This window comes from Hordeum vulgare, chromosome 6H, assembly GCF_904849725.1.
Source record: "Hordeum vulgare subsp. vulgare chromosome 6H, MorexV3_pseudomolecules_assembly, whole genome shotgun sequence".
NCBI classification, from domain to species: domain Eukaryota; kingdom Viridiplantae; phylum Streptophyta; class Magnoliopsida; order Poales; family Poaceae; genus Hordeum; species Hordeum vulgare.
The window spans coordinates 309,477,758-309,549,846 of record NC_058523.1 but is presented as its reverse complement, the minus strand read 5'-3'; positions in this window follow the sequence as shown (position 1 = coordinate 309,549,846).

Genomic DNA, 72,089 nt, shown 5'->3' with positions numbered 1-72,089 from the left:
AACAGTAGACGGTTGATTCTTCAACTGAAGATGAAGAAATGAAGGAAGAGCCGAAATTTACCTAAGGCATCGGACCCACACCATTCATGGATGGAAGCTGGAGGAACCTTCTTCTCCACTTCTTTCGACACGCTGCCACCATTGCTGCCTCGCGCTGTGCAATCGAGCTACATATGAATGAATAGACCTCAACGTCTGAAAAACACATGGGACACAAGACTGGGCATATAGAAAATAGTTAATTTAGCCAGGACAAATTAGAGCAGTACAAAAAACCATATCCAAGTGGAAAAATTTATTATCAGCTTACTTCGTTTGACCCTTTACTTTTCTCTGAACCGGTGCCTTGTTAGCAGCAGATAAGGATAGTTGCAAACACATGACACTCTAAAATGGTATTACTGCACCAGGAGAAGTAACCCACCGCCACATACAGTGGGCGGCTGCAGCTGCAAAATCGAAAATCAGATAAAATTATCTAACATTCTCAGTTCAGTTTACTAACACAAGTATGGCAAAGATGAATCACAGCCAAAAAAAGGTGGTAATGGGTTCTAACAAATGCCACTCAATACATCAAGAATAGCTCCAGGATTTGTAACCAAAGGTCAATGAAGGATAGCTTATAGGCCCCATATCAAATAGATTGATTATTGCAGCCAGCATGGTCAAAATCGAGCAAATAACATCAGGTTGAGCACAAGCATCATCTCTCAGTTTAGTGAATAAAGCTACAGAACTGGTACATAGAATGAGTAAGGAGTGAGCTCGCCAGGTCATGTGGCATGATTGTAGTGAGATGAGATGATATTGACCTGCAGGAAAAAAAGGGATGCCAACAAAATTCAGTTCACTAGAGCTAAATTTCAGAAAAAAGATGAAATACTCGAGTAAAAAACTAAGCACATCTTTCCCTCAGCTTGCTTGGACTTTTGTCAAACACATAGCAGGCATAGATAAAACAGAATCCACAGAAATAAAGCAGACAAATTATTGGGATCAAATCAAGAGAGAGAGAGAGACGACTGTGGGTACCTGGCGAGCGAGGCTGCAACAGGGCATACGTTCCATGTGAGCTTAGGTGTGCTTCCTGCAAGGCTGCAACAGGGCTAAATTTCTCTACTTTCAATCTTCAAATATGTGAATCTAACACAAATCATGACCATGATCCAACTAAGCCAAGTATCATGGTTATCTAAGTCCTATATAAAACAAGCTTTCATTGGATAGCTATAGATCCAAAAATTAAATGTTCCAACGAGATATTTTTTCAAGATCACAATCACCAAACTAAATCCAAACTGTTCAAAGGTTAATATATTTATCCATCAATATAATATCACTTCATAAGTATTACCCTTTTACTACTACTGCATCTAAATGAGCACAAACACATAATAAAAACGAGACAACTGCTCCAACAAGACACATACCCCTAAAATGATAACTCCAACAAGACACATACCCCTAAAATGATAACTCCAACAAGACACATACCCCTAAAATTATCATCTATTCTAATTAATTCAAATCATCCTTCCATAATGATTCTTTACTCATAACATTCTTGAGGAGGGATAGCAAAATCATCAAAGTCTACGAACTACGATCCATGTGTATCATCTACATGCTCATATCCATAGAAGCCACCAAGCTCGGGTCAAAATATCACAAACCCAACTGCTCAACACCATCTAACTTGAGGCAAACATCATTTCTACTACTCAAAGGTCTTTGTTTTCTTCATACTAATTCAATCCAAGATGATTTAGTAACCCATACATTTCCACAACTATTTTGATCATATTACACCTATATAAATCCAATATATCGACTGACCATACTACACCCTAAAGTTCTCTAGTTTCAATCTCCAAATGAACGAATCTAACATAAATCATAACTATGATCCAACTACACCATAAAGTTCTCTAGTTCAATCACCACTGAGCCACACAAGGGAGCTCAAATTGCACCACACAAGGGAGCTCGAATTGCATGAGGCCAACACACATAGCAGATTCCCCTATCGCCAACCACCAAACACACTTGCACGGGGCAATGGATGTGGCACCTCACTCCACAACAACCATGACATGTCATTGCGAGTAACAGACCCACATGCAGATACCAGAGAATCTGCACACGACCGCCGCGGCTGACACACAAATACGTAGGGTGGCGGATGATGCCTCTCTCCAACCAGTGCCATCTACCCGCCTTCTCAATAGCCATCCCCTCGACGCTTGGCTCCAATGACAACGAATGACGACAACATGTCAGTCCCGACAACATTTTCATCCCTTCTGCCACACCTCACATGCACTCTCCGCTTCCAACCGGTCCGGTTGGGCATCCTTTACCAGGCTTTGGGTTGCTATGTGCCATGCCTCAATCTCATAACATCTCGTATTACCCTGTTGGGCGATGCCATAGTCGTACAGGCAGTCGGCACCGCAATGGCTAACCCACGATACACACCCGAGAGCACGACATTACCTGCCGCTAAGCCAGGGACGCACGGCTGGAGAATGTTGGATGCCGGATCAAGTTAGTGGCACAGTACCCGCAAACAGGGAAAGTAGGCCAAGCCGAATTGGAAGGGAAACGAACAATGCATAGGAGGTGTGCGAAGAGGTGAAATCCTTGTCACGCAGATCAGGCTTATGCACCAACTTGATGAAGTGCTCCTTTGTGCCAAGCCGTTGCGGCAATGTCGATGTTAAGGTGATCAAGCAAAGCTTCTCATGTGCTTTCTCATATCCATAATATCCATAACGCACAAACAAGCCACCAAGCTCAGGTCAAAATATCACAAACCCAACTGTGCAACCCCAAGTTTATCTCCGGTCAGGAATTCAAGTAGTTATATCATCTAACATGACAAAATTATCATTTCAATTACTCAAAGATCTTTGTTTTCTTCCTACTATTTCAACCCAATATGATTTAGTAACACATCAGATTCCACAACTACGTTGATCATATTACACCTATATAAATACAATATATTTTTGACTGATCAATAACTACACTCTAAAGTTCTCTAGTTTCAATCTCCAAATGTGTGAATCTAACACATCATAACCATGATCCAACTACAACCTAAAGTTCTCTAGGTTCAATCGCCAAGATGTGCGAATCTAACAGAAATCATAACCATGATCCAACTACACCCTAAAGTTCTCTACTTTCAATCTTTAATATGTGAATCTAACACAAATCACAACCATAAACCAACCAAGCCAAGTATCATGGTTATCAAAGTCCAATATAAAACAAGCTACAAGTGGATGACTATAGGTACAAAAATTATATGTTATTTATCCACCAAGATTTCTATTTCTCAAGATCACAATCACCAAACTATTCCAAGGTTAATATATTTATCAACCAATATAATATCACTTCATAAGCATTACCCTTTTACTACTAGTGCATCTAAATGAGCACAAACACATAAGAGCGAGACAGCTACTCCAACAAGACACATACCGCTAAAATTCCCATCTGTTCTAATTAATCCAAATCGTCCTCCTATAATAATCCTTTACTCATAACATTCTCGGGGAGGGCTAGCAAAATCATCAAAGCCTACCAACTACGATCCATGTGTACCATCTACATGCTCATATCCAGAAGCACATACAAGCCACGAAGCTAAGGTCAAAACATCACAAATCCAACTGCCCAACCCCAAGTTTATCTCCGGTCTGTAATCAAAGTAGTTATACCATCTAATTTGTCGCAAACATCATTTCTATTACTCAAAAAACTCGGTTTTCTTCCTACTAATTCAATCCAAGATGATTTAGTAGCCATTAATTTTCCATAACTATGTTGATCATATTACGCCCATATAAATCCAATATATCTTCGACCGATCATAGTACACCCTAAATTCTCGAGTTTCAATCTACAAATGAGCAAATCTAACACAAATCATAACCATTATCCAACTAAGCCAAGTATCATGGTTATCTACGACCAATATAAAACAAGCTTTCATTGAATAACTATAGATCCAAAAATTATATGTTCTACCGAGATTTTTTTTACAAGATCACAATCATCAAACTAAATCCAAACTGTGCAAAGGTTAATATATTTATCCACCAATATAATATCACTTCTGCATCTAAATGAACACAAACACATAATAAATGCCAGACAGCTGATCTAACAAGACGCATACCACTAAATTTGCCATCTATTCTAATTAATTCAAATCATCCTTCCATAATGATCGTTTACTCATAACATTCTTGGGAGGGCTAGCAAAATCATCAAAGTCTACCAAGTACGATTCATGCTCATATCCATGAGGCACACCTACAAGCCACCAAGCTCAGGTCAAAATATCACAAATCCAACTGCCCATCCCCAAGTTAAACTCTGGTCTGGAACCCAAGTAGTTATACCATCTAACTTGACGCAAACATCATTTCTATTACTCAAAGGTCTGTGTTTTCTTCATACTAATTCAATCCAAGATGATTTAGTACCCCTTACATTTCCCCAGTTAACCTGATCACATTACGCCCATATAAATCCAATATATCGTCGACTGATCATACTACACCCTAAAATTCTCAAGTTTCAATCTTCAAATGAGCGAATGTAACACAAATCATAACCATGGTCCAACGACACCATAAAGTTATCTAGTTCAATCACCACTGAGCCACACAAGGGAGCTCGGATTGCGTGAGGCCAAACCACATAACAGATTGCCCTACCGTCGACCACCAAACACACTCACACGGGGTAACAGTTGTGGCACCTCACTCCACAACAACCATGGCATGTCATTCTGAGTAAGATACCCACATGTAGATACAAAATCTGCACACAACCGTCACGGATGACGCACATAAATACGTAGGGTGGCGAATGATGCCTATCTCCTCCCAATACTATCTTCCCGCCTTCCCAATAGCCACCCCGTCGACACTTGGCTCCAATTACAACGAATGATGACAACAGGCCACTCCCGACAACATTTTCATCCCTTCGGCCACACATCACATGAACTCTCCGCTCCCTACCAGTCTGCCTGGACATCCTTTGCCTCGCTTTGGGTTGTTATATGCGGTGCCTCAATCTTACAACATCTCGCGTTACCCCGCTTGGCGCCGCCATAGCCGTACAGGCAATCGGCACCGCAATGGCTAACCCACGAGGCACACCCGAGATAACGACGTTACCTACCGCCAAGCCAGGGACGGACGGCGAGAGAACGTGGGATGCCGGAACATGTCAGTGGCACAGAACCCGCAAACAGGGAAAGTGTGCCAAGCCGAATTGGGAGGGAAATGAACAATGCACAGGAGGTGCGTGAAAACCCTGTCAGGCGGATCAGGCTTATGCACCAACTTCTCAAGTGTTCCTTTGTGCCAAGGCGTTGAGGCAACGTCGATGTTTAGGTGATCAAGCAACACTTCTCGTGTGCTTTCTCATATCCATAAGACACAAACTAGGCACCAAGCACAGGTCAAAATATCACAAATCTAACTGCCCAACCCAAAGCTTATCTCCGGTCTGGAATCCAAATAGTTATACCATCTAACTTGACGCAAACATCATTTCTATTATTCAAAGATCTTTGTTTTCTACCTACTAATTCAATACAAAATGATTTAGTAGCCCATCAATTTTCACAACTATGTTGATCATATTACACCCATATAAATCCAATATATTTTCGATTGATCATACTACACCCTAAAGTTCTCTAGGTTCAATCTCCAAATGTGTGAATCTAACACAAATCATAACATGATCTAACTACACTCTAAAGTTCTCTAGTTTCAATCTCCAAAATGTGCGAATCTAATACAAATCATAACCATGATCCAACTACACCCTAAAGTTCTCCACTTTCAATCTCCAAATATGTGAATCTAACACAACCATAATCCAACCAAGCCAAGTATCATGGTTATCTTAGTCCAATATAAAACAAGCTACAAGTGGATGACTATTGGTCCAAAAATTATAGGTTATTTATCCTCCAAGATTTTTATTTCTCAACATCACAATCACCAAAGTATCCAAGGTTAATATATTTATCAACCAGTATAATATCAGTTCATATGCATTACTCTTTTACTACTACTGCATCTAATGAGCACAAACACATAAGAGCGAGACAACTACTCCACCAAGACACATACCGCTAAAATTCCCATCTATGCTAATTAATCCAAATCGTCCTCCCATAATGATCCTTTACTCATACATTCTTGGGGAGCGCTAGCGAGATCATCAAAGCCTACCAAATACGATCCATGTGTACCATCTACATGCTCATATCCTGAAGTACATACAAGCCACGAAGCTCAGGTCAAAATATTACAAATCCAACTGCCCAACCCCAAGTTTCTCTCCGGTCTGAAATCCAAGTAGACATACCATCTAATTTGTCGCAAACATCATTTCTATTACTCAAAAAACTCGGTTTTCTTTCTACTAATTCAATCCAAGATGATTTAGTAGCCCATCAATTTCCATAACTATGTTGATCATATTACATCCATATAAATCCAATATATCTTCGACCCATCATAGTACACCCTAAAGTTCTCGAGTTTCAATCTCCAAATGAGCGAATCTAACACAAATCATAACAATGATCGAACTACACACTAAAGTTCTCGAGTTTCAATCTCCAAATGAGCGAATCTAACACAAATCATAATAACGATCCAACTAAGCCAAGTATCATGGTTATCTAAGTCCAATATAAAACAAGCTTCCGTTGAATAACTATAGATCCAAAAATTATATGTTCTACCGAGATCTTTATTTTTCAAGATCACAATCATCAAACAAATCCAAACTTTTCAAAGGTTAATTTATTTATCCACCAATATAATATCACTTCTGCATCTAAATGAGCACAAACACATAATAAATGCGAGATAGCTGCTCCAACAAGACACATACCACTTAATTTGCCATCTATTCTAATAAATTCAAATCATCCTCCCATAATGATCCTTTACTTATAACATTCTTGGGGAGGGCTAACAAAATCATCGAAGTCTACCAACTACGATTCATTCTCATATCCAGGAGGCACGCATACAAGCCACCAAGTTATGTCAAAATATCACAAATTCAACTGCCCATCCCCAAGTTAAACTCCGGTGTGGAATCCAAGTAGTTATACCATCTAACTTGACGCAGACATCATTTCTATTACTCAAAGGTCTGTGTTTTCTTCATACTAATTCAATCCAAGATGATTTAGTACCCCTTACATTTCCCCAGTTAAGCTGATCACATTACACCCATATAAATCCAATATATCGTCGACTGATCATACTACACCCTAAAGTTCTCTAGTTTCAATCTTCAAATGAGCGAATGTAACACAAATCATAACCATGATCCAACAACACCATAAAGTTATCTAGTTCAATCACCACTGAGCCACACAAGGGAGCTCGGATTGCGTGAGGCCAAACCACATAACAGATTGCCCTACCGTCGACCACCAAACACACTCACACGGGGCAACAGATGTGGCACCTCACTCCACAACAACCATGTCATGTCATTCTGAGTAAGAGACCCACAAGTAGATACCAAATCTGCACACAACCGTCGAGGCTGACGCACATAAATATGTAGGGTGGCAGATGATGCCTCTCTCCTCCCAGTGCTATCTTCCCGCCTTCCCAATAGCCATCCCATCAACACCTGGCTCCAATTACAACGAATGATGACAACAGGCCACTCCCGACAACATTTTCATCCCTTCCGCCACACATCACATGCACTCTCCGCTCCCTGCCAGTCCGCCTGGAAATCCTTTGCCTTGCTTTGGGTTGCTATGTGAGATGCCTCAATCTCACAACATCTCGCGTTACCCTGCTGGGCGCCGCCACAGCCGTATAGGCAATCGGCACCGCAATGGCTAACCCACGAGGCACACCCAAGAGCACGACGTTACCTACCGCCAAGCCACGGACGCATGGCGGGAGAATGTGGGATGCCGGATCAAGTCAGTGGCACCGAAGCCGCAAACAGGGAAAGTGGGCCAAGCCGAATTGGGAGGGAAATGAACAATGCACAGGAGGTGCGCTGAAAAACCTGTCAGGCGGATCAGTCTTATGCACCAGCTTCTCAAATGCTCCTTTGTGCTAAGTTGCTCTAATGTCCATGTTAAGGTGATCTAGCAACACTTCTTGTGTGCTTTCTCATATCCATAAGGCACAAACAAGGCACCAAGCACAGGTCAAAATATCATAAATCCAACTTCCCAGCCCAAAGTTTATCTCCGGTCTGGAATCCAAGTAGTTATACCATCTAACTTGACGCAAACGTCATTTCTATTATTCAACGACCTTTGTTTTCTTCCTACTTATTCAATCCAAAATGATTTAGTAGCCCATCAATTTTCACAACTATGTTGATCATATTACACCCATATAAATCCAATATATTTTCGACTGATCATACTACACCCTAAAGTTCTCTAGTTTTAATCTCGAAATGTGTGAATCTAACACAAATCATAACCATGATCATAATACACCCTAAAGTTCTCTAGTTTCAATCTCCAAATGGGTGAATCTAACACAAATCATAACCATGATCCAACCACACTCTAAAGTTCTCTAGTTGCAATCTCCAAGATGTGTGAATCTAACTCAATTCATAACCATGATCCAACTACACCATAAAGTTCTCTGGTTCAAACTACAAATATGCATATCTAACACAAATCATAACAATGATCCAACTAAGCCAAGTATCATGGTTATGTAAGTCCAATATAAAAGAACCTTCCATTGAATAACTATAGATCCAAAAATTATATGTTCTACCTAGATCTTTTTTTTCAAGATCACAATCATTAAATTAAATCCAAACGGTGCAAAGGTTAATATATTTATCCACCAATATAATATCACTTCTGCATCTAAATGAGCACAAACACATAATAAATGCGAGATAGCTGCTCCAACAAGACACATACCACAAAAATTGCCATCTATTCTAATTAATTCAAATCATCCTCCCATAATGATTCTTTACTCATAACATTCTTGGGGAGGGCTAACAAAATCATCAAAGTCTACCAACTACGATTCATGCTCATATCCATGAGGCACACATACAAGCCACCAAGCTCGGGTCAAAATATCACAAATCCATTGCCCATCCCCAAGTTAAACTCCGGTGTGGAATTCAAGTAGTTATACCATCTAACTTTACACAAATATCATTTCTATTACTCAAAGGTCTGTGTATTCTTCATACTAATTCAATCCAAGATGATTTAGAACCCCATACATTTGCCATCTATTCTAATTAATTCAAATCATCCTCCCATAATGATTCTTTACTCATAACATTCTTGGGGAGGGCTAACAAAATCATCAAAGTCTACCAACTACGATTCATGCTCATATCCATGAGGCACACATACAAGCCACCAAGCTCGGGTCAAAATATCACAAATCCATTGCCCATCCCCAAGTTAAACTCCGGTGTGAAATTCAAGTAGTTATACCATCTAACTTGACACAAATATCATCTCTATTACTCGAAGGTCTGTGTATTCTTCATACTAATTCAATCCAAGATGATTTAGAACCCCATACATTTCCCCAGCTATGCTGATCACAATACACCAATATAAATCCAATATATCGTCGACTGATTCAATCCAAGATGATTTAGAACCCCATACATTTCCCCAGCTATGCTGATCACAATACACCAATATAAATCCAATATATCGTCGACTGATGATACTACACCCTAAAGTTCTCTAGTTTCAATCTTCAAATGAGCGAATGTAGCACAAACCATAACCATGATCGAACTACACCATAAAGTTCTCTAGTTCAATCACCACTGAGCCACACAAGGGAGCTCGGATGTGCGTGAGGCCAGACCACATAACAGATTGCCCTACTGTCGACCACCAAACACACTCACACGGGGCAACAGATGTGGCACCTCACTCCACAACAACCATGTCATGTCATTCTGAGTAAGAGACCCACATGTAGATACCAAATCTGCACATAACCGTCGCGGGTGACGCACATAAATACGTAGGGTGGCGGATGATGCCTCTCTCCTCCCAATGATATATTCCCGCCTTCCCTATAGCCATCCTGTCGACACTTGGCTCCAATTACAACGAATGATGACAACATGCCACTCCCGACAACATTTTCATCCCTTTCGCCACACATCACATGCACTTTCCACTCCCTACCAGTCCGCCTGAACATCCTTTGCTTGGCTTTGGGTTGCTATGTGTGATGCCTCAATCTCACAACATCTCGCGTTACCCTGCTGGGCGCCGCCATAGACGTACAGGCAATCGTCACCGCAATGGCTAACCCACGAGGCACACCCGGGAGCAAGACGTTACCTACCGCCAAGCCAGGAACGCACAACGGGAGATGTGGGATGTCGGATCAAGTCAGTGGCATAGAACCCGCAAACAGGGAAAGTGCGCCAAGCCGAATTGGGAGCGAAATGAACAATGCACAGGAGGTGAGGTGAAAACCCTGTCAGGCGGATCAGGCTTCTATGCACCAACTTCTCAAGTGCTCCTTTGTGCCAAGCTGTTGCGGCAACGTCGATGTTAAGGTGATCAAGCAACACTTCTCGTGTGCTCTCATATCCATAAGGCACAAACAAGGCACCAAGCACAGGTCCAAATATCACAAATCCAACTGCCCAGCCCAAAGTTTATCTCCGGTCTGGAATCCAAGTAGTTATACCATCTAACTTGACGCAAACATCATTTCTATTATTCAAAGATCTTTGTTTTCTTCCTACTAATTCAATCCAAAATGATTTAGTAGCCCATCAATTTTTACAACTATGTTTGATCATACTACACCCATATAAATACAATATATTTCCGACTGATCATACTACACCCTAAAGTTCTCTAGTTTCAATCTCCAAATGTGTGAATCTAACACAAATCATAACAATGATCCAACTACACTCTAAAGTTCTCTAGTTTCAATCTCCAAGATGTGCGAATCTAACACAAAACATAACCATGATCCAACTACACCTTAAAGTTCTCTACTTTCAATCTCCAAACATGTGAATCTAACACAAATCACAACCATAATCCAACCAAGCCAAGTATCATGGTTATCTTAGTCCAATGTAAAACAAGCTACAAGTGGATGACTGTAGGTCAAAAAATTATATGTTATTTATCCACCAAGATTTTTATTTCTCAAAATCACAATCACCAAACTATTCGAAGGTTATTATATTTATCAACCAGTATAATGTCACTTCATAAGTATTACCCTTTTACTACTACTGCATCTAAATGAGCACACACACATAAGAGCGAGACAGCTACTCCAACAAGACACATACCGCTAAAATTCCCATCTATTCTAATTAATCCAAACTGTCCTCCCATAATGATCAGTTACTCATAACATTCTTGGGGAGGGGTAGGCAAAATCATCAAAGCCTACCAACTGCGATCCATGTGTACCATCTACATGCTCATATCCTGAAGCACATACAAGCCATGAAGCTCAGGTCAAAATATCACAAATCCAACTGCCTAACCCCAAGGTTCTCTCCGATCCAAAATCCAAGTAGTTATACCATCTAATTTGACGCAAACATCATTTCTATTACTCAAAAAACTCGGTTTTCTTCCTACTAATTCAATCCAAGATGATTTAGTAGCCCATCAATTTCCATAACTATGTTGATCATATTACATCCATATAAATCCAATATATCTTCGACCGATCATAGTACACCCTAAAGTTCTCGAGTTTCAATCTCCAAATGAGCGGATCTGACACAAATCATAACAATGATCCAACTACACACTAAAGTTCTCGAGTTTCAATCTCCAAATGAGCGAATCTAACACAAATCATAACAATGATCCAACTAAGCCAAGTATTATGGTTATCTAAGTCCAATATAAAACAAGGCTGCATGGGCAGTCGATTCGCGATCTAGCACCCCTGCTGTACCTATGCATCCCCAAGAACAGGAGAAGGGTGCGGACGGTGGCGGAAGGCCTAGCCGGCAATGCCTGGGTCCGTGACATCCGCGGCGTCGTGGGGCTGCAAGAGATTGGCCAATACCTGGCGACATGGCAGCGCGTCACGCACACCACCTTGTCCGCTGAGCCAGACAAGCTTGTTTGGAAATGGACTGCCAATGGAGAATACTCGGCGCGATCCTGCTATCAGGCAACCTTCCACGGATCCATCACTTGCCATTCCTGGCAGTTAATCTGGAAGGGATGGGCTCCGCCGAAGGTTAAGTTCTTCCATTGGCTTGCGAACCTGGACCGATGCTGGACCGCGGACAGACTTGCTCGCCGCGGCCTCCCACATCACGCCCGCTGCCTGCTTTGCGACCAAGAGCCAGAGACCATCCACCACCTGCTACTGGCCTGCCCCTTCGCGCGGCAAGCCTGGCACGAGGCTCTCTCCTGGCTGCGCTTACCAGCCCACACACCGGAGCAGGATATCTCCATTCAAGATTGGTGGATTAGGGTGAGAGATGCAACTCCACCATCACTCCGCAAGGCGCTGAGGTCCACCACGCTGCTAGTTCCATGGATGATCTGGAAACATAGGAATGCGTGTGTATTTGATCATGCCACTCCGTCGCTCTCCGAGCTCTCGGATGGGATCAAAGATGAGATGAGGTGTTGGGCTAGAGCCGGGGACAAGGGGCTTAGGGTAGTCTTGCCCCCATCCTGGGATGTTCACTGAAACTGCATGTAACCTGCTGTAATCGTCTCCTCTGAGACTGACTTCCCCTCTTTTCAATACAAAGAAACGCACATCTCTGCGTTTTCTCGAAAAAGCTTCCGTTGAATAACTATAGATCCAAAAATTATATGTTCTGCCGAGATCTTTTTTTTTCAAGATCACAATCATCAAACTAAATCTAAACTATTCAAAGATTAACATATTTATCCACCAATATAATACCACTTCTGCATCTAAATGAGCACAAACACATAATAAATGCGAGATAGTTGCTCCAACAAGACACATACCACTAAATTTGCCATCTATTCTAATTAATTCAAATCATCCTCCCATAATGATCCTTTACTCATAACATTCTTGGGGAGGGCTAACAAAATCATCAAAGTCTACCAACTACGATTCATGCTCATACCTAGGAGGCACACATAAAAGACACCAAGCTCAGGTCAAAATATCACAAATTCAACTGCCCATCCCCAAGTTAAACTCCGGAGTGGAATCCAAGTAGTTATACCATCTAACTTGACGCAATCATCATTTCTATTACTCAAAGGTCTATGTTTTCTTCATACTAATTCAATCCAAGATGATTTAGTACCACATATATTTCCCCAACTATGTTGATCACATTACACCCATATAAATCCAATATATCGTCGACTGATCATATACTACACCCTAAAGTTCTCGAGTTTCAATCTTCAAATGAGCGAATGTAACACAAATCATAACCATGATCCAACTACACCATAAAGTTATCCAGGTCAATCACCACTGCGCCACACAAGGGAGCTCGGATTGCGTGAGGCCAAACCACATAACTCATTGCCCTACCGTCAACCACCAAACACACTCACACGGGGCAAGAGATGTGGCACCTCACTCAACAACAACCATGTCATGTCATTCTGACTAAGAGACCCACATGTAGATACCACATCTGCACACAACCGTCGCGGCTGACGCACATAAATACGTAGGGTGGCGAATGATGCCTCTCTCCTCCCAGTGCCATCTTCCCGCCTTCCCAATAGCCATCTCGTCGACACTTGGCTCCAATTACAACGAATGATGACAACAGGGCACTACCGACAACATTTGCATCCCTTCCGCCACACATCACATGCACTCTCCGATCCCTACCAGTCCGCCTGGACATCCTTGGCAAGGCTTTGGGTTGCTATTGGCGATGCTTCAATCAAACAACATCTCGCGTTACCCTGCTGGGCGCCACCATAGCTGTACAGGCAATCGGCACCGCAATGGCTAACCCACGAGGCACAGCATGAGCTAAATATAAAAAGCAAAAAAGGTAAACTATTCTGGGTGCATGATGGAAGGGCAACATGAGCTAAATATTCTGGGTGTACAGAAATCAAGGAGACATGTCCAGAGCAGGGTCCGTCAGGACCTTCGGATCAGCACCACCGAGCATCAAATAGAGGCAGAAAGAAACCCATGGTATGTCAAAAAACTTCAATCGCCAATTTTCTATTACACCATGCTTCATCACACACGTATGACCACACATCAAGTGTCTGTCGTACAATTAAGAGGGTAGTTTAGCAGGAAGATGAGGTGGAAAGCATGGTGCAAATTTGAATTTTTGGAACAATCATTTGGTTGTATAGTTTACTTGAAGTATAAAGCCCTGCCTAAACAGTAGTTCGTAGATTATAATATGTCAATTTTGAGGTAAGGTGACCATGGTGTGAGCAGACTATTCCTCAAATTTGCTCCATGACATCTTGCTTGCCATGTGGACAATCGACGAAGTAGAGTGATAATAAGTGTGTGCTTACTCGATCGAGCATCCAGAGCTTCGCCTAGTTTTTTTCCCTGTCAGTCATCAGTTCCCTTCTCCTTGGAGGCTGAAGGACCCCTTTGAAGGCAGTGTGGAAGACAACCATGGCATTCTGGCAAGGCCAACAACATTAACTTTTGGTCCATTAACAGTAGCTTAAACTGATGTACCAGCAAACTTTTGGTCAAACAAATGAGAACCAATCATAATTCCTGGTCTTTATTGCACCTGATGTGTCTCCACGCTGCATTCGATGTATGCTGCAGCACCGGTCTGCTTCCTAAGTTCCTCACCCTGAACAAAGAGGAGGATTGTTAGCCCAGACTACAGAGTAGCTGGCTGTCAATGATCAGACGAAGTCAAGGAAAACAAAGTATACTGAAGCTAGTACGAACTAGTAGCATACACTTGATATATTCTGGAGATACACACTGATACAAGTGAGAAACTCACGGTGTACTAGACTACCACTACTACTAGAAGCTAGCTTGCTTCCTTTGCTGGATTTGGAATGAATGGCCTGATTACAACCGGGGTGTGCGCAGCTCCTTTTATACTAGGCCGAACCCACTATGAGCAAACTATCTACTACTAGTACATAAGCACTTACGTCACTACATACTAGCTTAACTAGTAAGCTATGTTGCTACATGCTACTACTACCTCCGTTCCGGTGTATGAGTCATTCGCGTAGTTCTAGGTCGACAATTTAACTATCTAAATATGTATCATATGTGATAAAAAATACATATTTAGAAACTACATCCGTGTAGAAATCTAGTGATATACTTTTCATGACATATAACACATATTTAATTCCTCAAATTAGTGATCTAGAACTACGTAAATGACTTATACACGGAACGGAGGGAGTACCTTAACCACTAAGTCACGTAAGTGTTGCTCCTGCCGACATGCAGTAAATGCATGCATCAAAGAGAAGTTTAACCCAACATGCATGCAGCCGCTGTTAAGAAGTTGCAGGTTTTGCCGGGTGAAGAAAATTTGGTCTTGGCAACCTGACCAACTGCCTGCACACCGTCTTGGTTTTTCTGGACAGGATTGACTCAACAATCTCTCCCTCAATCCTGTCGGAGGCGCTTGATGTTCATGATCCCGACCTTGTCGCGTAGCTTCTGGATCCGATCGTGATCAAGTCCCTTCGTCGGGATGTCCGCCTCTTCGGGGTTTGCGGTCGTCTCGCATGCTTGCCGAGAAGGTCCCCCTAGGCCTTGAAACCTGTGTGCAACACCAACGACGTTGTTGACATCGAACAGATCTGGCCGCACTGTTAGCGGGGACACGAATGGCCTGGGAACCACGTCACTCGTGGGCGTCAGTGTTGCCGGGGTCGCAGTTCCCAAGGTCACACTGCTCATGAACTCCCTTCCCGGTGTCATTGTGCCGGACGCCATGCTTGTCAGGGTCAAGCTTCTTGGAGTTGCACATCCCGAGGTAGTGTTTTCCGGGGTTGCTGTGCCAGACGTTGCACTGCCCGAGAACTCCCTTCCCGGGGTCGATGTGTCGGACGTCGCACTGATTGAAGATTACAACGAAGTTCGCGTCGCTCTTCCCGGAGTCATTGTGCCGGACGCCATGCTTGTCAGGGTCAAGCTTCTTGGAGTTGCACATCCCGAGGTAGCGTTTTCCGGGGTCGCTGTGCGAGACGTTGCACTGCCCGAGAACTCCCTTTCCGGGGTCGATGTGCCGGACATTGGTGGCTCCTCTCATTACAGCGAAGTTCGCGTCGCTCTTCCCATCAGAATTGTTTGGCGGGTCTTCCCCGACAGTCATGAGTCGTGCCTCCCGCACGGACTCAATGGACCCCGAGCGCACCGGGATTGTAGTGTGGCCGACCAGAGAGCCCCACGCATCCTGCACGACCTCGTTGGTCGCCAATGTCATGGTCGAGTCATTGCCGCCCCATGACTGTGTCTTCTTTGCCTCCCACTTGAAAGGCCCCGAAAACAACGTTGTCGGTGAGTGGCCTGTCAGAGTTGGTGTTGAGGCGAGTAAAGAGTGCCGTGTCACCCACACGGGCTTGCAGAACCTGGAGAACCTGGTTTTCCGGGTGTGGCCGACCTGAGTTGACGTGTGCTCTTGCATGGGTTCAGTGGTCGCCAACATCATGGTTGGGACGTGTCCCACCAGATGCGCCATTGCCGTGCCTCCTGACACTGGCTTGTCGGGTCCCGAGGATGTCGGGGACGCCGTTGTCGTGCCAACTTGCACGGGCTTCACCAGCTCCACAGGGGACGTGGTTGCCGGGGTGTGGCTCCCCACACCTGGGTCTTCATCGCCTCCCAATCGTAGGCCCCCGAGAACGTTGTTGTCGGGGAGAGCGCTACTGATGTCGGGAGGGGATTAGTTGAAGAGCTCCGTGCCTCCCGCACGGACTTGACGATTTCCGGCACCGTGGTCGTCGGAGGGGCTGCGCCCTCTGGCACGGCTTTGATGCTTGTCGGGACCATGGTCGCCGGAGGCGCTAGGCCCTCCTGCATGGTCTCGACGCAAGCCATCATTATTGTTGGCCCACCGTCCTCTTCAACCTCGACGAGGTTCGCCGCGGCTGCGGCATCCTCATCGGCTATCCTCTTGCGGCATTCATGGGCCCAGTGGCCCTTGATGTTGCAATACCGGCACCTGTCTCGGACCTCCTTGCTAGCACCTCGCCCGGCCCTGCCCTGGGTGCGACCGCCGCCTCTGCTGGTGCCGCCTCCCCTAGTGCCGGCCCCGTTGGTGCCGCCTCCGTTGCGCGGGGCACAGCCATCACGTCCATGACCCTTGCTTGCCTCCCACTCCTTCGAGAGTAGGAGTTGTCCGCCGCCGAAGCTCTCGCGGCCGTCTTCAAGACGGTCCTCGACCACCCGCAACTGGCCCGTTAGCTCCTCGATGGAGAGCTCACTCAGGTCAAGCAAGGTTTCGATGGAGACTGCTACCTGAGCGAAGCGAGGTGGCACGACATGGAGAAATTTCCGCACGACTCTCGCGTCGTCCATGGTGTCGCCGAGTGCGCGGAGTTGCGACGCAAGGCTGGAGATCCGCATGGCGAAGTCGTCAACGAGCTCGCCCTCCTTGAAGGTGATGTTCTCGAAGTCCGCCCGCAGCTTCTGCGCATTCGCCTCGCGCACGCGGTTGCTACCGGGGCACTGGGTCTGGATGATTTCCCACGCCTCTTGGCGCTTGCCTTCGCCGCGAGCATGCCGTGCATCTCCGACGGTGTGGCACGCATGAGTGCCGCCACGGCTTTCCTGTCCTCCTTGTCGACTGTGTCGTCCTTCATGGGAACCCACATGCTCGCCGCATGGAGGTTGCACTCCATGATCAACGCCCACTCGTTGTAGTTCGAGTGCGTGAGCATCGGGAAGGTGATGGGTACGCTATCAGTGACTACAGTCTCGCGCACGATCTCCCTAACCACGACCTCACTGCCACGGCCGTGCCTGGACCGGCTGCACCCTTGCCACTCCCGCGGAGCCGGCGACTGTGAGCCGTCCTGTGATGGCTGCGACTTGGAACCACCCGACATGGTTACCGCAACCTGAGGCTCTGATACCAATTGTTAGCCCAGACTACAAAGTAGTTGGCTGTCGATGATCACACGAAGTCAAGGAAAACAAAGTATACTGAAGCTAGTACGAACTAGTAGCACACACTTGATATATTCTGGAGATACACACTGATACAAGTGAGTGGAGATACACACTGATACAAGTGAGAAACTCACGGTGTACCAGTACTACCACTACTACTAGAAGCTAGCTTGCTTCCTTTGCTGGATTTGGAATGGATGGCCTGATTACAACCGGGGGGTGTGCAGCTCCTTTTATACTAGGTCGAACCGACTAAGAGCAAAATATCTACTACTAGTACATAAACACTTATGTCACTACATACTAGCTTAACTAGTAAGCTATGTTGCTACATGCTACTACCTTAACCACTAAGTCACGTAAGTGTTGCTGCTGCCGACATGCAGTACATGCATGCATCAGAGAGAAGTTTAACCCAACATGCATGCAGCCGCTGTTAAGAAGTTGCAGGTTTTGTCGGGTGAAGACAATTTGGTCTTGGCAACCTGACCAACTGCCTGCACACCGTCTTGATTTTTCTGGACAGGATTGACTCAACAAGATGACATATTAATCATCTCTTTGTGCCACTGATTGTTGAAAAGAAGTTGCAAGAGAGAAAGCTAACATGTGCAGCTCTTGTTGCTGAAACACCAAGATGGTCCGCCAAGTAGGCACAGTGGTGGCTTACTTCAGCTTTATTTCAAACAATGCACACCAGCCATCTTCCTCGCTGGTCCCCAACATTGCCGCATGCCACCGTTCAAGAAGACAAACAGTAGACGGTTGATTCTTCAACTGAAGATGAAGAAATGAAGGAAGAGCCGAAATTTACCTAAGGCATCGGACCCACACCATTCATGGATGGAAGCTGGAGGAACCTTCTTCTCCACTTCTTTCGACACGCTGCCACCATTGCTGCCTCGCGCTGTGCAATCGAGCTACATATGAATGAATAGACCTCAACGTCTGAAAAACACATGGGACACAAGACTGGGCATATAGAAAATAGTTAATTTAGCCAGGACAAATTAGAGCAGTACAAAAAACCATATCCAAGTGGAAAAATTTATTATCAGCTTACTTCGTTTGACCCTTTACTTTTCTCTGAACCGGTGCCTTGTTAGCAGCAGATAAGGATAGTTGCAAACACATGACACTCTAAAATGGTATTACTGCACCAGGAGAAGTAACCCACCGCCACATACAGTGGGCGGCTGCAGCTGCAAAATCGAAAATCAGATAAAATTATCTAACATTCTCAGTTCAGTTTACTAACACAAGTATGGCAAAGATGAATCACAGCCAAAAAAAGGTGGTAATGGGTTCTAACAAATGCCACTTAAAACATCAAGAATAGCTCCAGGATTTGTAACCAAAGGTCAATGAAGGATAGCTTATAGGCCTCATATCAAATAGATTGATTATTGCAGCCAGCATGGTCAAAATCGAGCAAATAACATCAGGTTGAGCACAAGCATCATCTCTCAGTTTAGTGAATAAAGCTACAGAACTGGTACATAGAATGAGTAAGGAGTGAGCTCGCCAGGTCATGTGGCATGATTGTAGTGAGATGAGATGATATTGACCTGCAGGAAAAAAGGGATGCCAACAAAATTCAGTTCACTGGAGCTAAATTTCAGAAAAAAGATGAAATACTCGAGTAAAAAACTAAGCACATCTTTCCCTCAGCCTGCTTGGACTTTTGTCAAACACATAGCAGGCATAGATAAAACAGAATCCACAGAAATAAAGCAGATAAATTATTGGGATCAAATCAAGAGAGAGAGAGACACGACTGTGGGTACCTGGCGAGCGAGGCTGCAACAGGGCATACGTTCCATGTGAGCTTAGGTGTGCTTCCTACAAGGCTGCAACAGGGCTAAATTTCTCTACTTTCAATCTTCAAATATGTGAATCTAACACAAATCATGACCATGATCCAACTAAGCCAAGTATCATGGTTATCTAAGTCCTATATAAAACAAGCTTTCATTGGATAGCTATAGATCCAAAAATTAAATGTTCCAACGAGATATTTTTTCAAGATCACAATCACCAAACTAAATCCAAACTGTTCAAAGGTTAATATATTTATCCATCAATATAATATCACTTCATAAGTATTACCCTTTTACTACTACTGCATCTAAATGAGCACAAACACATAATAAAAACGAGACAACTGCTCCAACAAGACACATACCCCTAAAATGATAACTCCAACAAGACACATACCCCTAAAATTATCATCTATTCTAATTAATTCAAATCATCCTTCCATAATGATTCTTTACTCATAACATTCTTGAGGAGGGATAGCAAAATCATCAAAGTCTACGAACTACGATCCATGTGTATCATCTACATGCTCATATCCATAGAAGCCACCAAGCTCGGGTCAAAATATCACAAACCCAACTGCTCAACACCATCTAACTTGAGGCAAACATCATTTCTACTACTCAAAGGTCTTTGTTTTCTTCATACTAATTCAATCCAAGATGATTTAGTAACCCATACATTTCCACAACTATTTTGATCATATTACACCTATATAAATCCAATATATCGACTGACCATACTACACCCTAAAGTTCTCTAGTTTCAATCTCCAAATGAACGAATCTAACATAAATCATAACTATGATCCAACTACACCATAAAGTTCTCTAGTTCAATCACCACTGAGCCACACAAGGGAGCTCAAATTGCACCACACAAGGGAGCTCGAATTGCATGAGGCCAACACACATAGCAGATTCCCCTATCGCCAACCACCAAACACACTTGCACGGGGCAATGGATGTGGCACCTCACTCCACAACAACCATGACATGTCATTGCGAGTAACAGACCCACATGCAGATACCAGAGAATCTGCACACGACCGCCGCGGCTGACACACAAATACGTAGGGTGGCGGATGATGCCTCTCTCCAACCAGTGCCATCTACCCGCCTTCTCAATAGCCATCCCCTCGACGCTTGGCTCCAATGACAACGAATGACGACAACATGTCAGTCCCGACAACATTTTCATCCCTTCTGCCACACCTCACATGCACTCTCCGCTTCCAACCGGTCCGGTTGGGCATCCTTTACCAGGCTTTGGGTTGCTATGTGCCATGCCTCAATCTCATAACATCTCGTATTACCCTGTTGGGCGATGCCATAGTCGTACAGGCAGTCGGCACCGCAATGGCTAACCCACGATACACACCCGAGAGCACGACATTACCTGCCGCTAAGCCAGGGACGCACGGCTGGAGAATGTTGGATGCCGGATCAAGTTAGTGGCACAGAACCCGCAAACAGGGAAAGTAGGCCAAGCCGAATTAGAAGGGAAACGAACAATGCATAGGAGGTGTGCGAAGAGGTGAAATCCTTGTCACGCAGATCAGGCTTATGCACCAACTTCATGAAGTTCTCCTTTGTGCCAAGCCGTTGCGGCAATGTCGATGTTAAGGTGATCAAGCAAAGCTTCTCATGTGCTTTCTCATATCCATAATATCCATAACGCACAAACAAGCCACCAAGCTCAGGTCAAAATATCACAAACCCAACTGTGCAACCCCAAGTTTATCTCCGGTCAGGAATTCAAGTAGTTATATCATCTAACATGACGAAATTATCATTTCAATTACTCAAAGATCTTTGTTTTCTTCCTACTATTTCAAACCAATATGATTTAGTAACACATCAGATTCCACAACTACGTTGATCATATTACACCTATATAAATACAATATATTTTTGACTGATCAATAACTACACTCTAAAGTTCTCTAGTTTCAATCTCCAAATGTGTGAATCTAACACATCATAACCATGATCCAACTACAACCTAAAGTTCTCTAGGTTCAATCGCCAAGATGTGCGAATCTAACAGAAATCATAACCATGATCCAACTACACCCTAAAGTTCTCTACTTTCAATCTTTAATATGTGAATCTAACACAAATCACAACCATAAACCAACCAAGCCAAGTATCATGGTTATCAAAGTCCAATATAAAACAAGCTACAAGTGGATGACTATAGGTACAAAAATTATACGTTATTTATCCACCAAGATTTCTATTTCTCAAGATCACAATCACCAAACTATTCCAAGGTTAATATATTTATCAACCAATATAATATCACTTCATAAGCATTACCCTTTTACTACTAGTGCATCTAAATGAGCACAAACACATAAGAGCGAGACAGCTACTCCAACAAGACACATACCGCTAAAATTCCCATCTGTTCTAATTAATCCAAATCGTCCTCCTATAATAACCCTTTACTCATAACATTCTCGGGGAGGGCTAGCAAAATCATCAAAGCCTACCAACTACGATCCATGTGTACCATCTACATGCTCATATCCAGAAGCACATACAAGCCACGAAGCTAAGGTCAAAACATCACAAATCCAACTGCCCAACCCCAAGTTTATCTCCGGTCTGTAATCAAAGTAGTTATACCATCTAATTTGTCGCAAACATCATTTCTATTACTCAAAAAACTCGGTTTTCTTCCTACTAATTCAATCCAAGATGATTTAGTAGCCATTAATTTTCCATAACTATGTTGATCATATTACGCCCATATAAATCCAATATATCTTCGACCGATCATAGTACACCCTAAATTCTCGAGTTTCAATCTACAAATGAGCAAATCTAACACAAATCATAACCATTATCCAACTAAGCCAAGTATCATGGTTATCTACGACCAATATAAAACAAGCTTTCATTGAATAACTATAGATCCAAAAATTATATGTTCTACCGAGATTTTTTTTACAAGATCACAATCATCAAACTAAATCCAAACTGTGCAAAGGTTAATATATTTATCCACCAATATAATATCACTTCTGCATCTAAATGAACACAAACACATAATAAATGCCAGACAGCTGATCTAACAAGACGCATACCACTAAATTTGCCATCTATTCTAATTAATTCAAATCATCCTTCCATAATGATCGTTTACTCATGACATTCTTGGGAGGGCTAGCAAAATCATCAAAGTCTACCAAGTACGATTCATGCTCATATCCATGAGGCACACCTACAAGCCACCAAGCTCAGGTCAAAATATCACAAATCCAACTGCCCATCCCCAAGTTAAACTCTGGTCTGGAACCCAAGTAGTTATACCATCTAACTTGACGCAAACATCATTTCTATTACTCAAAGGTCTGTGTTTTCTTCATACTAATTCAATCCAAGATGATTTAGTACCCCTTACATTTCCCCAGTTAACCTGATCACATTACGCCCATATAAATCCAATATATCGTCGACTGATCATACTACACCCTAAAATTCTCAAGTTTCAATCTTCAAATGAGCGAATGTAACACAAATCATAACCATGGTCCAACGACACCATAAAGTTATCTAGTTCAATCACCACTGAGCCACACAAGGGAGCTCGGATTGCGTGAGGCCAAACCACATAACAGATTGCCCTACCGTCGACCACCAAACACACTCACACGGGGTAACAGTTGTGGCACCTCACTCCACAACAACCATGGCATGTCATTCTGAGTAAGATACCCACATGTAGATACAAAATCTGCACACAACCGTCACGGATGACGCACATAAATACATAGGGTGGCGAATGATGCCTATCTCCTCCCAATACTATCTTCCCGCCTTCCCAATAGCCACCCCGTCGACACTTGGCTCCAATTACAACCAATGATGACAACAGGCCACTCCCGACAACATTTTCATCCCTTCGGCCACACATCACATGAACTCTCCGCTCCCTACCAGTCTGCCTGGACATCCTTTGCCTCGCTTTGGGTTGTTATATGCGGTGCCTCAATCTTACAACATCTCGCGTTACCCCGCTTGGCGCCGCCATAGCCGTACAGGCAATCGGCACCGCAATGGCTAACCCACGAGGCACACCCGAGAGAACGACGTTACCTACCGCCAAGCCAGGGATGGACGGCGAGAGAACGTGGGATGCCGGAACATGTCAGTGGCACAGAACCCGCAAACAGGGAAAGTGTGCCAAGCCGAATTGGGAGGGAAATGAACAATGCACAGGAGGTGCGTGAAAACCCTGTCAGGCGGATCAGGCTTATGCACCAACTTCTCAAGTGTTCCTTTGTGCCAAGGCGTTGAGGCAACGTCGATGTTTAGGTGATCAAGCAACACTTCTCGTGTGCTTTCTCATATCCATAAGACACAAACTAGGCACCAAGCACAGGTCAAAATATCACAAATCTAACTGCCCAACCCAAAGCTTATCTCCGGTCTGGAATCCAAATAGTTATACCATCTAACTTGACGCAAACATCATTTCTATTATTCAAAGATCTTTGTTTTCTACCTACTAATTCAATACAAAATGATTTAGTAGCCCATCAATTTTCACAACTATGTTGATCATATTACACCCATATAAATCCAGTATATTTTCGATTGATCATACTACACCCTAAAGTTCTCTAGGTTCAATCTCCAAATGTGTGAATCTAACACAAATCATAACATGATCCAACTACACTCTAAAGTTCTCTAGTTTCAATCTCCAAAATATGCGAATCTAATACAAATCATAACCATGATCCAACTACACCCTAAAGTTCTCCACTTTCAATCTCCAAATATGTGAATCTAACACAACCATAATCCAACCAAGCCAAGTATCATGGTTATCTTAGTCCAATATAAAACAAGCTACAAGTGGATGACTATAGGTCCAAAAATTATAGGTTATTTATCCTCCAAGATTTTTATTTCTCAACATCACAATCACCAAACTATCCAAGGTTAATATATTTATTAACCAGTATAATATCAGTTCATATGCATTACTCTTTTACTACTACTGCATCTAATGAGCACAAACACATAAGAGCGAGACAACTACTCCACCAAGACACATACCGCTAAAATTCCCATCTATGCTAATTAATCCAAATCGTCCTCCCATAATGATCCTTTACTCATACATTCTTGGGGAGCGCTAGCGAGATCATCAAAGCCTACCAAATACGATCCATGTGTACCATCTACATGCTCATATCCTGAAGTACATACAAGCCATGAAGCTCAGGTCAAAATATTACAAATCCAACTGCCCAACCCCAAGTTTCTCTCCGGTCTGAAATCCAAGTAGACATACCATCTAATTTGTCGCAAACATCATTTCTATTACTCAAAAAACTCGGTTTTCTTTCTACTAATTCAATCCAAGATGATTTAGTAGCCCATCAATTTCCATAACTATGTTGATCATATTACATCCATATAAATCCAATATATCTTCGACCCATCATAGTACACCCTAAAGTTCTCGAGTTTCAATCTCCAAATGAGCGAATCTAACACAAATCATAACAATGATCGAACTACACACTAAAGTTCTCGAGTTTCAATCTCCAAATGAGCGAATCTAACACAAATCATAATAACGATCCAACTAAGCCAAGTATCATGGTTATCTAAGTCCAATATAAAACAAGCTTCCGTTGAATAACTATAGATCCAAAAATTATATGTTCTACCGAGATCTTTATTTTTCAAGATCACAATCATCAAACAAATCCAAACTTTTCAAAGGTTAATTTATTTATCCACCAATATAATATCACTTCTGCATCTAAATGAGCACAAACACATAATAAATGCGAGATAGCTGCTCCAACAAGACACATACCACTTAATTTGCCATCTATTCTAATAAATTCAAATCATCCTCCCATAATGATCCTTTACTTATAACATTCTTGGGGAGGGCTAACAAAATCATCGAAGTCTACCAACTACGATTCATTCTCATATCCAGGAGGCACGCATACAAGCCACCAAGTTATGTCAAAATATCACAAATTCAACTGCCCATCCCCAAGTTAAACTCCGGTGTGGAATCCAAGTAGTTATACCATCTAACTTGACGCAGACATCATTTCTATTACTCAAAGGTCTGTGTTTTCTTCATACTAATTCAATCCAAGATGATTTAGTACCCCTTACATTTCCCCAGTTAAGTTGATCACATTACACCCATATAAATCCAATATATCGTCGACTGATCATACTACACCCTAAAGTTCTCTAGTTTCAATCTTCAAATGAGCGAATGTAACACAAATCATAACCATGATCCAACAACACCATAAAGTTATCTAGTTCAATCACCACTGAGCCACACAAGGGAGCTCGGATTGCGTGAGGCCAAACCACATAACAGATTGCCCTACCGTCGACCACCAAACACACTCACACGGGGCAACAGATGTGGCACCTCACTCCACAACAACCATGTCATGTCATTCTGAGTAAGAGACCCACAAGTAGATACCAAATCTGCACACAACCGTCGAGGCTGACGCACATAAATATGTAGGGTGGCAGATGATGCCTCTCTCCTCCCACTGCTATCTTCCCGCCTTCCCAATACCCATCCCATCAACACCTGGCTCCAATTACAACGAATGATGACAACAGGCCACTCCCGACAACATTTTCATCCCTTCCGCCACACATCACATGCACTCTCCGCTCCCTGCCAGTCCGCCTGGAAATCCTTTGCCTTGCTTTGGGTTGCTATGTGAGATGCCTCAATCTCACAACATCTCGCGTTACCCTGCTGGGCGCCGCCACAGCCGTATAGGCAATCGGCACCGCAATGGCTAACCCACGAGGCACACCCAAGAGCACGACGTTACCTACCGCCAAGCCACGGACGCATGGCGGGAGAATGTGGGATGCCGGATCAAGTCAGTGGCACCGAAGCCGCAAACAGGGAAAGTGGGCCAAGCCGAATTGGGAGGGAAATGAACAATGCACAGGAGGTGCGCTGAAAACCCTGTCAGGCGGATCAGTCTTATGCACCAGCTTCTCAAATGCTCCTTTGTGCTAAGTTGCGCCAATGTCCATGTTAAGGTGATCAAGCAACACTTCTTGTGTGCTTTCTCATATCCATAAGGCACAAACAAGGCACCAAGCACAGGTCAAAATATCATAAACCCAACTTCCCAGCCCAAAGTTTATCTCCGGTCTGGAATCCAAGTAGTTATACCATCTAACTTGACGCAAACATCATTTCTATTATTCAACGACCTTTGTTTTCTTCGTACTTATTCAATCCATAATGATTTAGTAGCCCATCAATTTTCACAACTATGTTCATCATATTACACCCATATAAATCCAATATATTTTCAACTGATCATACTACACCCTAAAGTTCTCTAGTTTTAATCTCGAAATGTGTGAATCTAACACAAATCATAACCATGATCATAATACACCCTAAAGTTCTCTAGTTTCAATCTCCAAATGGGTGAATCTAACACAAATCATAACCATGATCCAACCACACTCTAAAGTTCTCTAGTTGCAATCTCCAAGATGTGCGAATCTAACTCAATTCATAACCATGATCCAACTGCACCATAAAGTTCTCTGGTTCAAACTACAAATATGCATATCTAACACAAATCATAACAATGATCCAACTAAGCCAAGTAGCATGGTTATGTAAGTCCAATATAAAAGAACCTTCCATTGAATAACTATAGATCCAAAAATTATATGTTCTACCTAGATCTTTTTTTTCAAGATCACAATCATCAAATTAAATCCAAACGGTGCAAAGGTTAATATATTTATCCACCAATATAATATCACTTCTGCATCTAAATGAGCACAAACACATAATAAATGCGAGATAGCTGCTCCAACAAGACACATACCACAAAAATTGCCATCTATTCTAATTAATTCAAATCATCCTCCCATAATGATTCTTTACTCATAACATTCTTGGGGAGGGCTAACAAAATCATCAAAGTCTACCAACTACGATTCATGCTCATATCCATGAGGCACACATACAAGCCACCAAGCTCGGGTCAAAATATCACAAATCCATTGCCCATCCCCAAGTTAAACTCCGGTGTGGAATTCAAGTAGTTATACCATCTAACTTTACACAAATATCATTTCTATTACTCAAAGGTCTGTGTATTCTTCATACTAATTCAATCCAAGATGATTTAGAACCCCATACATTTGCCATCTATTCTAATTAATTCAAATCATCCTCCCATAATGATTCTTTACTCATAACATTCTTGGGGAGGGCTAACAAAATCATCAAAGTCTACCAACTACGATTCATGCTCATATCCATGAGGCACACATACAAGCCACCAAGCTCGGGTCAAAATATCACAAATCCATTGCCCATCCCCAAGTTAAACTCCGGTGTGAAATTCAAGTAGTTATACCATCTAACTTGACACAAATATCATCTCTATTACTCGAAGGTCTGTGTATTCTTCATACTAATTCAATCCAAGATGATTTAGAACCCCATACATTTCCCCAGCTATGCTGATCACAATACACCAATATAAATCCAATATATCGTCGACTGATTCAATCCAAGATGATTTAGAACCCCATACATTTCCCCAGCTATGCTGATCACAATACACCAATATAAATCCAATATATCGTCGACTGATGATACTACACCCTAAAGTTCTCTAGTTTCAATCTTCAAATGAGCGAATGTAGCACAAACCATAACCATGATCGAACTACACCATAAAGTTCTCTAGTTCAATCACCACCGAGCCACACAAGGGAGCTCGGATGTGCGTGAGGCCAGACCACATAACAGATTGCCCTACTTTCGACCACCAAACACACTCACACGGGGCAACAGATGTGGCACCTCACTCCACAACAACCATGTCATGTCATTCTGAGTAAGAGACCCACATGTAGATACCAAATCTGCACATAACCGTCGCGGGTGACGCACATAAATACGTAGGGTGGCGGATGATGCCTCTCTCCTCCCAATGATATATTCCCGCCTTCCCTATAGCCATCCTGTCGACACTTGGCTCCAATTACAACGAATGATGACAACATGCCACTCCCGACAACATTTTCATCCCTTTCGCCACACATCACATGCACTTTCCACTCCCTACCAGTCCGCCTGAACATCCTTTGCTTGGCTTTGGGTTGCTATGTGTGATGCCTCAATCTCACAACATCTCGCGTTACCCTGCTGGGCGCCGCCATAGCCGTACAGGCAATCGTCACCGCAATGGCTAACCCATGAGGCACACCCGGGAGCAAGACGTTACCTACCGCCAAGCCAGGAACGCACAACGGGAGATGTGGGATGTCGGATCAAGTCAGTGGCATAGAACCCGCAAACAGGGAAAGTGCGCCAAGCCGAATTGGGAGCGAAATGAACAATGCACAGGAGGTGAGGTGAAAACCCTGTCAGGCGGATCAGGCTTCTATGCACCAACTTCTCAAGTGCTCCTTTGTGCCAAGCCGTTGCGGCAACGTCGATGTTAAGGTGATCAAGGAACACTTCTCGTGTGCTCTCATATCCATAAGGCACAAACAAGGCACCAAGCACAGGTCCAAATATCACAAATCCAACTGCCCAGCCCAAAGTTTATCTCCGGTCTGGAATCCAAGTAGTTATACCATATAACTTGACGCAAACATCATTTCTATTATTCAAAGATCTTTGTTTTCTTCCTACTAATTCAATACAAAATGATTTAGTAGCCCATCAATTTTCACAACTATGTTTGATCATACTACACCCATATAAATACAATATATTTCCGACTGATCATACTACACCCTAAAGTTCTCTAGTTTCAATCTCCAAATGTGTGAATCTAACACAAATCATAACAATGATCCAACTACACTCTAAAGTTCTCTAGTTTCAATCTCCAAGATGTGCGAATCTAACACAAAACATAACCATGATCCAACTACACCTTAAAGTTCTCTTCTTTCAATCTCCAAACATGTGAATCTAACACAAATCACAACCATAATCCAACCAAGCCAAGTATCATGGTTATCTTAGTCCAATGTAAAACAAGCTACAAGTGGATGACTGTAGGTCAAAAAATTATATGTTATTTATCCACCAAGATTTTTATTTCTCAAAATCACAATCACCAAACTATTCCAAGGTTATTATATTTATCAACCAGTATAATGTCACTTCATAAGTATTACCCTTTTACTACTACTGCATCTAAATGAGCACACACACATAAGAGCGAGACAGCTACTCCAACAAGACACATACCGCTAAAATTCCCATCTATTCTAATTAATCCAAACTGTCCTCCCATAATGATCAGTTACTCATAACATTCTTGGGGAGGGGTAGCAAAATCATCAAAGCCTACCAACTGCGATCCATGTGTACCATCTACATGCTCATATCCTGAAGCACATACAAGCCATGAAGCTCAGGTCAAAATATCACAAATCCAACTGCCTAACCCCAAGGTTCTCTCCGATCCAAAATCCAAGTAGTTATACCATCTAATTTGACGCAAACATCATTTCTATTACTCAAAAAACTCGGTTTTCTTCCTACTAATTCAATCCAAGATGATTTAGTAGCCCATCAATTTCCATAACTATGTTGATCATATTACATCCATATAAATCCAATATATCTTCGACCGATCATAGTACACCCTAAAGTTCTAGAGTTTCAATCTCCAAATGAGCGGATCTGACACAAATCATAACAATGATCCAACTACACACTAAAGTTCTCGAGTTTCAATCTCCAAATGAGCGAATCTAACACAAATCATAACAATGATCCAACTAAGCCAAGTATTATGGTTATCTAAGTCCAATATAAAACAAGCTTCCGTTGAATAACTATAGATCCAAAAATTATATGTTCTGCCGAGATCTTTTTTTCTTCAAGATCACAATCATCAAACTAAATCCAAACTATTCAAAGGTTTATATATTTATCCACCAATACATTATCACTTCTGCATCTAAATGAGCACAAACACATAATAAATGCGAGACAGCTGCTCCAACAAGACACATACCACTAAATTTGTCATCTATGCTAATTAATTCAAATGATCCTCCCATAATGATCCTTTACTCATAACATTTTTGGGGAGGGCTAGCAAAATCATCAAAGTCTACCAACTACGATTCATGCTCATATCCATGAGGCACACATACAAGCCACCAAGCTGAGGTCAAAATATCACAAATCCAACTCCCATCCCTAAGTCAAAATATCGTCGACTGATCATACTACACCCTAAAGTTCTCTCGTTTCAATCTTCAAATGAGCGAATGTAACACAAATCATAACCATGATCCAACTACACCATAAAGTTATCTAGTTCAATCACCACTGAGCCACACAAGGGAGCTCGGATTGCGTGAGGCCAAACCACATAACAGATTGCCCTACCGTCGACCACCAAACACACTCACACGGGGCAACAGAGGTGGCACCTAACTCCACAACGACCATGTCATGTCATTCTGAGTAAGAGACCCACATGTAGATATCAAATCTGCACACAACCGTCGCGGCTAACGCACATAAATACGTACGGTGGCGGATGATGCCTCTCTCCTCCCAGTGCTATCTTCCCGCCTTCCCAATAGCCATCCAGTCGACACTTGGCTCCAATTACATCGAATGATGACAACATGCCACTCCCGATAACATTTTCATCCCTTCCGCCACATGAACTCTCCGCTCCCTACCAATCTGCCTGGACATCCTTTGCCCTGCTTTGGGTTGTTATGTGCGGTGCCTCAATCCCACAACATCTCGCGTTACCCTGCTGGGCGCCGCCATAGGCGTACAGGCAATAGGCACCGCAATGGCTAACCCACGAGACACACCCGAGAGAACGACGTTATCTACCGCCAAGCCAGGGATGCACGGCGGGAGAACGTGGGATGTCGGATCAAGTAAGTGGCACAGAACGCGCAAACAGGGAAAGTGTGCCAACCGAATTGGGAGGGAAATGAACAATGCACAGGAGGTGCGGTGAAAACCTTGTCAGGCGGATCAGGCTTATGCGCCAACTTCTCAAGTGCTCCTTTGTGCCAAGGCGTTGAGGCAACGTCGATGTTTAGGTGATCAAGCAACACTTCTCGTGTGCTTTCTCATATCCATAAGGCACAAACAAGGCACCAAGCACAGGTCAAAATATCACAAATCCAACTGCCCAACCCAAAGCTTATCTCCGGTCTGGAATCCAAGTAGTTATACCATCTAACTTGACGCAAACATCATTTCTATTATTCAAAGATCTTTGTTTTCTTCCTACTAATTCAATCCAAAATGATTTAGTAGCCCATCAATTTTCACAACTATGTTGATCATATTACACCCATATAAATCCAATATATTTTCGACTGATCATACCACAACCTAAAGTTCTCTAGTTTCAATCTCCAAATGTGTGAATCTAACACAAATAATAACCATGATCCAACTACACTCTAAAGTTCTCTAGTTTCAATCTCCAAAATGTGCGAATCTAACACAAATCGTAACCATGATCCAACTACACCCTAAAGTTCTCTACTTTCAATCTCCAAATATGTGAATCTAACACAATATAAAACAATATCTTAGTCCAATATAAGACAAGTATCATGGTTATCTTAGTCCAATATAAAACAAGGTACAAGTGGGTGACTATAGGTCCAAAAATTATATGTTATTTATCCACCAAGATTTTTATTTCTCAAGATCACAATCACCAAACTATTCCAAGATTAATATATTTATCAACCAGTATAATATCACTTCATAAGCATTACCCTTTTACTACTGCTGCATCTAAATGAGCGAGACAACTACTCCACCAAGACATATACTGCTAAAATTCCCATCTATGCTAATTAATCCAAACCGTCCTCCCATAATGATCCTTTACTCATACATTCTTGGGGAGGGCTAGCGAGATCATCAAAGCCTACCAAATACGATCCATGTGTACCATCTACTTGCTCATATCCTGAAGGACATACAATCCACGAAGCTCAGGTCAAAATATCACAAATCCAAATGCCCAACCCCAAGTTTCTCTCCGGTCTGAAATCCAAGTAGTAATACCATCTAATTTGTCGCAAACATCATTTCTATTACTCAAAAAACTCGGTTTTCTTCCTACTAATTCAATCCAAGATAATTTACTAGCCCATCAATTTCCATAGCTATGTTGATCATATTACATCCATATAAATCCAATATATCTTCGACCCATCATAGTACATCCTAAAGTTCTCGAGTTTCTATCTCCAAATGAGCGAATCTAACACAAATCATAACAATGATCCAACTAAGCCAAGTATCATGGTTATCTAAGTCCAATATAAAACAAGCTTCCGTTGAATATCTATAGATCCGAAAATTACATGTTCTACCGAGATCTTTATTTTTCAAGATCACAATCATCAAACAAATCCAAACTTTTCAAAGGTTAACATATTTATCCACCAATATAATATCACTTCTGCATCTAAATGAGCACAAACACATAATAAATGCGAGATAGTTGCTCCAACAAGACACATACCACTAAATTTGCCATCTATTCAATTAATTCAAATCATCCTCCCATAATGATGCTTTACTCATAACATTCTTGGGGAGGGCTAGCAAAATCATCAAAGTCTATCAACTACGATTCATGCTCATATCCATGAGGCACACATACAAGCCACCAAGCTCAGGTCAAAATATCACAAATCCAACTGCCCATCCCCAAGTTAAACTCTGGTCTCGAATCCAAGTAGTTATACCATCTAACATGACGCAATCATCATTTCTATTACTCAAAGGTCTATGTTTTCTTCATACTAATTCAATCCAAGATGATTTAGTACCACATATATTTCCCCAACTATGCTGATCACATTACACCCATATAAATCCAATATATCGTCAACTGATCATATGCTACACCCTAAAGTTCTCTAGTTTCAATCTTCAAATGAGCGAATGTAACACAAATCATAACCATGATCCAACTACACCATAAAGTTCTCTAGTTCAATCACCATTGAGCCACACAAGGGAGCTCCGATTGTGTGGGGCCAAACAACATAACAGATTGCCCTACCGTCGACCACCAAACACACTCACACGGGGCAAAAGATGTGGCACCTCACTCAGCAACAACCATGTCATGTCATTCTGACTAAGAGACCCACATGTAGGATGGCGAATGATGCATCCCTCCTCCCAGTGCCATCTTCCCGCCTTCCCAATAGCCATCCCGTCGACACTTGGCTCCAATTACAACGAATGATGACAACAGGCCACTACCGACAACATTTGCATACCTTCCGCCACACATCACATGCACTCTCCGATCCCTACCAGTCCGCCTGGACATCCTTTGCCAGGCTTTGGGTTGCTATGTGCGATGCTTCAATCTCACAACATCTCGCGTTACCCTGCTGGGCGCCACCATAGCTGTACAGGCAATCGGCACCGCAATGGCTAACCCACGAGCCACAGCCGAGAGCACGACGTTACCTACCGCCAAACCAGGGACGCACCGTGGGAGAACGTGGGATGCTGGATCAAGTCAGTGGCACAGAACCCGTAAACAGGGAAAGTGCGCCAAGCCAAATTTGGATGGAAATGAACAATTCACAGGAGGTTCGGTGAAAACCCTGTCACGCGGATCGGGCTTATGCACCAACTTCTCAAGTGCTCTTTTGTGCCAAGCCGTTGCGGCAACGTCGATGTTAAGGTGATCAAGAAACACTTCTCTTGTGCTTTCTCATATCCTTAAGGCACAAACAAGGCACCAAGCACAGGTCAAAATATCATAAATCCAACTTCCCAGCCCAAAGTTTATCTCCGATCTGGAATCCAAGTAGTTATACCATCTAACTTGACGCAAACATCATTTCTATTATTCAAAGACCTTTGTTTTCTTCCTACTAATTCAATCCAAAATGATTTAGTAGCATCAATTTTCACAACTATGTTGATCATATTACGCCCATATAAATCCAATATATTTTCGACTGATCATACTACACCATAAAATTCTCTAGTTTCAATCTCCAAATGTGTGAATCTAACACAAATCATAACCATGATCCAACTACACTCTAAAGTTCTGTAGTTTCAATCTCCAAGATGTGCGAATCTAACATAGATCATAACCATGATCCAACTACACCCTGAATTTCTCTACTTTCAATCTCCAAATATGTGAATCTAACACAAATCACAACCATAATCCAACCAAGCCAAGTATCATGGTTATCTAAGTCCAATATAAAACAAGCTACAAGTGGATGACTGTAGGTCCAAAAATTATATGTTATTTATCCACCAAGATTTTTATTTCTCAAGATCACAATCACCAAACTATTCCAAGGTTAATATATTTATCAACCAATATAATATCACTTCATAAGCATTACCCTTTTACTACTACTGCATCTAAATGAGCACAAACACATAAGAGCGAGACAGCTACTCGAACAAGACGCATACAACTAAAATTCCCATCTGTTATAATTAATCCAAATACTTCTCCCATGTTGATCCTTTACTCATAACATTCTTGGGGAGGGCTAGCAAAATCATCAAAGCCTACCAACTACAATCCATGTGTCCCATCTGCATGCTCAAATCCCGAAGCACATACAAGCCACAAAGCTGAGGTCAAAATATCACAAATCCAACTGCCCAACCCCAAGTTTATCTCCGGTATGGAATCCAAGTAGTTATACCATCTAGTTTGTCGCAAACATCATTTCTTTTACTCAAAAAACTCGGTTTTCTTCCTACTAATTCAATCCAAGATGATTTAGTAGCCAATCAATTCCCATAACTATGTTGATCATATTCCTTGTTTTTAAGGCGTCCCTGAAGATTCGCCTAGGCAACGCCTAGGCGTCAGAGCGCTCCCCCTCCGCTTTAGAAAATCGACCGCTTTGGGCGCCTAAAGTGTCCGCCTAGTCGTCGCCTGGGCGTCAAAGCGCTCCCCCTCCCTAAGGCGTCGCCTTAAAAACCATGATCATATTACACCCATATAAATCCAATACATCTTCGACCGATCATAGTACACCCTGAATTCTCGAGTTTCAAACTACAAATGAGTGATTCTAACAGAAATCATAACCATTATCCAACTAAGCCAACTATCATGGTTATCTAAGTCCAATATAAAACAAGCTTCCATTGAATAACTACAGATCCAAAAATTATATGTTCACCGAGATTTTTTTTACAAGATCACAATCATCAAACTAAATCCAAACTATGCAAAGGTTAATATATTTACCACCAACATACTATCACTTCTGCAACTAAATGAGCACAAACACACAATAAATGCGAGACAGCTGCTCCAACAAGACACATACCACTAAATTTGCCATCTATTCTAATTAATTCAAATCATCCTCCCATAATGATGCTTTACTCATAACATTCTTGGGGAGGGCTAGCAAAATCATCAAAGTCTATCAACTACGATTCATGCTCATAGCCATGAGACACACATACAAGCCACCAAGATCAGGTCAAAATATCACAAATCCAACTGCCCATCCCCAAGTTCAACTCCGGTCTCGAATCCAAGTAGTTATACCATCTAACTTGACGCAAACATCATTTCTATTACTCAAAGGTCTGTGTTTTCTTCATACTAATTCAATCCAAGATGACTTAGTACCCCATACATTTCCCCAGCTATGTTGATCACATTACACCCATATAAATCCAATATATCTTCAACTGATCATACTACACCCTAACGTTCTCTAGTAAGCGAATGTAACACAAATCATAACCATGATCCAACTACACCATAAAGTTCTCTAGTTCAATCACCACTGAGCCACACAAGGGAGCTCGGATTGCGTGGGGCCAAACCACATAACAGATTGCCCTACCGTCAACCACCAAACACACTCACACGGGGCAACAGATGTGGCACCTCACTCCGCAACAACCATGTCATGTCATTCTGACTAAGAGACCCACATGTAGATACCACATCTGCACACAACCGTCGCGACTGACGCACATAAATACGTAGGACGGCGAATGATGCATCTCTCCTCCCAGTGCCATCTTCCCGCCTTCCCAATAGCCATCCCTTCGACACTTGCCTACAATTACAACGAATGATGACAACAGGCCACTACCGACAACATTTGCATCCCTTCCGCCACACATCACATGCACTCTCCGATCCCTACCAGTCCGCCTGGACATCCTTTGCCAGGCTTTGGGTTGCTATGTGCGATGCTTTAATCTCACAACATCTCGCGTTACCCTGCTGGGCGCCACCATAGCTGTACAGGCAATCGGCACCGCAATGGCTAACCCACGAGGCACAGCCGAGAGAACGATGTTACCTACCGCCAAACCAGGGACGCACCGCGGGAGAACGTGGGATGCTGGATCAAGTCAGTGGCACAGAACCCGCAAACAGGGAAAGTGCGCCAAGCCGAATTTGGATGGAAATGAACAATTCACAGGAGGTGCGGTGAAAACCCTGTCACGCGGATCGGGCTTATGCACCAACTTCTCAAGTGCTCTTTTGTGCCAAGCCGTTGTGGCAACGTCGATGTTAAGGTGATGAAGAAACATTTCTCTTGTGCTTTCTCATATCCATAAGGCACAAACAAGGCACCAAGCACAGGTCAAAATATCATAAATCCAACTTCCCAGCCCAAAGTTTATCTCCGGTCTGGAATCCAAGTAGTTATACCATCTAACTTGACGTAAACATCATTTCTATTATTCAAAGACCTTTGTTTTCTTCCTACTAATTCAATCCAAAATGATTTAGTAGCCCATCAATTTTCACAACTATGTTGATCATATTACACCCATATAAATCCAATATATTTTCGACTGATCATACTACACCATAAAGTTCTCTAGTTTCAATCTCCAAATATGTGAATCTAACACAAATCATAACCATGATCCAACTACACTCTAAAGTTCTCTAGTTTCAATCTCCAAGATGGTGGAATCTAACATAGATCATAACCATGATCCAACTACACCCTGAATTTCTCTACTTTCAATCTCCAAATATGTGAATCTAACACAAATCACAACCATAATCCAACCAAACCAAGCCAAGTATCATGGTTATCTAAGTCCAATATAAAACAAGCTACAAGTGGATGACTGTAGGTCCAAAATTATATGTTATTTATCCACCAAGATTTTTATTTCTCAAGATCACAATCACCAAACTATTCCAAGGTTAATATATTTATCAACCAATATAATATCACTTCATAAGCATTACCCTTTTACTACTATTGCATCTAAATGAGCACAAACACATAAGAGCGAGACAACTACTCGAACAAGACGCATACAACTAAAATTCCCATCTATTATAATTAATCCAAATACTTCTCCCATGATGATCCTTTACTCATAACATTCTTGGGGAGGGCTAGCAAAATCATCAAAGCCTACCAACTACAATCCATGTGTCCCATGTGCATGCTCATATCCCGAAGCACATACAAGCCACAAAGCTCAGGTCAAAATATCACAAATCCAACTGCCCAACCCCAAGTTTATCTCCGGTATGGAATCCAAGTAGTTATAGCATCTAATTTGTCGCAAACATCATTTCTTTTACTCAAAAAACTCGGTTTTCTTCCTAGTAATTCAATCCAAGATGATTTAGTAGCCAATCAATTCCCATAACTATGTTGATCATATTCCTTGTTTTTAAGGCGTCCGTATGATTTAGTAGCCAATCAATTCCCATAACTATGTTGATCATATTCCTTGTTTTTAAGGCGTCCCTGAAGATTCCCCTAGGCGACGCCTAGGCGTCAGAGCGCTCCCCCTCCGCTTTAGGAAATCGGCCGCTTTGGGCGCCTAAAGTGTCTGCCTAGTCGTCGCCTAGGCGTCAAAGCGCTCCCCCTCCCTAAGGCGTCGCCTTAAAAACCATGATCATATTACACCCATATAAATCCAATATATCTTCGACCGATCATAGTACACCCTGAATTCTCGAGTTTCAAACTACAAATGAGTGAATCTAACAGAAATCATAACCATTATCCAACTAAGCCAACTATCATGGTTATCTAAGTCCAATATAAAACAAGCTTCCATTGAATAACTACAGATCCTAAAATTATATGTTCACCGAGATTTCTTTTACAAGATCACAATCATCAAACTAAATCCAAACTATGCAAAGGTTAATATATTTACCACCAACATACTATCACTTCTGCAACTAAATGAGCACAAACACACAATAAATGCGAGACAGCTGCTCCAACAAGACACATACCACTAAATTTGCCATCTATTCTAGTTAATTCAAATCATCCTCCCATAATGATGCTTTACTCATAACATTCTTGGGGAGGGCTAACAAAATCATCAAAGTCTATCAACTACGATTCATGCTCATATCCATGAAGCACACATACAAGCCACCAAGCTCAGGTCAAAATATCACAAATCCAACTGCCCATCCCCAAGTTAAACTCCGGTCTCGAATCCAAGTAGTTATACCATCTAAATTGATGCAAACATCATTTCTATTACTCAAAGGTTTGTGTTTTCTTCATACTAATTCAATCCAAGATGACTTAGTACCCCATACATTTCCCCAGCTATGTTGATCACATTACACCCATATAAATCCAATATATCTTCAACTGATCATACTACACGCTAACGTTCTCTAGTAAGCGAATGTAACACAAATCATAACCATGATCCAACTACACCATAAAGTTCTCTAGTTCAATCACCACTGAGCCACACAAGGGAGCTCGGATTGCGTGGGACCAAACCACATAACAGATTGCCCTACCGTCAACCACCAAACACACTCACACGGGGCAACAGATGTGGCACCTCACTCCGCAACAACCATGTCATGTCATTCTGACTAAGAGACCCACATGTAGATACCACATCTGCACACAACCGTCACGACTGACGCACATAAATACGTAGGATAGCGAATGATGCATCTCTCCTCCCAGTGCCATCTTCCCGCCTTCCCAATAGCCATCCCGTCGACACTTGGCTCCAATTACAACGAATGATCACAACATGCCACTCCCGACAACATTTGCATCCCTTCTGCCACACATCACATGCACTCTCCGATCCCTACCAGTCCGCCTGGACATCCTTTGCCAGGCTATGGGTTGCTATGTGCGATGCTTCAGTCTCACAATATCTCGCGTTACCCTGCTGGGCGCCACCATAGCTGTATAGGCAATCGGCACCGCAATGGCTAACCCACGAGGCACAGCCGAGAGCACGACGTTACCTACCGCCAAACCAAGGACGCACCGCGGGAGAACGTGGGATGCTGGATCAAGTCAGTGGCACAGAACCCGCAAACAGGGAAAGTGCGCCAAGCCAAATTTGGATGGGAATGAACAATTCACAGGAGGTGCGGTGAAAACCCTGTCACGCGGATCGGGCTTATGCACCAACTTCTCAAGTGCTCTTTTGTGCCAAGCCGTTGCGGCAACGTCGATGTTAAGGTGATGAAGAAACACTTCTCTTGTGCTTTCTTATATCCATAAGGCACAAACAAGGCACCAAGCACAGGTCAAAATATCATAAATCCAACTTCCCAGCCCAAAGTTTATCTCCGGTCTAGAATCCAAGTAGTTATACCATCTAACTTGACGCAAACATCATTTCTATTATTCAAAGACCTTTGTTTTCTTCCTACTAATTCAATCCAAAATGATTTAGTAGCCCATCAATTTTCACAACTATGTTGATCATATTACACCCATATAAATCCAATATATTTTCGACTGATCATACTACACCATAAAGTTCTCTAGTTTCAATCTCCAAATGTGTGAATCTAACACAAATCATAACCATGATCCAACTACACTCTAAAGTTCTCTAGTTTCAATCTCCAAGATGTGCGAATCTAACATAGATCATAACCATGATCCAACTACACCCTGATTTCTCTACTCCCTCCGTCTCGGTGCATTAGGCATTTTAGGAGGTGCACTACAACCTAGGCACGCATAGATTGGGTAGGAGAAGAAAATTAAATTGCAGAGGAAGCCAATCACACCATTCCTTTCTCAACTGAAAACATGCTATTAATTAGAATAACGCTTGATTTCCAAAAAGTGTGCCGCATAAATTGCATGCATTGGTCCTTCAATTAATAGATGTGGTCTAATTAATATGCACGCAACTAGTACTACTCTAATGTGCCTTAGTGTTTTGGGATTATTTGATTTTCGTAAGATGCCTAATGCACCGGGACGGAGGAAGTACTTTCAATCTCCAAATATGTGAATCTAACACAAATCACAACCATAATCCAACCAAGCCAAGTATCATGGTTATCTAAGTCCAATATAAAACAAGCTACAAGTGGATGACTGTAGGTCCAAAAATTATATGTTATTTATCCACCAAGATTTTTATTTCTCAAGATCACAATCACCAAACTATTCCAAGGTTAATATATTTATCAACCAATATAATATCAATTCATAAGCATTACCCTTTTACTACTATTGCATCTAAATGAGCACAAACACATAAGAGCGAGACAGCTACTCGAACAAGACGCATACAACTAAAATTCCCATCTATTATAATTAATCCAAATACTTCTCCCATGTTGATCCTTTACTCATAACATTCTTGGGGAGGGCTAGCAAAATCATCAAAGCCTACCAACTACAATCCATGTGTCCCATCTGCATGCTCATATCCCGTAGCACATACAAGCCACAAAGCTCAGGTCAAAATATCACAAATCCAACTGCCCAACCCCAAGTTTATCTCCGGTATGGAATCCAAGTAGTTATACCATCTAATTTGTCGCAAACATCATTTCTTTTACTCAAAAAACTCGGTTTTCTTCCTACTAATTCAATCCAAGATGATTTAGTAGCCAATCAATTCCCATAACTATGTTGATCATATTCCTTGTTTTTAAGGCGTCCGTGAAGATTCGCCTAGGCGACGCCTACGCGTCAGAGCACTCCCCCTCCGCTTTAGAAAATCGACCGCTTTGGGCGCCTAAAGTGTCCGCCTAGTCGTCGCCTGGGCGTCAAAGCGCTCCCCCTCCCTAAGGCGTTGCCTTAAAAACCATGATCATATTACACCCATATAAATCCAATATATCTTCAACTGATCATACTACACCCTAACGTTCTCTAGTAAGCGAATGTAACACAAATCATAACCATGATCCATCTACACCATAAAGTTCTCTAGTTCAATCACCACTGAGCCACACAAGGGAGCTCGGATTGCGTGGGGCCAAACCACATAACATATTGCCCTACCGTCGACCACCAAACACACTCACACGGGGCAACAGATGTGGCACCTCACTCCACAACAACCATGTCATGTCATTCTGACTAAGAGACCCACATGTAGATACCAAATCTGCACACAACCGTCGCGACTGAAGCACATAAATACGTAGGATGGCGAATGATGCATCTCTCCTCCCAGTGCCATCTTCCCGCCTTCCCAATAGCCACCTTGTTGACACTTGGCTCCAATTACAACGAATGATCACAACATGCCACTCGCGACAACATTTGCATCCCTTCCGCCACACATCACATGCACTCTCTGATCCCTACCAGTCCGCCTGGACATCCTTTGCCTGGCTTTGGGTTGCTATGTGGGATGGCTCAATCTCACAACATCTCGCGTTACCCTGTTGGGTGCCGCCATATCCGTAGAGACAATCGGCACCGCAATGGCTAACCCACGAGGCACACCCGAGAGCACGACGTTACCTACCGCCAAGCCAGGGACGCACGGTGGGAGAATGTCGGATGCCGGATTATGTCAGTGGCATAGAACCCGCAAAAAGAGAATGTGCGCCAAGACGAATTGGGAGGGAAATGAACAATGCACTGGAGGTGCGGTGAAAACCCTATCAGGCGGATCAGGCTTATGCACTAACTTCTCAAGTGCTCCTTTGTGCCAAGCCGTTGCGGCAATGTCGATGTTAAGGTGATCAAGCAACACTTCTCGTGTGCTTTCTCATATCCATAAGGCACAAACAAGGTTCAGTCAAACTTAGTGTCTTGCTACAAAATCAGAGTTTTATAAGATATTGCTTCCATGGCAACTTCAGTTTAATTTAAGATAAAGATATGACTACTGTTGATCGTTGTGTTTCTTCTTCCCAATTTTACCCTTCTTAGTTTACGCACAACGAAACTATATATGAACTAATTTTTTTCAAGGTTACTCAGGCATCATAGACATGAACTGCACCCATATTGCATTGCAGTCTTAAGTTGAGATTTTTTAGAAGTGAAAAACAGTAGGGAAGGGCGGAAGGCCACTACTGAGCCATTTTTAGACTTTAACGGATATTGTACAGTGTACACATGGTATGGTGAAAGTTACAGATAATTCGAGTTAGCCAATTTTATATTCATTCTTTGTGCTCTGATTAACTAAATGAGATAAATTTAAGTCTATAAGGCACATGACATTGCTAAGTTTTCTTAGTATCTATAAGACAAATATGTTTATTACTATTTTATTGTAGTTAATTGCTAATTTAAATCGATGTCTAAAAGAAAAATAAGTGCTTACCCTATACTTGTTTGTCAGAGACATAATCTTGATGGTAGCTCTTTGAGTCTTAATACTCAATCTTACACCAGTTTCCTTTGTTGTTGTTCCCCTTGCAGATTTCCTGTGGAGGTCAAAATCCTGCATGTAACCACCAGTTTTTCAGTTCACGAACCTGCACTTCTGGATCACATATATAACAAAAGAAATATGCAGCTGATATAATTATCTATACTTCCATTTCTTATAACAGGTGCGCCTATGAAACGTTTGCCGCAGCCCTTTTCTAAAACAAAAAGGTGATATTCGTCCTTTTCCTCCAATAAGAGTGTGCTAATAAGGCAATAATAACCATCATAAGAGTAATTGAGTTGGTGTTAGGCAAGCACCAGGAACTAGCTAGTACCCTTACCCCTGCTACAGTACCCCGAGTGCCGATTTGCCAGCGTCTGGCATCATACCATGCTTCCCCATCATAAGAGTAATTGAGTTGGTCTTAGGCAAGCACCAGGAACTAGCTAGTACCCTTACCCCTGCTACAGTACCCCGAGTGCCGATTTGCCAGCGGCTGGCATCATACCATGCTTCCCCCCCCCTGATCCCTCCTCCCACCAGCCATCTTCACTCCTGATCTGTTTTCCCCCTAGTTTTCCCCCTCTTGCTTTCAAATTATCTTTTTCCTATTCTCCTCAATACAATTTCATGATCACGGCTGCATATACTACCAATTTTTATCAACAACACAAAATTGCTGGAGATTAGAGCAATTATGCAAGAAGAAAAGCAATGGGAATATTGATGATTTGAAAAATAAACAAAGCAGGTTCAAAAGAGAAGTCACGCCAGGCTATCACGCTTACATAGCGATTGGTTCTGCTGCTAACATCTTCTGTCACAATCATCATAGCACCAGAATGCACTTGATCATAGTGCGATCCAAGTGCTTGAGATCCTCGATAGTGATACAAATGCTCAACGATTGCCCATTTGAACCCAAAACCGAAGTGCATATCCCCAATCCATGCGGCTGCACATAACATGTGGAATTTAGAAGGAAAGCATAGCCATGGGCTGGCAGGGAATGACTGACTGAACATGTAACTTGTCCGGTCATCACAGCAAATTCAGGTGCGCATGCTGCTGAGCTCTGCAGTTTACCCAGTATAAATTATCTAAGCACGCACAATTGATCACCAAGCAATAAATCAGTAGTTGAATAGCTGCTGCATAAAGCTGGGAACCACACAGCTGCTGCATTGCCATCAGTTACCAAAATGGTGGAGCAGAGTAGATCTATAGCAGCAACAGTCTGGATTCTGAAATTCTCTAGCCACTTCACTGCATCCACGGCTCCTAATCTTATTAATCGTTACTACCATATGAATTCGCTTGTCCTAACAAGGCAATGTAATGTATGGGTTGTTCGTGGCAGCATGTATGGTTGTTTCTGATTCTTGAAGGGGGGATGTGCGGTTGGTTTTGTACCTTTCTTGCGGACGCGGTGGTTGTGGTCGACGGAGCAGGCGTCAAGGTCGTCGCAGGGCTCCTCCCCACCGCTGCCACCATCCATGTATGCTTAGATCAGAAAGAAATGACAATACATCATGGATTCGAACAGAGGGTTGAACGGCACGCGCGGCCGTAGTTGAGGGTCGCGCACGCGGAGGCGCCGACAAGGAGGAGGATCTAGGGCCCCGGGGCGCCGCAGGGGAGGGAGGCTCCGTGACGTCGCGCGCCATGCCGTCCACGGCGCCGTCGTCCTGGGCATGGTGCGAGGGGACGGGCGGCGGCGTCCTGCTCCTTCCCTCCGAGCTAAGGCGAGCAAGAACTGGGCGAGGCAGCGGAGATGTTAGGGTTTCGCAAGCACAATTTGGGCTCTCTCCTCGGTGGACTGGCCGGCGGCCGGTTTGGATGGAAGCCGAACCATCAATTGATCCCCTGTTCCGCTCGAGATAGGTGCAGGCGTGCGTGAGTGCGGGGAGGGACGACGGGCGAAGAAACGGGAAGCGGCCGACGACGGAAGCGACCAGATGTGAGGGAAAAGATCGGCAGACGACGGCGGCAGTTCCCCGCCCGTGTTCTTGGAGACGGCGGCGGCAGACTGCTTCATCATGTGGAAGACGGTCGATTGCGTGGGCTAGGTATGTTTTTCTTTCCTCTTTCGTTTTCGTGCGAGCGACAACTTTGGTAAGTGGAGGCCACACACCAACGGTCAGAAGACAAGGCGGCGACGCACAGGCGGGCAGCGAACTGGGCCGGCCCATTGCCCGGCAAACCAGCTAACGCAACGCTGCATCGGCCCAGTGTAGCTCGTCAAAATACTGTAGCTTGTCATTCAAAAATTTGCTAACCAAATTGGAAAAAGGGTGAACATTTTATTTCGAATTTTTTTCGAAAACATAAACAAAGTCGGAATTACAAAAAATAATATAAAATTTACTGAAAAGTGTCAAAATAAATCAAATCCAATATATTTTGAAAAACTTGCAGAATTTCTGAAAAACTGAACAAAAAAATTAAATTACAAAAACAAATTATAATTTTTATTGAAAAGTGTGAAAAAATTCAAATTCAATCAATATTTAAAAAATTGCAATATTTCTAAAAACATGAACAAAAATTAGAAATTCTGATCATTTTCTACATTTTTTAATTTTTCAAAAAATGAAAAAAAACTGAACAAATTTTTGAATTACGAGCATTTTTTAAACAGAATTTGTTTTGAGAAACATGAACAAAAATTCAAATTATGAAATTTATTTTTAAACACAAGAAAAATTGGAATTCCAAACTTTTTGAAAATGTGAAAAAAAATGAAACTATGTAAAAACTAAAAGCAAGGAGAAGAAACATAAAAAAAGGAAACCGCAAAACCTAGTAAAAAATAAATAAATATCAACCAAGAACTGGGAACCTTCTAGAAGGTACCTAAAACCGCCTTTGTGTGCTGCTTAGACCCGGGCATGGGTAGCCCGACTTGAAAAACTCACGCAGGGCCAGGTTGGGCTTGCCATTTGGGCCGGACTCAGGCCTTGTTTTACAGCTCGGAAGGTAGTTTGGGCCGGGGCCGGGCTTTTCTTTTTTTGTATTTCGTTCGTCGGGTCAGCCTTACATTTGGTAAACTAAAAACATCGTTTAGGTCGGGCTTTTGGGTGTCGAGCATGATTTCAGGTCAGACTCGGCCTTGAAAACAAAGAGTATTTCCGGCTTCGAGTCGGGCTCGGGCTTCATAAATGAAGGTCGGGCTTTTACAAGCCTAACATGACGTTTGTCCGGGTTTACTACCGGTATAATGGCTCGACTGTCGGTGTCAAAACCGGCAGATCTCGGGTAGGGGTCCCGAAGTGTGGATCTTGGATCGATTGGTAATGGGAGACAGGGAAGACAATGTTTACCCAGGTTCGGTCTCTCTTGATGGAGGTAAAATCCTACGTCATGCTCTCGTTTATATTGATGATTGAGTATCGAGTACAGAGTTGATGTACCTCGAGATCGTATGCTATGGTCTAAACCCTAGGAGTATTGATCTTAATGTTCCTTATGAGCTAAAACCCTCTGGTTTATATAGATACTAGGGGTACCTAGGATTACACAATGTCGGTTACATCAAGGAGTAAATATGTCGAATCCATCATCAGGACTTGGAGTGCATGCCAAGCCCAGGAGAATTCCATCTTGGATACGACATTGTCTTGTAGTTCGGCCCTTCGGTGATAACCATAGGGCGGCCCATGAGTCCAACCCATGAAGATAGGTCAACGACCCGAGGACCCTTTAATCCCGGACTACCTCAGTAGCCCCTGAACTGGCCTCCAACACCGTAGTCTTGATTCCCAGCTGTCTTTTTGCACACAAGGTCTTCGGCTTGCGGGGCGAGCTCCTCTCTCCATTTATGTTCAGCCGGTAACAGTTTGGCCATCAATGATTTCCCTGTTTTCCGAGCAACATATGTTACTTAGCCTTGAAGACAAGCCGCTCAAGTGTGAACAATGCTTCTGTCTAACAATCTTTCAATGAAAGGTCGCGGACGGTCATGACCACTGATCACTTACAAAAAGTTGATCCGTGGTTCGAGGTAGTTTTTCATTGACACGTCCCATCAATATGGAGATCGTGCCCCGCTTTTCACGGGATATGGTTTATGATTTGGGCTATCCCATGCGCGCATAACTACACGATTTATCGGGAAGTGACGAGATCCACGGCGTAGTAGAGGGGCTCTTGGTATTACATCGGCTTATAAAAAGGAAACTACCACAATAGTTTTCACGCGCCTTCCATACATCACATCGTCATCGACTTCCCTAATCCTCTGAGCTCCAAGCTCCCAAGCTCCATCTTCCCCCAATCCTTTCAAACATTTTCCCCAATTTGACCATGGTCAGCTCGGGTTCTAAAGGAAAGTGGGTGGCCTCCTGTGTCACCAACAACGACATTTTGGAGTTGAAGCACGCGGCTACTTTTCGGCGTGCTCCAGAGAAGGACCAAGTCATCCCCATGCCCAAGGAGGTCGAGAGGGTGTTGTTCATCCCCCACTTCTTTCGGGGCCTCGGCTTCCATCTCCACACCTTCGTGTAGGGTATGATGTTTTCTTACACGTTGTATCATCGTGCAATTGGTAATATTTCAGTACTCACTCTGTCCCAAATAAATGTCTTAATTTTAGTACAACTTTGCTACTGTACAAATCTTATTTCATACTCTCTCCATTCCAGAATATAAGGTGTATTGATTTCCTTGCAAGTCAACCATTTGGATGTTTGACCAAAATTATAGAATAAAATAACAACATTTGCAATACCCAATAGATAGAATATGAAACTATTTTTCATGATGGATCTAGTGATATAAATTTTGTATTGTGGATATTGATATGTTTTTCTAAAAAATCGATCAAACTTGCACTCGTTAACTTTTGAAAAAACATATACACTTTATACAAAGAAACAGAGGGAGTATCTAATTGTTAGCAGGAGGTTTTATGTGAAATGTGCATTGGGCCTCGTTTGGTTAAAAGGGATTGGAAAGGTTTTGAGAGGAAAATCCCCGGGGGGTCCAGAAACCCCACAGATCCTCGAGCGCCCATTTGATAGGAGGGGTTTGCTTAGCCCAATCCCCCCGTTCTCCTTCAATCCCTTCCTATCCATGTGTTTCAAAACCCTCCTCGAAAGACTAGTGTAAGCAAAACCCTGGAGATTTGAGAGGATTGGGTGGAACAAAGGGATTCACCCACTCCTTTAAAATCCCTCCCTCTCAAAACCTCCCCAATCCCCCTTAACCAAACGAGGCCTTAAGTGGTGTGAAATCCCTCCACCTAAATCATCATTCATCTCCAATCCAGTGGTACAGGATGCAGATGCATTTTTCTGTTTTTGCACATGGAGCTCAGATTCATCACCCGACGGACAAATTCACTGTTTTGACCTTTTTGTGAAAGTTAAACCGGATCTGATCCAGGTTGGGAAAAAATTCGGATCTGACCCTTTTGCCACCGTCGGAGCCCTTGACGGTAGGGTATAATAACCTACCGTCGAGGTCCCTGACGAAAGGGTTGTACGCCTACCGTAAAAAGAATTCTAAGTTGTGGACACAGTGCACGCGCGTGCCTAACACCAGACCCCTTGACAGTAGGTTTACATGCGCTACCGCCAGCCTCTTCGGCGGTAGGCCATTTTCCTACCGCTAGGGCACGCGGCGGTAGGTTGTCATAACCCATAGTCAAGGGCTCCGGCGGTAGCAAAAGGGTCAAATCCGAATTTTTTTCCCAACCGGGATCAGATCCGGCTTAACTTTTGCAAAAAGGATAAAACATGAATTTTGTCTCACCAGGCACAGAAAGAGCTTCCGTGGTTTAGCCATTATAAGGGTTACATGATGAATTCAGGATACTTTGCGCCTTGAAAATCCAGGATGTATGGAATAAGCAGTTGACAAGAAATATCAAACGAGAGTAGCTTTACTTCTTGTCAATTAAATTTAAAAACTATAAAGTACAGCAGCAAACTATGTAACTAAAGATTCCCTAACTCTTTTTTTTCAAGATAACTTCCCATCCATTCATCTTCAGTCATGATTATACAACGAACACTAAGAATAATAAAATAACATCCAGAATCGTAGACCATCTAACGGCAACTACAAGCACTAAAATGAGCAAAAGACAAGCGAGCAGAAGACACGCTGCTGTCATCGCCCCTCCCTCGTCGTAGCCAGACAAAACTTGTTGTAGTAGACAATTGGGAAGTCATCGTGCTAAGGTCCTATAAGACCAACACACCAGAACATATACGAACAACAACCAGATCCGAGCAAATCCAGCAAAGACAAATCCACCAGAGACACACCTCCGCACACACATCGATGATGCTAGGCACACCACCAAAACGGGGACTAGACAGGAAGAACCTTATTTCATCTTCAGGGAGTCATCGTCATCTCGCTTTTCTGAGTAGGACATAACTTAATGAAATATCTAAACACAGAGCCCTCCCATCAACAAGGGCTGAAAGATCTAAAAACAGAGCCCTCCCACCAGCAAGGGCCGGGATCCACTCCGCCCCCATGGCCCGGCTGTAGGATGCGTGAACAAATGGTTGCATATGTTACAATGTAACTTGAGTTGAAAGTGTACAATCAGCAGGTATTAATCATCAAATTAGGAGGACTGTTTTGCTAGTTGTAAATAAAATTAAAACTAGGAAGTTTCCGAGTAAAACAAGCAGATACAATTGAGGATTCCATTATCCAGATCCCACAGAAGAAGCACCAATGTGAAGAACATTCACTTCCGAAAATCAACTCCACAACCAACAAACCAGATTCATATTTAGTGAAGATGACACTAACTGAAGACATCAGAAAGAGTGTTGTTTGTTCAAGCTTCCAATTCAGAACCTTCAACTCTGCATTATTTTATTTCATAGTAGCAATTCCTAACCTCTCTGGACATATCGAGTCATCAACATTATCCAACTACAAGGATAGGAGGCCACTACTATTAAGTGTCAACATAGTAATAAATAAGAGAGCCAGCAAATTAGGCGTGATACTTCTTTATCAGCAAATTTAAAAGTCTGCGCATACCAAAAACTAATTCTGTGGCATAATATGAGCCTAAAGAACTCACCAGGAAAATACATAATTAAAAAACCAAGTGCGATCATCGAGAACAGTATTTCGAATGGTAGTTTGACAAATCTAAGCGTGACGCCAAAAACAATTCAAGTATTATGGAGGTAATCAGAGCTCATGTACATGCAACCTTTACTTCTATCAGGTGATAATTTTGCAAGCTAAAGGGCAAAATTTGATTATCTACTATACGAAGTTTGAGAACAAAGGATCTTCCATCATTTACTTCTAGCCTTTTGTATATTCCCTGGGAGCAAAAAACGGGATCAGATTCCATCAAAATCACATGCAAGTTAACAGACACCATAAACCACGTAATATGCTTCAGGAAAATCAGAAGATTGAGATGCGCACACTACTAACTCCAAGCTGCACCAAAGAGGATGAAGCCACGGAATGCCAGTTCAAACTGAAAGCTGCCATAAAGACCAAAACACCAAGTAATATGTGTCAGAATCAGTAGTCAGAAGTCAAAACCATTGGGGAAGCAGACACACTCAAGGCTGATGGCTTCACCAAGTCCCTGCACCAACTGACGTTTTTCTATACTTTCCAACTCTACAATCTTGCACAAACACCTCCAACACTGTTAATGCATGAACAACCCAAATAAAAGGCATACTTCAACAATTATTTAGAAGAAGTCAGGCATAATTATGAAGTCTAGGTAGAGAGTACTAAGATTTTGAGCCTATAGGAAACTCTTCCATCCAGAAGCCCTGAACTCTGCGGATCAATTTGAATGCTCAGACTATAACCTCAGGAAACTGGTTTTCTAACTCACAAAGTAGAAAAATACGAAATTAGATCTCCAAACAGATTTTCACGTAGCATGACATGCTCTTATCTTATATGCTCTGAAACTTGATAATATGGTAAAATTGTCCACTTAGGAGACTTGATTGCACTCTAATTTGCTAAATTTTATATGCTTGGAAGAGAAAAATCTGTATTACAAATGGATACAAAACCAAAGTATACATGAGTGTGCCTCATCCTTCCCACCAGGAAGCTCTATTTATGAGCATCATATAGACTATTTCCAGTTGGCAGCAAGGCATGCACTAATAGGCACACAAAAGGTTAACCTGTACATGATGTTTATCTCTTATAACATCTATAACTTTGCAAAGGAAAAACAAAATGCGGAACAACCAAAATGTCATCTATGGAATAAAAGCTTAGTATCGTTATTTAAAACATCATCATTTGTTTTCCACCAAATCTTAGTTCCATTGTCTACTATTATAAATCATCACCAATCATCGATCTTCTCATCAAGATGCAGCTGCGCCCATGCATTTGCCATGGCTGAAAAGTACCAGATGCATCCTAATAAGTTACCTGGAGATAAATTTACTAACACGTATTCTAAATGCCTACTGCCGGCCTTGCTCTTTAGCAGGCACTGGGAGTAGCCGCGGCCACCATAAAAAATTTAACTATCACCGATCTGTCCTGAAAAAACATGCCCAACCAGAATATAAAAAGCAAAAAGGTAAACTATTCTGGGTGCATGATGGAAGGGCAACATGAGCTAAATATTCTGGGTGTACAGAAATCAAGGAGACATGTCCAGAGCAGGGTCCGTCAGGACCTTCGGATCAGCACCACCGAGCATCAAATAGAGGCAGAAAGAAACCCATGGTATGTCAAAAAATTCAATCGCCAATTTGCTATTACACCATGCTTCATCACTAACGTATGACCACACATCAAGTGTCTGCCGTACAATTAAGAGGGTAGTTTAGCAGGAAAATGAGGTGGAAAGCATGGTGCAAATTTGAATTTTTGGAACAATCATTTGGTTGTATAGTTTACTTGAAGTATAAAGCCCTGCCTAAACAGTAGTTCGTAGATTATAATATGTCAATTTTGAGGTAAGGTGACCATGGTGTGAGCAGACTATTCCTCAAATTTGCTCCATGACATCTTGCTTGCCATGTGGACAATCGACGAAGTAGAGTGATAATAAGTGTGTGCTTACTCGATCGAGCATCCAGAGCTTCGCCTAGTTTTTTTCCCTGTCAGTCATCAGTTCCCTTCTCCTTGGAGGCTGAAGGATCCCTTTGAAGGCAGTGTGGAAGACAACCATGGCATTCTGGCAAGGCCAACAACATTAACTTTTGGTCCATTAACAGTAGCTTAAACTGATGTACCAGCAAACTTTTGGTCAAACAAATGAGAACCAATCATAATTCCTGGTCTTTATTGCACCTGATGTGTCTCCACGCTGCATTCGATGTATGCTGCAGCACCGGTCTGCTTCCTAAGTTCCTCACCCTGAACAAAGAGGAGGATTGTTAGCCCAGACTACAGAGTAGCTGGCTGTCGATGATCAGACGAAGTCAAGGAAAACAAAGTATACTGAAGCTAGTACGAACTAGTAGCATACACTTGATATATTCTGGAGATACACACTGATACAAGTGAGAAACTCACGGTGTACTAGACTACCACTACTACTAGAAGCTAGCTTGCTTCCTGTGCTGGATTTGGAATGAATGGCCTGATTACAACCGGGGTGTGCGCAGCTCCTTTTATACTAGGCCGAACCCACTATGAGCAAACTATCTACTACTAGTACATAAGCACTTACGTCACTACATACTAGCTTAACTAGTAAGCTATGTTGCTACATGCTACTACTACCTCCGTTCCGGTGTATGAGTCATTCGCGTAGTTCTAGGTCGACAATTTAACTATCTAAATATGTATCATATGTGATAAAAAATACATATTTAGAAACTACATCCGTGTAGAAATCTAGTGATATATTTTCATGACATATAACACATATTTAATTCCTCAAATCAGTGATCTAGAACTACGTAAATGACTTATACACGGAACGGAGGGAGTACCTTAACCACTAAGTCACGTAAGTGTTGCTCCTGCCGACATGCAGTAAATGCATGCATCAGAGAGAAGTTTAACCCAACATGCATGCAGCCGCTGTTAAGAAGTTGCAGGTTTTGCCGGGTGAAGACAATTTGGTCTTGGCAACCTGACCAACTGCCTGCACACCGTCTTGGTTTTTCTAGACAGGATTGACTCAACAATCTCTCCCTCAATCCTGTCGGAGGCGCTTGATGTTCATGATCCCGACCTTGTCGCGTAGCTTCTGGATCCGATCGTGATCAAGTCCCTTCGTCGGGATGTCCGCCTCTTCGGGGTTTGCGGTCGTCTCGCATGCTTGCCGAGAAGGTCCCCCTAGGCCTCGAAACCTGTGTTCAACACCAACGACGTTGTTGACATCGAACAGATCTGGCCGCACTGTTAGCGGGGACACGAATGGCCTGGGAACCACGTCACTCGTGGGCGTCAGTGTTGCCGGGGTCGCAGTTCCCAAGGTCACACTGCTCATGAACTCCCTTCCCGGTGTCATTGTGCCGGACGCCATGCTTGTCAGGGTCAAGCTTCTTGGAGTTGCACATCCCGAGGTAGCGTTTTCCGGGGTTGCTGTGCCAGACGTTGCACTGCCCGAGAACTCCCTTCCCGGGGTCGATGTGTCGGACGTCGCACTAATTGAAGATTACAACGAAGTTCGCGTCGCTCTTCCCGGAGTCATTGTGCCGGACGCCATGCTTGTCAGGGTCAAGCTTCTTGGAGTTGCACATCCCGAGGTAGCGTTTTCCGGGGTCGCTGTGCGAGACGTTGCACTGCCCGAGAACTCCCTTTCCGGGGTCGATGTGCCGGACGTCGCACTGACCGGAGTGGCTCCTCTCATTACAGCGAAGTTCGCGTCGCTCTTCCCATCAGAATTGTTTGGCGGGTCTTCCCCGACAGTCATGAGTCGTGCCTCCCGCACGGACTCAATGGACCCCGAGCGCACCGGGATTGTAGTGTGGCCGACCAGAGAGCCCCACGCATCCTGCACGACCTCGTTGGTCGCCAATGTCATGGTCGAGTCATTGCCGCCCCATGACTGTGTCTTCTTTGCCTCCCACTTGAAAGGCCCCGAAAACAACGTTGTCGGTGAGTGGCCTGTCAGAGTTGGTGTTGAGGCGAGTAAAGAGTGCCGTGTCACCCACACGGGCTTGCAGAACCTGGAGAACCTGGTTTTCCGGGTGTGGCCGACCTGAGTTGACGTGTGCTCTTGCATGGGTTCAGTGGTCGCCAGCATCATGGTTGGGACGTGTCCCACCAGATGCGCCATTGCCGTGCCTCCTGACACTGGCTTGTCGGGTCCCGAGGATGTCGGGGACGCCGTTGTCGTGCCAACTTGCACGGGCTTCACCAGCTCCGCAGGGGACGTGGTTGCCGGGGTGTGGCTCCCCACACCTGGGTCTTCATCGCCTCCCAATCGTAGGCCCCCGAGAACGTTGTTGTCGGGGAGAGCGCTACTGATGTCGGGAGGGGATTAGTTGAAGAGCTCCGTGCCTCCCGCACGGACTTGACGATTTCCGGCACCGTGGTCGTCGGAGGGGCTGCGCCCTCTGGCACGGCTTTGATGCTTGTCGGGACCATGGTCGCCGGAGGCGCTAGGCCCTCCTGCATGGTCTCGACGCAAGCCATCATTATTGTTGGCCCACCGTCCTCTTCAACCTCGACGAGGTTCGCCGCGGCTGCGGCATCCTCATCGGCAATCCTCTTGCGGCATTCATGGGCCCAGTGGCCCTTGATGTTGCAATACCGGCACCTGTCTCGGACCTCCTTGCTAGCACCTCGCCCGGCCCTGCCCTGGGTGCGACCGCCGCCTCTGCTGGTGCCGCCTCCCCTAGTGCCGGCCCCGTTGGTGCCGCCTCCATTGCGCGGGGCACAGCCACCACGTCCATGACCCTTGCTTGCCTCCCACTCCTTCGAGAGTAGGAGTTGTCCGCCGCCGAAGCTCTCGAGGCCGTCTTCAAGACGGTCCTCGACCACCCGCAACTGGCCCGTTAGCTCCTCGATGGAGAGCTCACTCAGGTCAAGCAAGGTTTCGATGGAGACTGCTACCTGAGCGAAGCGAGGTGGCACGACATGGAGAAATTTCCGCACGACTCTCGCGTCGTCCATGGTGTCGCCGAGTGCGCGGAGTTGCGACGCAAGGCTGGAGATCCGCATGGCGAAGTCGTCAACGAGCTCGCCCTCCTTGAAGGTGATGTTCTCGAAGTCCGCCCGCAGCTTCTGCGCATTCGCCTCGCGCACGCGGTTGCTACCGGGGCACTGGGTCTGGATGATTTCCCACGCCTCTTGGCGCTTGCCTTCGCCGCGAGCATGCCGTGCATCTCCGACGGTGTGGCACGCATGAGTGCCGCCACGGCTTTCCTGTCCTCCTTGTCGACTGTGTCGTCCTTCATGGGAACCCACATGCTCGCCGCATGGAGGTTGCACTCCATGATCAACGCCCACTCGTTGTAGTTCGAGTGCGTGAGCATCGGGAAGGTGATGGGTACGCTATCAGTGACTACAGTCTCGCGCACGATCTCCCTAACCACGACCTCACTGCCATGGCCGGGCCTAGACCGGCTGCACCCTTGCCACTCCCGCGGAGCCGGCGACTGTGAGCCGTCCTGTGATGGCTGCAACTTGGAACCACCCGACATGGTTACCGCAACCTGAGGCTCTGATACCAATTGTTAGCCCAGACTACAAAGTAGCTGGCTGTCGATGATCACACGAAGTCAAGGAAAACAAAGTATACTGAAGCTAGTACGAACTAGTAGCACACACTTGATATATTCTGGAGATACACACTGATACAAGTGAGTGGAGATACACACTGATACAAGTGAGAAACTCACGGTGTACCAGTACTACCACTACTACTAGAAGCTAGCTTGCTTCCTTTGCTGGATTTGGAATGGATGGCCTGATTACAACCGGGGGGTGTGCAGCTCCTTTTATACTAGGTCGAACCGACTAAGAGCAAAATATCTACTACTAGTACATAAACACTTACGTCACTACATACTAGCTTAACTAGTAAGCTATGTTGCTACATGCTACTACCTTAACCACTAAGTCACGTAAGTGTTGCTGCTGCCGACATGCAGTACATGCATGCATCAGAGAGAAGTTTAACCCAACATGCATGCAGCCGCTGTTAAGAAGTTGCAGGTTTTGTCGGGTGAAGACAATTTGGTCTTGGCAACCTGACCAACTGCCTGCACACCGTCTTGATTTTTCTGGACAGGATTGACTCAACAAGGATGACATATTAATCATCTCTTTGTGCCACTGATTGTTGAAAAGAAGTTGCAAGAGAGAAAGCTAACATGTGCAGCTCTTGTTGCTGAAACACCAAGATGGTCCGCCAAGTAGGCACAGTGGTGGCTTACTTCAGCTTTATTTCAAACAATGCACACCAGCCATCTTCCTCGCTGGTCCCCAACATTGCCGCATGCCACCGTTCAAGAAGACAAACAGTAGACGGTTGATTCTTCAACTGAAGATGAAGAAATGAAGGAAGAGCCAAAATTTACCTAAGGCATCGGACCCACACCATTCATGGATGGAAGCTGGAGGAACCTTCTTCTCCACTTCTTTCGACACGCTGCCACCATTGCTGCCTCGCGCTGTGCAATCGAGCTACATATGAATGAATAGACCTCAACGTCTGAAAAACACATGGGACACAAGACTGGGCATATAGAAAATAGTTAATTTAGCCAGGACAAATTAGAGAAGTACAAAAAACCATATCCAAGTGGAAAAATTTATTATCAGCTTACTTCGTTTGACCCTTTACTTTTCTCTGAACCGGTGCCTTGTTAGCAGCAGATAAAGATAGTTGCAAACACATGACACTCTAAAATGGTATTACTGCACCAGGAGAAGTAACCCACCGCCACATACAGTGGGCGGCTGCAGCTGCAAAATCGAAAATCAGATAAAATTATCTAACATTCTCAGTTCAGTTTACTAACACAAGTATGGCAAAGATGAATCACAGCCAAAAAAAGGTGGTAATGGGTTCTAACAAATGCCACTCAATACATCAAGAATAGCTCCAGGATTTGTAACCAAAGGTCAATGAAGGATAGCTTATAGGCCCCATATCAAATAGATTGATTATTGCAGCCAGCATGGTCAAAATCGAGCAAATAACATCAGGTTGAGCACAAGCATCATCTCTCAGTTTAGTGAATAAAGCTACAGAACTGGTACATAGAATGAGTAAGGAGTGAGCTCGCCAGGTCATGTGGCATGATTGTAGTGAGATGAGATGATATTGACCTGCAGGAAAAAAAGGGATGCCAACAAAATTCAGTTCATTGGAGCTAAATTTCAGAAAAAGATGAAATACTCGAGTAAAAAACTAAGCACATCTTTCCCTCAGCCTGCTTGGACTTTTGTCAAACACACAGCAGGCATAGATAAAACAGAATCCACAGAAATAAAGCTGACAAATTATTGGGATCAAATCAAGAGAGAGAGAGAGACGACTGTGGGTACCTGGCGAGCGAGGCTGCAATAGGGCATACATTCCATGTGAGCTTAGGTGTGGTTCCTGCAAGGCTGCAACAGGGCTAAATTTCTCTACTTTCAATCTTCAAATATGTGAATCTAACACAAATCATGACCATGATCCAACTAAGCCAAGTATCATGGTTATCTAAACCCTAAACCCTAAACCCCTAAACCCTTTTCTTCCTACTATTTCAACCCAATATGATTTAGTAACACATCAGATTCCACAACTACGTTGATCATATTACACCTATATAAATACAATATATTTTTGACTGATCAATAACTACACTCTAAAGTTCTCTAGTTTCAATCTCCAAATGTGTGAATCTAACACATCATAACCATGAACCAACTACAACCTAAAGTTCTCTAGGTTCAATCGCCAAGATGTGCGAATCTAACAGAAATCATAACCATGATCCAACTACACCCTAAAGTTCTCTACTTTCAATCTTTAATATGTGAATCTAACACAAATCACAACCATAAACCAACCAAGCCAAGTATCATGGTTATCAAAGTCCAATATAAAACAAGCTACAAGTGGATGACTATAGGTACAAAAATTATATGTTATTTATCCACCAAGATTTCTATTTCTCAAGATCACAATCACCAAACTATTCCAAGGTTAATATATTTATCAACCAATATAATATCACTTCATAAGCATTACCCTTTTACTACTAGTGCATCTAAATGAGCACAAACACATAAGAGCGAGACAGCTACTCCAACAAGACACATACCTCTAAAATTCCCATCTGTTCTAATTAATCCAAATCGTCCTCCTATAATAATCCTTTACTCATAACATTCTCGGGGAGGGCTAGCAAAATCATCAAAGCCTACCAACTACGATCCATGTGTACCATCTACATGCTCATATCCAGAAGCACATACAAGCCACGAAGCTAAGGTCAAAACATCACAAATCCAACTGCCCAACCCCAAGTTTATCTCCGGTCTGTAATCAAAGTAGTTATACCATCTAATTTGTCGCAAACATCATTTCTATTACTCAAAAAACTCGGTTTTCTTCCTACTAATTCAATCCACGATGATTTAGTAGCCATTAATTTTCCATAACTATGTTGATCATATTACGCCCATATAAATCCAATATATCTTCGACCGATCATAGTACACCCTAAATTCTCGAGTTTCAATCTACAAATGAGAAAATCTAACACAAATCATAACCATTATCCAACTAAGCCAAGTATCATGGTTATCTACGACCAATATAAAACAAGCTTTCATTGAATAACTATAGATCCAAAAATTATATGTTCTACCGAGATTTTTTTACAAGATCACAATCATCAAACTAAATCCAAACTGTGCAAAGGTTAATATATTTATCCACCAATATAATATCACTTCTGCATCTAAATGAACACAAACACATAATAAATGCCAGACAGCTGATCTAACAAGACGCATACCACTAAATTTGCCATCTATTCTAATTAATTCAAATCATCCTTCCATAATGATCGTTTACTCATAACATTCTTGGGAGGGCTAGCAAAATCATCAAAGTCTACCAAGTACGATTCATGCTCATATCCATGAGGCACACCTACAAGCCACCAAGCTCAGGTCAAAATATCACAAATCCAACTGCCCATCCCCAAGTTAAACTCTGGTCTGGAACCCAAGTAGTTATACCATCTAACTTGACGCAAACATCATTTCTATTACTCAAAGGTCTGTGTTTTCTTAATACTAATTCAATCCAAGATGATTTAGTACCCCTTACATTTCCCTAGTTAACCTGATCACATTACGCCCATATAAATCCAATATATCGTCGACTGATCATACTACACCCTAAAATTCTCAAGTTTCAATCTTCAAATGAGCGCATGTAACACAAATCATAACCATGGTCCAACGACACCATAAAGTTATCTAGTTCAATCACCACTGAGCCACACAAGGGAGCTCGGATTGCGTGAGGCCAAACCACATAACAGATTGCCCTACCGTCGACCACCAAACACACTCACATGGGGTAACAGTTGTGGCACCTCACTCCACAACAACCATGGCATGTCATTCTGAGTAAGATACCCACATGTAGATACAAAATCTGCACACAACCGTCACGGATGACGCACATAAATACGTAGGGTGGCGAATGATGCCTATCTCCTCCCAATACTATCTTCCCGCCTTCCCAATAGCCACCCCGTCGACACTTGGCTCCAATTACAACGAATGATGACAACAGGCCACTCCCGACAACATTTTCATCCCTTCGGCCACACATCACATGAACTCTCCGCTCCCTACCAGTCTGCCTGGACATCCTTTGCCTCGCTTTGGGTTGTTATATGCGGTGCCTCAATCTTACAACATCTCGCGTTACCCCGCTTGGCGCCGCCATAGCCGTACAGGCAATCGGCACCGCAATGGCTAACCCACGAGGCACACCCGAGAGAACGACGTTACCTACCGCCAAGCCAGGGACGGACGGCGAGAGAACGTGGGATGCCGGAACATGTCAGTGGCACAGAACCCGCAAACAGGGAAAGTGTGCCGAGCCGAATTGGGAGGGAAATGAACAATGCAAAGGAGGTGCGTGAAAACCCTGTCAGGCGGATCAGGCTTATGCACCAACTTCTCAAGTGTTCCTTTGTGCCAAGGCGTTGAGGCAACGTCGATGTTTAGGTGATCAAGCAACACTTCTCGTGTGCTTTCTCATATCCATAAGACACAAACTAGGCACCAAGCACAGGTCAAAATATCACAAATCTAACTGCCCAACCCAAAGCTTATCTCCGGTCTGGAATCCAAATAGTTATACCATCTAACTTGACGCAAACATCATTTCTATTATTCAAAGATCTTTGTTTTCTACCTACTAATTCAATACAAAATGATTTAGTAGCCCATCAATTTTCACAACTATGTTGATCATATTACACCCATATAAATCCAATATATTTTCGATTGATCATACTACACCCTAAAGTTCTCTAGGTTCAATCTCCAAATGTGTGAATCTAACACAAATCATAACATGATCCAACTACACTCTAAAGTTCTCTAGTTTCAATCTCCAAAATGTGCGAATCTAATACAAATCATAACCATGATCCAACTAAGCCAAGTATCATGGTTATCTAAGTCCAATATAAAACAAGCTTCCGTTGAATAACTATAGATCCAAAAATTATATGTTCTGCCGAGATCTTTTTTTTTTCAAGATCACAATCATCAAACTAAATCTAAACTATTCAAAGATTAACATATTTATCCACCAATATAATACCACTTCTGCATCTAAATGAGCACAAACACATAATAAATGCGAGATAGTTGCTCCAACAAGACACATACCACTAAATTTGCCATCTATTCTAATTAATTCAAATCATCCTCCCATAATGATCCTTTACTCATAACATTCTTGGGGAGGGCTAACAAAATCATCAAAGTCTACCAACTACGATTCATGCTCATACCTAGGAGGCACACATAAAAGACACCAAGCTCAGGTCAAAATATCACAAATTCAACTGCCCATCCCCAAGTTAAACTCCGGAGTGGAATCCAAGTAGTTATACCATCTAACTTGACGCAATCATCATTTCTATTACTCAAAGGTCTATGTTTTCTTCATACTAATTCAATCCAAGATGATTTAGTACCACATATATTTCCCCAACTATGTTGATCACATTACACCCATATAAATCCAATATATCGTCACCTGATCATATACTACACCCTAAAGTTCTCGAGTTTCAATCTTCAAATGAGCGAATGTAACACAAATCATAACCATGATCCAACTACACCATAAAGTTATCCAGGTCAATCACCACTGCGCCACACAAGGGAGCTCGGATTGCGTGAGGCCAAACCACATAACTCATTGTCGTACCGTCAACCACCAAACACACTCACACGGGGCAAGAGATGTGGCACCTCACTCCACAACAACCATGTCATGTCATTCTGACTAAGAGACCCACATGTAGATACCACATCTGCACACAACCGTCGCGGCTGACGCACATAAATACGTAGGGTGGCGAATGATGCCTCTCTCCTCCCAGTGCCATCTTCCCGCCTTCCCAATAGCCATCTTGTCGACACTTGGCTCCAATTACAACGAATGATGACAACAGGGCACTACCGACAACATTTGCATCCCTTCCGCCACACATCACATGCACTCTCCGATCCCTACCAGTCCGCCTGGACATCCTTGGCAAGGCTTTGGGTTGCTATTGGCGATGCTTCAATCAAACAACATCTCGCGTTACCCTGCTGGGCGCCACCATAGCTGTACAGGCAATCGGCACCGCAATGGCTAACCCACGAGGCACAGCCGAGAGCACGACGTTACCTACCGCCAAACAGGGACGCACCGTGGGAGAACGTGGGATGCTGGATCAAGTCAGTGGCACAGAACCCGCAAACAGGGAAAGTGCGCCAAGCCGAATTTGGATGGAAATGAACAATTCACAGGAGGTGCGGTGAAAACCCTATCACGCGGATCGGGCTTATGCACCAACTTCTCAAGTGCTCTTTTGTGCAAAGCCGTTGCGGCAACGTCGATGTTAAGGTGATGAAGAAACACTTCTCTTGTGCTTTCTCATATCCATAACGCACAAACAAGGCACCAAGCACAGGTCAAAATATCATAAATCCAACTTCCCAGCCCAAAGTTTTTCTCCGGTCTGGAATCCAAGTGGTTATACCATCTAACTTGACGCAAACATCATTTCTATTATTCAAAGACCTTTGTTTTCTTCCTACTTATTCAATCCAAAATGATTTAGTAGCCCATCAATTTTCACAACTATGTTGATCATATTACACCCATATAAATCCAATATATTTTCGACTGATCATACTACACCCTAAAGTTCCCTAGTTTCAATCTCCAAATGTGTGAATCTAACACAAATCATAACCATGATCATAATACACCCTAAAGTTCTCTAGTTTCAATCTCCAAATGGGTGAATCTAACACAAATCATAACCATGATCCAACCACACTCTAAAGTTCTCTAGTTGCAATCTCCAAGATGTGCGAATCTAACTCAATTCATAACCATGATCCAACTACACCATAAAGTTCTCTGGTTCAAACTACAAATATGCATATCTAACACAAATCATAAAAATGATCCAACTAAGCCAAGTATCATGGTTATCTAAGTCCAATATAAAAGAACCTTCCATTGAATAACTATAGATCCAAAAATTATATGTTCTACCGAGATCTTTTTTTTCAAGATCACAATCATCAAATTAAATCCAAACGATGCAAAGGTTAATATATTTATCCACCAATATAATATCACTTCTGCATATAAATGAGCACAAACACATAATAAATGCGAGATAGCTGCTCCAACAAGACACATACCACAAAAATTGCCATCTATTCTAATTAATTCAAATCATCCTCCCATAATGATTCTTTACTCATAACATTCTTGGGGAGGGCTAACAAAATCATCAAAGTCTACCAACTACGATTCATGCTCATATCCATGAGGCACACATACAAGCCACCAAGCTCGGGTCAAAATATCACAAATCCATTGCCCATCCCCAAGTTAAACTCCGGTGTGGAATTCAAGTAGTTATACCATCTAACTTGACACAAATATCATTTCTATTACTCAAAGGTCTGTGTATTCTTCATACTAATTCAATCCAAGATGATTTAGAACCCCATAAATTTGCCATCTATTCTTATTAATTCAAATCATCCTCCCATAATGATTCTTTACTCATAACATTCTTGGGGAGGGCTAACAAAATCATCAAAGTCTACCAACTACGATTCATGCTCATATCCATGAGGCACACATACAAGCCACCAAGCTCGGGTCAAAATATCACAAATCCATTGCCCATCCCCAAGTTAAATTCCAGTCTGAAATTCAAGTAGTTATACCATCTAACTTGACACAAATATCATTTCTATTACTCAAAGGTCTGTGTATTCTTCATACTAATTCAATCCAAGATGATTTAGAACCCCATACATTTCCCCAGCTATGCTGATCACAATACACCAATATAAATCCAATATATCGTCGACTGATGATACTACACCCTAAAGTTCTCTAGTTTCAATCTTCAAATGACCGAATGTAGCACAAACCATAACCATGATCGAACTACACCATAAAGTTCTCTAGTTCAATCACCACTAAGCCATCACAATACACCAATATAAATCCAATATATCATCGACTGATGATACTACACCCTAAAGTTCTCTAGTTTCAATCTTCAAATGACCGAATGTAGCACAAACCATAACCATGATCGAACTACACCATAAAGTTCTCTAGTTCAATCACCACTTAGCCACACAAGGGAGCTCGGATGTGCGTGAGGCCAGACCACATAACAGATTGCCCTACTGTCGACCACCAAACACACTCACACGGGGCAACAGATGTGTCACCTCACTCCACAACAACCATGTCATGTCATTCTGAGTAAGAGACCCACATGTAGATACCAAATCTGCACATAACCGTCGCGGGTGACGCACATAAACACGTAGGGTGGCGGATGATGCCTCTCTCCTCCCAATGATATATTCCTGCCTTCCCTATAGCCATCCTGTCGACACTTGGCTCCAATTACAATGAATGATGACAACATGCCACTCCCGACAACATTTTCATCCCTTTCGCCACACATCACATGCACTTTCCGCTCCCTACCAGTCCGCCTGAACATCCTTTGCTTGGCTTTGGGTTGCTATGTGTGATGCCTCAATCTCACAACATCTCGCGTTACCCTGCTGGGCGCCAAGCCGAATTGGGAGCGAAATGAACAATGCACAGGAGGTGAGCTGAAAACCCTGTCACGCGGATCAGGCTTCTATGCACCAACTTCTCAAGTGCTCCTTTGTGCCAAGCCGTTGCGGCAACGTCGATGTTAAGGTGATCAAGCAACACTTCTCGTGTGCTCTCATATCCATAAGGCACAAACAAGGCACCAAGCACAGGTCCAAATATCACAAATCCAACTGCCCAGCCCAAAGTTTATCTCCGGTCTGGAATCCAAGTAGTTATACCATCTAACTTGACGCAAACATCATTTCTATTATTCAAAGATCTTTGTTTTCTTCCTACCAATTAAATCCAAAATGATTTAGTAGCCCATCAATTTTCACAACTATTTTGATCATACTACACCCATATAAATACAATATATTTCCGACTGATCATACTACACCCTAAAGTTCTCTAGTTTCAATCTCCAAATGTGTGAATCTAACACAAATCATAACAATGATCCAACTACACTCTAAAGTTCTCTAGTTTCAATCTCCAAGATGTGTGAATCTAAGACAAAACATAACCATGATCCAACTACACCTTAAAGTTCTCTACTTTCAATCTCCAAACATGTGAACCTAACACAAATCACAACCATAATCCAACCAAGCCAAGTATCATGGTTATCTTAGTCCAATATAAAACAAGCTACAAGTGGATGACTGTAGGTCAAAAAATTATATGTTATTTATCCACCAAGATTTTTATTTCTCAAAATCACAATCACCAAACAATTCCAAGGTTATTATATTTATTAACCAGTATAATATCACTTCATAAGGATTACCCTTTTACTACTACTACAACTAACTGAGCACACACACATAAGAGCGAGACAGCTACTCCAACAAGACACATACCGCTAAAATTTCCATCTATTCTAATTAATCTAAACTGTCCTCCCATAATGATCAGTTACTCATTCTTGGGGAGGGTTAGCAAAATCATCAAAGCCTACCAACTGCGATCCATGTGTACCATCTACATGCTCATATCCTGAAGCACATACAAGCCACGAAGCTCAGGTCAAAATATCACAAATCCAACTGCCTAACCCCAAGGTTCTCTCCGATCCAAAATCCAAGTAGTTATACCATCTAATTTGACGCAAGATCATTAATATTACTCAAAAACCTCGTTTTCTTCCTACTAATTCAATCCAAGATGATTTAGTAGCCCATCAATTTCCATAACTATGTTGATCATATTACATCCATATAAATCCAATATATCTTCGACCGATCATAGTACACCCTAAAGTTCTAGAGTTTCAATCTCCAAATGAGCGGATCTGACACAAATCATAACAATGATCCAACTACACACTAAAGTTCTCGAGTTTCAATCTCCAAATGAGCGAATCTAACACAAATCATAACAATGATCCAACTAAGCCAAGTATTATGGTTATCTAAGTCCAATATAAAACAAGCTTCCGTTGAATAACTATAGATCCAAAAATTATATGTTCTGCCGAGATCTTTTTTTCTTCAAGATCACAATCATCAAACTAAGTCCAAACTATTCAAAGGTTAATATATTTATCCACCAATACATTATCACTTCTGCATCTAAATGAGCACAAACACATAATAAATGCGAGACAGCTGCTCCAACAAGACACATACCACTAAATTTGTCATCTATGCTAATTAATTCAAATGATCCTCCCATAATGATCCTTTACTCATAACATTTTTGGGGAGGGCTAGCAAAATCATCAAAGTCTACCAACTACGATTCATGCTCATATCCATGAGGCACACATACAAGCCACCAAGCTGAGGTCAAAATATCACAAATCCAACTCCCATCCCTAAGTCAAAATATCGTCGACTGATCATACTACACCCTAAAGTTCTCTCGTTTCAATCTTCAAATGAGCGAATGTAACACAAATCATAACCATGATCCAACTACACCATAAAGTTATCTAGTTCAATCACCACTGAGCCACACAAGGGAGCTCGGATTGCGTGAGGCCAAACCACATAACAGATTGCCCTACCGTCGACCACCAAACACACTCACACGGGGCAACAGAGGTGGCACCTAACTCCACAACGACCATGTCATGTCATTCTGAGTAAGAGACCCACATGTAGATATCAAATCTGCACACAACCGTCGCCGCTAACGCACATAAATACGTAGGGTGGCGGATGATTCCTCTCTCCTCCCAGTGCTATCTTCCCGCCTTCCCAATAGCCATCCAGTCGACACTTGGCTCCAATTACATCGAATGATGACAACATGTCACTCCCGATAACATTTTCATCCCTTCCGCCACACATCACATGAACTCTCCGCTCCCTACCAATCTGCCTGGACATCCTTTGCCCTGCTTTGGGTTGTTATGTGCGGTGCCTCAATCCCACAACATCTCGCGTTACCCTGCTGGGCGCCGCCATAGGCGTACGGGCAATAGGCACCGCAATGGCTAACCCACGAGACACACCCGAGAGAACGACGTTACCTACCGCCAAGCCAGGGATGCACGGCGGGAGAATGTGGGATGTCGGATCAAGTAAGTGGCACAGAACGAGCAAACAGGGAAAGTGTGCCAACCGAATTGGGAGGGAAATGAACAATGCACAGGAGGTGCGGTGAAAACCTTGTCAGGCGGATCAGGCTTATGCGCCAACTTCTCAAGTGCTCCTTTGTGCCAAGGCGTTGAGGCAACGTCGATGTTTAGGTGATCAAGCAACACTTCTCGTGTGCTTTCTCATATCCATAAGGCACAAACAAGGCACCAAGCACAGGTCAAAATATCACAAATCCCACTGCCCAACCCAAAGCTTATCTCTCGTCTAACTTGACGCAAACATCATTTCTATTATTCAAAGATCTTTGTTTTCTTCCTACTAATTCAATCCAAAATGATTTAGTAGCCCATCAATTTTCACAACTATGTTGATCATATTACACCCATATAAATCCAATATATTTTCGACTGATCATACCACAACCTAAAGTTCTCTAGTTTCAATCTCCAAATGTGTGAATCTAACACAAATAATAACCATGATCCAACTACACTCTAAAGTTCTCTAGTTTCAATCTCCAAAATGTGCGAATCTAACACAAATCATAACCATGATCCAACTGCACCCTAAAGTTCTCTACTTTCAATCTCCAAATATGTGAATCTAACACAATATAAAACAATATCTTAGTCCAATATAAGACAAGTATCATGGTTATCTTAGTCCAATATAAAACAAGGTACAAGTGGATGACTATAGGTCCAAAAATTATATGTTATTTATCCACCAAGATTTTTATTTCTCAAGATCACAATCACCAAACTATTCCAAGATTAATATATTTATCAACCAGTATAATATCACTTCATAAGCATTACCCTTTTACTACTGCTGCATCTAAATGAGCGAGACAACTACTCCACCAAGACATATACTGCTAAAATTCCCATCTATGCTAATTAATCCAAACCGTCCTCCCATAATGATCCATTACTCATACATTCTTGGGGAGGGCTAGCGAGATCATCAAAGCCTACCAAATACGATCCATGTGTACCATCTACATGCTCATATCCTGAAGGACATACAATCCACGAAGCTCAGGTCAAAATATCACAAATCCAAATGCCCAACCCCAAGTTTCTCTCCGGTCTGAAATCCAAGTAGTAATACCATCTAATTTGTCGCAAACATCATTTCTATTACTCAAAAAACTCGGTTTTCTTCCTACTAATTCAATCCAAGATAATTTACTAGCCCATCAATTTCCATAGCTATGTTGATCATATTACATCCATATAAATCCAATATATCTTCGACCCATCATAGTACACCCTAAAGTTCTCGAGTTTCTATCTCCAAATGAGCGAATCTAACACAAATCATAACAATGATCCAACTAAGCCAAGTATCATGGTTATCTAAGTCCAATATAAAACAAGCTTCCGTTGAATATGCATAGATCCGAAAATTACATGTTCTACCGAGATCTTTATTTTTCAAGATCACAATCATCAAGCAAATCCAAACTTTTCAAAGGTTAACATATTTATCCACCAATATACTATCACTTCTGCATCTAAATGAGCACAAACACATAATAAATGCGAGATAGTTGCTCCAACAAGACACATACCACTAAATTTGCCATCTATTCAATTAATTCAAATCATCCTCCCATAATGATGCTTTACTCATAACATTCTTGGGGAGGGCTAGCAAAATCATCAAAGTCTATCAACTACGATTCATGCTCATATCCATGAGGCACACATACAAGCCACCAAGCTCAGGTCAAAATATCACAAATCCAACTGCCCATCCCCAAGTTAAACTCTGGTCTCGAATCCAAGTAGTTATACCATCTAACATGACGCAATCATCATTTCTATTACTCAAAGGTCTATGTTTTCTTCATACTAATTCAATCCAAGATGATTTAGTACCACATATATTTCCCCAACTATGCTGATCACATTACACCCATATAAATCCAATATATCGTCAACTGATCATATGCTACACCCTAACGTTCTCTAGTAAGCGAATGTAACACAAATCATAACCATGATCCAACTACACCATAAAGTTCTCTAGTTCAATCACCACTGAGCCACACAAGGGAGCTCGGATTGCGTGGGGCCAAACCACATAACAGATTGCCCTACCGTCAACCACCAAACACACTCACACGGGGCAACAGATGTGGCACCTCACTCCGCAACAACCATGTCATGTCATTCTGACTAAGAGACCCACATGTAGATACCACATCTGCACACAACCGTCGCGACTGACGCACATAAATACGTAGGACGGCGAATGATGCATCTCTCCTCCCAGTGCCATCTTCCCGCCTTCCCAATAGCCATCCCGTCGACACTTGCCTCCAATTACAACGAATGATGACAACAGGCCACTACCGACAACATTTGCATCCCTTCCGCCACACATCACATGCACTCTCCGATCCCTACCAGTCCGCCTGGACATCCTTTGCCAGGCTTTGGGTTGCTATATGCGATGCTTTAATCTCACAACATCTCGCGTTACCCTGCTGGGCGCCACCATAGCTGTACAGGCAATCGGCACCGCAATGGCTAACCCACGAGGCACAGCCGAGAGAACGACGTTACCTACCGCCAAACCAGGGACGCACCGCGGGAGAACGTGGGATGCTGGATCAAGTCAGTGGCACAGAACCCGCAAACAGGGAAAGTGCGCCAAGCCGAATTTGGATGGAAATGAACAATTCACAGGAGGTGCGGTGAAAACCCTGTCACGCGGATCGGGCTTATGCACCAACTTCTCAAGTGCTCTTTTGTGCCAAGCCGTTGCGGCAACGTTGATGTTAAGGTGATGAAGAAACATTTCTCTTGTGCTTTCTCATATCCATAAGGCACAAACAAGGCACCAAGCACAGGTCAAAATATCATAAATCCAACTTCCCAGCCCAAAGTTTATCTTCGGTCTGGAATCCAAGTAGTTATACCATCTAACTTGACGTAAACATCATTTCTATTATTCAAAGACCTTTGTTTTCTTCCTACTAATTCAATCCAAAATGATTTAGTAGCCCATCAATTTTCACAACTATGTTGATCATATTACACCCATATAAATCCAATATATTTTCGACTGATCATACTACACCATAAAGTTCTCTAGTTTCAATCTCCAAATATGTGAATCTAACACAAATCATAACCATGATCCAACTACACTCTAAAGTTCTCTAGTTTCAATCTCCAAGATGTTCGAATCTAACATAGATCATAACCATGATCCAACTACACCCTGAATTTGTCTACTTTCAATCTCCAAATATGTGAATCTAACACAAATCACAACCATAATCCAACCAAACCAAGCCAAGTATCATGGTTATCTAAGTCCAATATAAAACAAGCTACAAGTGGATGACTGTAGGTCCAAAATTATATGTTATTTATCCACCAAGATTTTTATTTCTCAAGATCACAATCACCAAACTATTCCAAGGTTAATATATTTATCAACCAATATAATATCACTTCATAAGCATTACCCTTTTACTACTATTGCATCTAAATGAGCACAAACACATAAGAGCGAGACAACTACTCGAACAAGACGCATACAACTAAAATTCCCATCTATTATAATTAATCCAAATACTTCTCCCATGATGATCCTTTACTCATAACATTCTTGGGGAGGGCTAGCAAAATCATCAAAGCCTACCAACTACAATCCATGTGTCCCATGTGCATGCTCATATCACGAAGCACATACAAGCCACAAAGCTCAGGTCAAAATATCACAAATCCAACTGCCCAACCCCAAGTTTATCTCCGGTATGGAATCCAAGTAGTTATACCATCTAATTTGTCGCAAACATCATTTCTTTTACTCAAAAAACTTGGTTTTCTTCCTACTAATTCAATCCAAGATGATTTAGTAGCCAATCAATTCCCATAACTATGTTGATCATATTCCTTGTTTTTAAGGCGTCCCTATGATTTAGTAGCCAATCAATTCCCATAACTATGTTGATCATATTCCTTGTTTTTAAGGCGTCCCTGAAGATTCCCCTAGGCGACGCCTAGGCGTCCGAGCGCTCCCCCTCCGCTTTAGGAAATCGGCCGCTTTGGGCGCCTAAAGTGTCTGCCTAGTCGTCGCCTAGGCGTCAAAGCGCTCCCCCTCCCTAAGGCGTCGCCTTAAAAACCATGATCATATTACACCCATATAAATCCAATATATCTTCGACCGATCATAGTACACCCTGAATTCTCGAGTTTCAAACTACAAATGAGTGAATCTAACAGAAATCATAACCATTATCCAACTAAGCCAACTATCATGGTTATCTAAGTCCAATATAAAACAAGCTTCCATTGAATAACTACAGATCCAAAAATTATATGTTCACCGAGATTTTTTTTACAAGATCACAATCATCAAACTAAATCCAAACTATGCAAAGGTTAATATATTTACCACCAACATACTATCACTTCTGCAACTAAATGAGCACAATCACACAATAAATGCGAGACAGCTGCTCCAACAAGACACATACCACTAAATTTGCCATCTATTCTAGTTAATTCAAATCATCCTCCCATAATGATGCTTTACTCATAACATTCTTGGGGAGGGCTAACAAAATCATCAAAGTCTATCAACTACGAT